This window comes from Salvia miltiorrhiza, chromosome 1 (assembly GCF_028751815.1).
Source record: "Salvia miltiorrhiza cultivar Shanhuang (shh) chromosome 1, IMPLAD_Smil_shh, whole genome shotgun sequence".
Classification (NCBI taxonomy): Eukaryota; Viridiplantae; Streptophyta; class Magnoliopsida; order Lamiales; family Lamiaceae; genus Salvia; species Salvia miltiorrhiza.
The window spans coordinates 76311648-76383736 of record NC_080387.1 but is presented as its reverse complement, the minus strand read 5'-3'; the positions used below and the strand labels follow the sequence as shown (position 1 = coordinate 76383736).

The following is a 72089-nucleotide window of genomic DNA, read 5'->3' as shown; positions in this document are numbered from 1 at the left end:
TGCATCTTCTATATGGCTAATTACTTTCAATTATGTTTCTTGGACATGATAATTTTCAAAAATCGATTGAGAGGGAAATATAATCATCTCTTACACGACGGGCAATAGACTTTGACTTAAGCATAAGACTAAATGTGTATCACATATTTTTTTCCAATTCTCATGGTTAGTTACGATATACCATACTCTTTCACTAAAGTTTTGGCTTAAAGAGTAGTGCAGACATACCATGTAAAGAGGCGTTGTTGAGGTCTAGTTCACGGAGACTTGTGATGTTCAAAACTTGTCTTGGAAATGGTCCACTAAGATTGTTGCCACTCATGGCTAATATCTCTAGATTATTAAGATTACCAATCTCTTTCGGTATACCACCTGTGAAATTATGTTAAATCATGAAAGCTCGATCTGAATCAGGCATAAAGATATGTTACAAATAGTATGACCTCCAAAATCATAAGTATTAGTAGAAAAATAGTTAGTGATGTGCTTTTCCTAATTATATGAAAGTGAATATATCATATGGGCTAAATTGTAAACAATTCCATTTAGATCGATGCAAACTGAGTCAAGAATAGAGAGAGAGAGAGAGATATATATATAATAAAAATTAATAATAAATAAGAGCAATATATCTTGTGATAAGGGATTTTAAGGCAAAAAGTATATATTCATATTTCATCACTTTTGGTTCGTGAAGTCTACATCCCTTGCATGAAGCCACTAAACTAATTTGTATTTAAATGAAAGATGGTCACAGATTTGCTAAAGTTTTCAAAGCATATTGTGGAATTGCTTCTTCCAAACTCTTCTTTGAGAGAATTGAAGATATTTAGGGGGAGTTTATTTTGAAGGATTGACCTTGATAGATAAAAAAAATAGTAAGGTTAATCCTTTGTTTACTTCGATGGATTGGAACTTTGAAAAATCCCAAAGTTCTTGATTATTTTTATCATTTAAGCTAGTTTTGCTTTATTCTTATCTCATTAAAAGAGTGGGATTGGAGCAATCCTACTTTTAAAGATAAAAAATACTCAATCATACATTTTATCAATTATGCAAAATAAAAACGCCCTACATGGATAAAAGTTGTCCCCAAAAAGTCCAATGATATTGTTAGTGCTCATCTGCATTGACTACATCATCTTTCACAATGTTAGATTTCTTTTTATACTTTCCCATAACATTAATTTTGTCTCGTATTATCATGTGTACTGACAATCATATCAATGTTAAACTCTAAACTGTAAATTGCAAACCGAGTCAAAGCAGTTATTAATGTCTCAAGACCTTGATAAATACTACTCCCTCCGTCCCACGAATCTTGACACATTTGGATTCGGCACGGGAATTAAGGAGTTGTAGATTAGTGTTTTAAATGTGTAGTTAATAAAATATAAAAGTGATAAAGTAGGAGATAGAAGGTAATAAAAGTGATAAAGTAGGAGAAAGAGAGTAATAAAAGTGATAAAGTAGGGGAGAGAAGGTAATAATTATTACCCAAAATGAAAACGTGTCAAGATTCGTGGGACGATCCAAAAAGGAAAACGTGTCAAGATTCGTGGGACGGAGGGAGTATTATGTGAGCTAATATCCGATTACAAGGGTGGGACTGAAAAAATTCAAATAATGAAAATAAAAATATTCATACATCTTATCAATTATGAAATGTAAATTAACGTTGTCCAACTATATGAAATTAATTGAATATAAGTATCTCTTGTGATATTTTGAGTACTTAACGTGACGTGATCTTTCAAAACTTGTTGAACCTATAATGGTTATTAGATTTGACATCAAAATCCGTTTCTTCTCAAACCCCAAAACGAGAAAAATGAGTAATAATTATGACAAAATGGTAAATTCCAATCATCTTTTTTCATATGATGGATATAACTGTAAAGTGTCATGCTAAATAGCCAAATTGTGGAAAAAAAATTATCTAACTTATTTTTTAAAATAAAAATAAGATTTAGTTATTTTATTGTATTATCTACATTGTAGTTATTTTTTTACAATTTTTTATAACTTTTTATTTTTATTAAAAAATAAATAAAAAATAAAATTACAAAAAAATAACTATAATGTAGATAATACAATAAAATAACTAAATCCTATTTTTATTTAAAAAAATAAATTAAACAAATTGAAATTTTCCCTATTAAACTAAATTGTGGGTGACCTCAATGTGGTTGCATAGATTTATTGAACTGTAAAACAATGCAAAGCTTGAAAACAAAGCATGAAATTGAATGACGTTATATATCATCAATTGATTTGGAGATTAGCAGTTAAATTATTAGTATAAAGATAAGACCATACCTTTCAAATTGTTATAGCGAAGGTATAATTCCTTAAGCTGTGTGATGTTCCCAATTTCTCGAGGGACATATCCACCAAAGTTGTTGTATGACAAGTAAATACTCTCAAGTTGTGTACATTGACCTAAACTCAATGGTATATCTCCCTCCAATTTGTTCTCCGATAGCTCAAGTAGTTTGAGTCTTTGAAGGTTGTTATGCGAGCAAATGTCTTTTGGTAGGCGGCCTGATAAAATATTATGGTATAAAATACACCATCCGTACATAAAAAAATATATACTTAAATAGCTCTAGTACTTATTTTAAGAATTTTGTTAAGTGCTTGTTAAGTGTATTAATTGTGACCAAAATTTACAAACTATATAATCTCAGAAATCAGCATAGATAATTGCATTATACGAAAAATAATACTATAACTTAATTTAAATTATGATTTAAAATAATTTCCCGTCGAAATACTCACTAATTTTTTATATTTGGAGACTATATAATACATCAAATCTAGATTTAGGTGTATGCCCGATTTTATTGTTAGATTGAACATCTGAATAAAGAATCAGTATTAATAAAGTTGAAAGTAAAATGAGAAAAGAATAATTAAATTGCTTAGCTATATATACATCATGTTACTGAGGAACTGCAAAATATCATTAGAGGCAAGAGCCGTAGCTTTACCATTTTCCCAAAAATCTACGTTTAAACTGAATGACATTATCAACCAATTTCTAGATTATCAGTAGAAATGAAATAGTAAGGTATCAATCTATTTAAATTCTCAGTATAGATATAAGAACATATATACCTCTCAGTATAAATTCCCAAAAAAATTATTATTATTTCACCTCTTTTGAAGCTGGTAAGTTCGATTTTTCGTGCTATATCTTGCAATAAGTAATCGGATCTCTCAGGCTCATGGAATGAAAAAAGAATAATTAAATTTCTTAACTATAAACAAATTATTGGGGAGCCCAATGACATGCATCTTCTATATGGCTAATTACTTTCAATTATGTTTCTTGGACATGATAATTTTCAAAAATCGATTGAGAGGGAAATATAATCATCTCTTACACGACGGGCAATAGACTTTGACTTAAGCATAAGACTAAATGTGTATCACATATTTTTTTTCCAATTCTCATGGTTAGTTACGATATACCATACTCTTTCACTAAAGTTTTGGCTTAAAGAGTAGTGCAGACATACCATGTAAAGAGGCGTTGTTGAGGTCTAGTTCACGGAGACTTGTGATGTTCAAAACTTGTCTTGGAAATGGTCCACTAAGATTGTTGCCACTCATGGCTAATATCTCTAGATTATTGAGATTACCAATCTCTTTCGGTATACCACCTGTAAAATTGTGTCAAATCATGAAAGCTCGATCTGAATCAGGCACAAAGATATGTTACAAATAGTATGAACTCCAAAATCATAAGTATTAGTAGAAAAATAGTTAGTGATGTGCTTTTCCTAATTATATGAAAGTGAGGATAAACATTATATAATTAGTACGCCTTCTCGTGCATCGCGATACACGAACTAAATTGATTGTTGGCCAATATTTTAATCCAAAGAAAATTTGGTGACGGTCGGCGAAGAGAAATAAACTCGAAGAAATAAAATGTGAACGTCAATGGGGGAAGTTGTGGATGTAAACAAAAGGTGTGTTGATAATTATTGTTTACGATTATCTTAGATAAATAAAAATAACATAAGTAAGATTTTAGGATATCTCAAGACCTTCATAAATAATGAAAATAAAAATATCCATACATCTTATCAATTATGAAATGTAAATTAAGATTGTCCAACTATATGAAATTAAATGAATGTAGAGAGATAAGAACATACCTCTCAAATTGTTGGAACTAAGGTCTAATACCTTAAGCAGTGTGATATTCCAAATTTGTGTAGGCACATTTCCATGAAAAGAGTTATAACTCAAATCTAGATAAACGAGTGAAGAAAGATTTCCAATTTCCTGTGGAATGCTTCCTTCGAGTCCCATACCAAAGATATCTAATTTAGTCACCTTGCTACCACGTGAATCACAAGTAACTCCTCTCCACGTGCAAAACGAGGTTCCACTGGTCCAATTATTTTTCAAAATATTGCCAGGATCTGAAGTGATGTGGGATTTTAAGGCAAGAAGTATATATTCATCACTTTTGATTTGAGTTATGTTGTGTGCAGCAGAAAGGCTAACACAAGAAAACAATATGAGAAGCAAAAGAAGGGTGGAAAATGTATCCATATTGTGAGTGCTAATTGTGTGAGAAAACAAGAAGCCTACAAATGCCATTTATATTCAATGCAAGTCATTATTTTGTCTCGCCCCAAAATTAATTGACCTAGTCTTCTTTATGCTCTCAATATTGGAGTGTGATTTGGGGGCAAAGAAGAAAACTCATGAAATTTCAAAATATTAGAGTCTGTTTTCTTTTTTCTTTTCTTGAGAAAATATTACACTTCATTTAAAAAAAATATTATTCCACCTCGATCTTTTGAAGCTGAGATGTTTGATTTGTGGTGCAATATCTCTCTCTTCTTTGAGTTGGGGGAACTATGATTCGTAATAGGATCACTCACACCTATGGAATGAAAGTTGGATAATTAAATTTCTTAATTATAAACAAATTATTGGGGAGCCCACAATGACATTTTCTACATGGAAAATTCCTTTCAATTAGTATTTTTTTGAAAGGGAAATATAATTGTTACTTACACGACGGGCACTAGACTTTGGCTTAACCATAAGACTTAATGTGTATCACATATATTTTTATTTTTTTTTCATTTTTCATGGATAAATTAAATTTGCAATATTTAATGGTAAGTGAAATTGAATCACACCCATTAGAGGAAGTCATTGTGAAATTGAATTTGCAATATTTAATGGTTCGGTATCGCGATAATCGCAGAACAATAATTGGTTAATCAATTGTATTAAATTTTTTGGAGGTTTATAATTTTCAGAAATTGATTGAAAAGGATATATAATTGTTTCCATTTGAAAAAGGGATTTAAGCAAAAGACCAAATGTGCATCACATATTTTTTATCTATTCCCATCCATCCATCCGTGAGTGATAAGATTTTGAGTTGTATAGAATTGACTGTATTCAAGCATTTTATAATTTGATTAATAGTGTATAACTTTATTATTATCAAGTAAAGTCCAAGACTAATTTATAATTAATTATAATTGAGTGGTGATTTAATTGCGTATTGAAGATTCATGTAGAAATTAAATACAGTGTACTAGTGATGTTAAAACCACCAATGAACCCATCTATAGTATATAAAAGAGGAGTTTTCTCCCTCTATTTTTTTCCTCTCTTCTTCCATTAAAATTTTAAATATTTTTTCTTTTTACCTTTTTATATTGTAATTATTTTCTAAATGTCATCAAATTTGATCATGAAAAAATAATCAATATGTATCATAATACATCCATTTGCTACAACTCATCCTTTTAATGATCGGATTGTTCTTTGCAACCCGTTTGCTAACACCCTGAAAGAAGTATGGATTCATCACTTTTGATTTGAGTTATGTTCTGCGCAGTAGAAATATTAAGACAAGCAAACAATATGAGAAGCGAAAGAAGGGAAAATGGGGAAAATGTATCCATATTATATTGTGAGTGCTAATTGTGTGAGAAAACAAAAAGCCTACCAATTGACATTTATATTCAAATCTAAAATAATTGTAGCAGAGTCTATTTACAAGTCAAGTCTAAGTCAACTGGAATGCAAATTTTCCACATTTTTGTGGAAATATGAGGGAAGCTTCTCTAATCAATTTTAACTTTATTTTCTTGAGAAATACATTATTTGTCACCATCGTCTACGTTTCATATGAAATTCTCAAAGCTTGAAATGAATTTTTAATATTTGGATACCATAGTGCATCAAATCTAGATTTAGGTATAATTTGATTATAGAACAATATATAAAAAGTGAGTACGTATTTTCCCTACATTTTTTACTCCCTTTTTCTCTTTCTTCTCCACCAAATTTTCAATATTTTTCTCTCTATCTTCCTATTAATTTGCTCTATTTGTTTTTTATTATTTTCTAAACATCGTCAAATTTGATTCATGATAAAAATTCAATATATATCTTAATTAAATTTAAGTTCGTTACAAGTTTTTTAATATAATATAAAAATCATCAAAAAGGAATTTAAAACAAATCGGTTATGAAAATTTTAAAATTTAAAATATTTTGTTTTCGCTCTTTTCATTAAAAAAAATTTGTATATGACAATATTTATTTATTTAAATATATCGTTTAATTTCAATGTACGTACTAGTTTGAATGGAGAATCAATATTATTCGAGTTGAAGATAATGTTAGCTTAATTGAAATGGGTTCAAAATTTCACACATCAAATCTCTTGAATTTTAATTTAATGGACGTTTTGATCATTATAATGGCAAAACAACTGTATATTTTCCTTATGAAAAGTTGCGCCTTATATTATTTTCTTGAATGAGATAATTCTCTGAAATTGATTGAAAGGGAAATATATATATTTTTTTTATTACTTTTTAAAGTGTATGATTGCGTGATATAGTCAATAATATTAATTTGTATTAATGGTCTCCACATGCCCATTTCAATATTTCATAGGCGACTGGCACTAGAGTCAATAGACTAAATTAAAGGATTAAGTATCATATTGCCCATATCGATGACGTTCCTATGGCTTTTAGCCCCCTAAAGTCAGGGGGGAGAGTTGCCCACTACCTTAACGTGGCTTTTTGGCACCAATTTCTCCCACTGACTTTAGGGGGCTAAACGCGAGGGAGACCCCTATCGATAGAGGGAAATTGGTGCCAAAAAGCCACGTTAAGGTAGTGGGCAGCTCTCCCCCCTGACTTTAGGGGGCTAAAAGCCATGGGGACGCCATCGATAGGGGGCAATTTGATACTTAACCCTAAATTAAATGTGCGTGAAATTCATTTATTATGGAGACAATTTCGAGAATAATTTATTAAATATATTTGATAGTACTTGAGAGACTATACGAACTTTGAAGATATAAATTAGACGAACTGTTTTCCAATTTTTTATTTATCATTTTTAATTCTTCTTTATTTTTATTTTTTTCATTATTTAGAAAAAACAAATTCATTTTTTCCATCGTCACACCCCACTCTCCTAATTCTGCCTTCCAAATCCCTCCTTTCTATTCAACTTCCATTATTGTTGAGCTCACAAAGTCTCTCTATTTCCCTATCAGTTTAAATTAAAGTTAACATTATAACTTATATTGAACCTTCGGAACTATAATTATATCAATCATGAAATGCATTAAAGCATCATTTCTAAAAATGTATTCGATAGTAGATGTTTCAATCAATGTAATAAATACCTCTTGTAATTCTCAGAAAAAAGAAAATATATATTTATATAGGGAATATATCGATAGAGAATGCTAAATGTATAGAGAAAAAGAAAGACAGTCTGAATATATATTTAAAATCCAAAAAAATCCAACAGAATCCCAAACCAATACACACAATCTCGTGCATTTATTTGAGCATTCCCTATGTCTAAATATACATTCAATAAGACAATACCCTTGTATAGGAATTATAAATCAATTCTAACCTTATATGCGTCTGAATCAAAAGTTGGGCTGATCTCTGACCAAACCATGTCGGCCCGGCCCATAAGGCTCACATTGACATATATATATTTGGCCATTATTTTTGAAAAGGGTAATTTTAAACATAGCTCCGAATTTTATCACTATAGCCCCTTAATTAAAATAATAATAAAAATAAGTATGATTATACTATTATACCCTTATAGCCACCGTTTAGAATTTATAATGAATCATAAGTCACAAAAGTTAAATTAAAAAAACATTTATGTTCAATCTCAAATTCATATAGCCTCATTCCAAATATTTCTTAATTTATTTATATAGCCCAACTCAAATTTGTATAGCCCCTTTGTCTCTATCTCTATCTCGATCTCTCTATCTCTTTCTCTCTTCACATGCAGAGCCTCGTCAGATGTTATAGATGTCGTCGCCATCGCCAACGACTGAATCATCACAATGTCGTTTTTCTCTTCGATTATCGAAGTACTATTTCGTGATTTCATGAATCATCATAACGTCGTTCTCGTTCTTCAAGCAGTCGAGGCCTAAGACACCACAGGAATTGGCGAAGGCGATAAAGGATAGTCTCATGGTGATCGATTCCATTACTGCAGCTAAGCTAAGCTTCAAGTTCCGCAACATTTTCAGTGGAAAATGTGATTATAATTTGTGATTCGCTGGTTTTAATTTTTCTGTTGTTATTGGTTTGTTATAATTTTTGTCTTCTATTGAAGGTAATTTGAGCATTAACAGTCAATTTAGTTAATTTTGGACCAACACGAACTTCTTCATCTTCTTCTACTACATTTTTTTTTTCTTTTTTGATTTACTGTATCGATATTCTTGAGGAAATTGTGATTTGTTTTGCTTAGAAGATATTATAAAGTAGTCAAACTTTTCGAAATGGGTTTGTAGATGCAAGTAAAATCACAATTTTTAACAGTGAAGAGATGATTGATTTCTTATATAGGCTCTAATTTTTAGTTAAAAGGATGAGTTGATCCGTAGAATGAGTTCAGGCTATTCAGTTCAGATATTAGTTTGGTTTCTTTATCAATAAGGATGATATAGCAGAGGTATATTTGCAGCCATATGGGGAATTAGGGATATTATCTTTAACATGACTGATCAATCTTCTTATATCTGACACTTGAGAAATACCATGCACGATTTCTCATCTAATCATATAATCCCTCTTATGGAGCTGAAAATTTGTGTTCTTAACCAGCGGGTATCATCATCTCATTCAGTTATATGACGCGTATGTTGTTTTTGGTATGCCTTAGCTTGTTGCAGTCTAATATGTTGTTAAGTCAGGTTTCAGCGATTTGGATCATTTGACGAATCTATGCAACTACTCAAGAAACTTATAGCAGTTGAGGAGAAATGTTTTGTTAGTTCTTCTCCTCAATCTTTGCTTGCCCCCCTAAATTTGTGTCGCAGAAGCAATCCTTGATAACTTGTATAGAATATTTGCAGAATAACGAGTGCTTGGAAGAGGCGGAGGAGTTGATAAAGTCGCTAAGGATGAGGCGGAGCGCCTGCTTCTAATGAGTTTTGCGGTTTCAGAGATGCCGGAGAAGAACATGAGTTTTGCAGTTTTACGCCTCTTTCAGATTGTTTATTTTATAAATTTATAATTCATTATAAAATTTAAATGGTGGCTATAAGGGCATAATAGTATAATCATAATTATTTTATTATTATTTTAATTAAGGGGCTATAGTGATAAAATTAATAGAAGATTAACTAAGTCGATGATCTCAGTTTCATCATATTAAAAATTTATGTTATTTCAAAAACGTTCATCAGCAGGCTCGATATCTTTTGCTGTGGACCTGTATCAAAATCCATGATTTTCGAGCTCACTCGGACGGGAACTTATCTTCTTCCTTTTTTGGCTTTCACAGGAAAAAGTTTAAATTCCGAAACTAATTTCTGAACTGAATAGCCTGAACTCATTCTACATATCAAATAATAATTAAACTAGTGCAAATTAGCTTGATCTGAAAATATATTTTTGTCTCAATCTTCACTCACAATACAATTAATTATCACTATTAAAATTACTTTTTAAGTGGGACCCCTTCTTCATTCACAATATACAAACTATTTAATTAAAATCTGTGTTATCATATTCTATGACTATTTTTGGTGGATGGGGGAGTAAAAATTAGATTTTTTTTTATATTTTTCATAATACAAATTAGAAACTTTAATGTGCTTTAATTACCCATTGGGACGAAATATTTTTGGGAAGACCATGAATATATGATAGAATGAGATATAGGAAAAATTCAAACATAGAAAGATTTAATTTTGTAAAAAATTTCAACTTGGTTAACTCACTCGGAATTTCCCCATCCAATCTATTTGATGACAAGAGACGAAGGGAATTCAAGTATTGTGAAAAAAATTCAAGTATTGTGAAAGAAAACCCACAACGAAGAATGTAAGAAAATCAGCAAAACCACTGTCGTTTCCTTCGTGTGATGGCTTCTGGGGAGGCTGAGATCAATGCGTCACGTAGCAGCAGGAAATTTTATAAACTCTAAATCACAAACTCACGAGTAGCAATAAAAAAACAACAATCTAAAGTCCGGTAAAGAACAAAAAATCAAAAAAAGAAAAGCTCATGATATATGCTTGTCTTGAATCAACTTCTCCTCTGTATTGGAGTAGCTCTCTTCCTTGTCTTCTTCTTCTTGTTCTTCTTGTATGTATATCCAACGCCAAAAAAGAATTCCACCAACCATCTTGGCCTTCCAAATCGAATAATGCAACAACCAATTCCAATCCCAACTATGATTCCACTTCCATATCCCATCACCACACTTTTCCATCCAAATCCATCTATAAATCCATACTCATCATCTTCTTCTTCTTCTTCTGGCTGCATCCGCTGCCCATTCTCCTCGTTGCATTTTCTCGTCAACGGAACTCCACACAATCTCAAGTTTCCCACGTAGGAATCATTCTCAAATGTGGAAAACTGATTAGATTGTGGTATTTGTCCCGCGAGATCATTCATTGAAAGGTTTAATTTGGCAAGAAATGTCAACCTCGTCAATTCACTTGGAATTCCTCCGTCCAATTTGTTCCATGATAAGTCCAATGATTCAAGCACACTTATATTTCCAAGAGATGCAGGTATGTGTCCCATTAGATTATTGTGGGACAAATTCAAGTATCTCAAAGAATTAAGATTACCTATGGAATCTGGAATACTACCAGAGAAATTGTTGGAGGATAAGTCAATGGTTGTAAAGGTTTTCAACAGTCTCTTCAATAACTGATCCAAACCTTTCAAGGTGACTGTCATCTCCACAAACCCTAGAAAAGTGTCATCATCACTAGTAATTAGACCTGTCTTATTTTCCTTCACATCCATCATTGCTCTAAAGTTCTTGAAATATGTTTGAGGGAGAGACCCCACAAATTCATTGTCAGATATATCTAAAACTTGCAACTTTTGAAATGGAAGGTCGCTTCGTGAAGCCAGCGACATGTTACCATCAAACTTGTTAGACTTCAAGACGAGCACTCGAAGCTCAGGAAGAGCTTCCATCCAAAATGGAAATTTGTCTTGTATTCTATTATTTCCAACATCGAGGCCGTTCAGCCTTTTGCAATTGATTAAGGATTTAGGTAATCTTCCTTGCAATTTATTACCATTCAAATTGATGGACTGAAGACTACACCTTTTGATAAATATTGATGGAATGAGGCCACTAAAGTTATTTGCATTTAAATGAAATATGAGCAATGATTTGCTCAAGTTTCGAAAGCATTGTGGAACTGTCCCTTCCAAACTGTTATTTGAGAGTAGAAGAAACTGAAGGGATGTCAAGTTGCAGATGCAGAATGGAAGCTCACCATTTAATTTGTTGGAAGAGAGGAATAAATACTCCAAATTTGATAGATTCCCAATGGTGGATGGTATTGGACCTGGAAGTTTGAGAAGTTAACATAAATATTGCTTCAGAGACAATCTGGATATATAAAAAAGCATGGCAATGAAGAAATACATTTCATGCATGTCTCATATATTCAATGGCATCTTAATTTAATATAGCATTTGCTAACATTGATCCTTAAAATTATTAGAGTTACAATATGGCTGGAAACAACAAATCCAACTATTGTTAAAGTATTTAGTTAATTAAGCACGAGTTAATTAAATGAGAACATCCTAGCAAGTAGAGAAATCAAAGATTCAAAATTAGATAAGTCATCCTTTTCTATTTCATATTGCACATGGAGTGACAAAGGAATTAGACAAATCGCATATCTTATATGAACACACATTAGGCAAATTTCCTTGCAATTTATTAACACTCAAATTGACTAAAAAATACACCCTCTCATAAATATTGATGGAATGGGGCCACTAAAGTGATTTGCATTTAGATGAAATATGTCCAAAGATTTCCAAACTGTTATTTGAGAAAATAAGAATTTGAAGGGATGTCATGTTGCACATGGAGAATAGAAGCTCACCATTTAATTTGTTGGAAGAGAGGTCTAGATCCCACAAATTTGATAGATTTCCAATGGTGGATGGTATTGGACCTGAAAATTGTAGAACCCTTTATATAAATCACTTTAAAGAAGAGATGTAAATCACTCAGATCTTTTGACACAAATTAGCTAAGTCATACAATTCGAAAAAAAGTGTTTTCTATTTTTTTCTTTTATTATTAATATCATCCGTGTTCTATTTCATATTGTGCATGCATTGGCAAAGGAATTAGAAAAATAGCATATGTTATCTTACCAAATGTAAAATATAAAAAAGACTAGTTCAAACAAAAATGGCCAAAGATCCGATCAAGCTTGTAAAGAAGTTATATCAACTTGCAGATGGAGAATGGAAGCTCACCATTTAATTTGTTGGAAGAGAGACGTAAATACACCAAATTTGATAGATTCCCAATGGCGGATGGTATTGGACCTAAAAATTGAAGAACCCTTCATTTCAATCACTTTAAAGATGGAGCATAGTAAGAAACACATTTTGTTTTGTACTTGAAAACATGATATGCTGAAAGTTTATTATTTGCTAAATGCCTCTAAAGTATAAATCAATTAGCAATGCACACAAGATATTTTGTTACAAATTTTATATTTCCCTGTATGCGAAGACACACCAAGTGCACTTGATGACATCATAATTTTAACAAATTATTTGTTAACATTGAGAAAATAGAAGATCTAGTATGGCTGAAAACAGAAAATCCAACTATTGTTCGAGTATTTATCTTACTAAACATATATAAATAAGCTAAAGATCTGATCAAGTTTTGCAAGTGTTTCTGCCGAGTTGCAGATAGCAAGGGATGTCAAGTTGTAGATGGAATGGAAGCTCACCATTTAATTGGTTGTCATAGAGTAGTAACCACTGCAGATTTGATAGATTCTCAATGGTGGATGGTATTGTACCTGAAAGCTAGCAGTAAACCTTCACAAGAATTACTTGATAGATAATTTGAAATATCTTTTCAACAAATGTATCTAAAACCAACAAATTAGGAAATGGACGACAGATAATTTATGTAATGTTCCGTCCAATTTTTTTTACCACTAAACTGATTTATAATTGAACGAAAGATGGCCAAAGGTTTGCTAAAGTTTTCATAGCATTATGGAATTTCTTATTCCCGAGATATACATAATCAATCTCTTTTGGAATATCACCTCCATAATTGCCAAGTCGTAAAATAAATTGATTTGATTATTATAACACGTACGACCACAAAAATAATAAGTAAAGAACACTATATTTAATGGTTCGTTTTTGTTAGTTTGAATACATTATTAAGTGAATATTAAAAATGGTAATTGTCGAATCCACTTAATTTTGACTCGATCGGTTCAATTTAGTCTTGGCAGTGGTTCAATTAAGTGGGCCCTCTGATATTTACAAATTGGTTTTCAGTTGTTAAAATAAAATTAAAAAGTCATTTTTTTTATCAAAGCATACGGTTTATTGCTAAAAGAGCGTTTTCTATTTTTTTAAAATATCATTCGTGTTTTATTTCATATTGTGCATGCATTGGCAAAGGAATTAGACAAATCTTATCTTAACAAATGTAAAATATTAAAAAGACTAGTTCAAATAAAAATGGCCAAAGATCCGATCAAGTTTGTAAAGAAGTTATATCAAGTTGCAGATGGAGAATGGAAGCTCACCATTTAATTTGTTGGAAGAGAGCCATAGCGACGACAAATTGGATAGATTCCCAATGGTGGATGGTATTGGACCTAAAAATTAAAGAACCCTTCATTTCAATCGCTTTAAAGATGGAGTATAGTAAGAAAGACATTTTGTTTTGTACTTGAAAACATACACTGAAACTTTATTATTTGCTAAATGCCTTTAAAGTATAAATCAATTAGCATTGCACACAAGATATTTTGTTACAAATCTTATATTTTCCTGTATCACGAAGACACACCAAGTGTACTTGATGACATCATAATTTAACAAATCATTTGTTAACATTGAGAAAATAGAAGATCCAATATGGCTGGAAACAGAAAATCCAACTGCTGTTAAAGTAAGCATAAATTAGTTATATAAGAACAAACTAGCAAGCTAAGAAAACAAAATATTGTACCTGAAAGTTAGTAGCAAACCTTCACAAGAATTTGCTAATGTTCCATATATCTCATTTTTTTTAACACTAAACTGATTTATAATTGAACGAAAGATGGCTAAAGATTTGCTAAAGTTTTCATTGCATTGTGGAATTTCTTGTTCCCAAGATATACATAATCGATCTCTTTTGGAATATCACCTCCATAATTGCCAAGTCATAAAAAAATTGATTTGATTATTATAACACGACCACAAAAATAATAAGTATTTAATGGTTCGCTTTTGTTAATTTGAATACATTATTAGGTTATTATTAAATGGTAATGGTTCAATCCAAATAATTTTGACTCTGGTTCTATTTAGTCTTGGCAATGGTTCAATTAAGTGGGTCCTCTGATATTTACAAATTGGTTTTTAGTTGTTAAAATAAAATTAAAAAGTCATTTTTTTAATCAAAGCATACGGTTTATTGCTAAAAGATTAATGTACAAAAATTTATATCTAACCTATTCAATGCAGAGTCATATATAGTTAATCTAACCAATCTAAAATCATAATTAGTATTAGAAAATTAGTTACTGGTGTGCTTTTTCTAATTATATGAAAGTGAATATATAATGTCATATGGGCTAATCTGTAAACAATTCCATTTAATAATTATAAATAAATAAATAAGAGCCCACCACAGTAATCATGAGCAATATCGATGATTATTAGATTTGGGATGACACGAGTTTTAAGAAATCCTGTAAAGTATAATGTGAGTGGAGAAAGGGAGCACATCGAGCTCTTGTGATATTTTGAGTACTCAGCGTGATCTTTCAAAACTTGTTGAATCTATAATGATTATTAGATTTGGGATGACATGAGTTTTAAGAAATCCTGTAAAATATAATGTGAGTGGAGAAAGGGTGCACATTGATTGTGAGGTTTAGTGGGAGAATTATTACTATAAAATGGACAATACATGTTTTCATGAGACGGACGATAAATGAAAACTATGCATGTTTTTATGGGTCAGAGACAATATATATTATATCTCAAACCCCAAAACGAGAAAAATAAATAATAATTATGACAAAATGGTAAATTAAATTTTTTGAGCCTCGGAAAAGCCTCCAGTCATCTTTTCTTTTATGATGGATATAATTGTAAAACAATGCAAAGCTTGAGAAACAAAGCATGAAATTGAATGACGTTATCAACAATTGATTTCGAGATAATCAGTTAAATTATTAGTATAAAGATAAGACCATATCTTTCAAATTGTTATGGCGATGGTCTAATTCTCAGTATATATAGAGATAAGAACATATATACCTCTCAGTATAAATTCCTAAAAAAATTATCATTATTTCACCTCTTTTGAAGCTGGTATGTTCTATTTTCGGTGCTATATCTTGCAATAAGTAATCGGATCTCTCATGCTCATCCTTGATAGATAAAAAAAATAGTAAGGCTAATCCTCTGTTTACTTTGATGGATTGGAACTTTGGAAAATCCCAAATTTCTTGATTATTTTTATCATTTAAGCTAGTTTTGCTTTATTCTTATCCCATTAAAAGAGTGGGATTGGAGCAATCCTACTTTTAAAGATAAAAAAAATACTCAATCATACATTTTATCAATTATGCAAAATAAAAACGCCCTACATGGATAAAAGTTGTCCCCAAAAAGTCCAATGATATTGTTACTGCTCATCTGCATTGACTACATCATCTCTCACAATGTTAGATTTCTTTTTATACTTTCCCATAACATTAATTTTGTCTCGTATTATCATGTGTACTGACAATCATATCAATGTTAAACTCTAAACTGTAAATTGTAAACCAAGTCAAAGCAGTTATTATTGTCTCAAGACCTATGTGAGCTAATATCCCATTACAAGGGTGGGACTGAAAAAATTCAAATAATGAAAATAAAAATATTCATACATCTTATCAATTATGAAATGTAAATTAACGTTGTCCAACTATTTGAAATTAATTGAATATAAGTATCTATTGTGATATTTTGAGTACTTAACGTGACCTTTCAAAACTTGTTGAGCCTATAATGGTTATTAGATTTGACATCAAAATCCGTTTCTTCTCAAACCCCCAAAACGAGAAAAATGAGTAATAATTATGACAAAATGGTAAATTCCAATAATCTTTTTTCATATGATGGATATAACTGTAAAAAGTAATGCTAAATAGCCAAATTGTGACCACCCACAATTCACTTAAATAGAAAAAAATTTAATTTATTTAACTTATTTTTATATTTGGAGACTATAATACATCAAATCTAGATTTCGGTGTATGACCGGTTTTATTGTTAGATTGAACATCTGAATAAAGAATCAGTATTAATAAAGTTGAAAGTAAAATGAGAAAAGAATAATTAAATTGCTTAGCTATATATACATCACGTTACCGAGGAACCGAAAAATATCATTAGAGGTAAGAGCCGTAGTTTTGCCATTTTCCCAAAATCTACGTTTAAACCAAATGACATTAATTATCAACCTATTTCTAAATTATCAATAGAAATGTAATAGTAAGGTATCAAACTAGTTAAATTCCTAGTATAGACGAGCGAAGAAAGATTTCCATTTTCAAGTGGGATGCTGTCTTCAAGTCTCATGTGAAAAAGAGATTCCACTGCTCCAATTATTTTTCAAAATATTAGAGTCTGTTTTCCTTTTTCTTTTATCGGGAAAATATATTACGCAACTTTTTAAAAAATTATTATTATTTCCCCTTTTTTGAAGCTGGTATGTTCGATTTCCGGTGCTATATCTTGCAATAAGTAATCGGATCTCTTAGGCTCAGGGAATGACAAATGAATAATTAAATAATCTCAAGTTGTGTACATTGACCCAAACTCAATGGTATATCTCCCTCCAATTTGTTCCTCCTCAAGCTAAGTAGTTTGAGTCTTTGAAGGTTGTTAAGTGAGCAAATATGTCTTTTGGTAGGCGGCCTGATAAAGTATTATGGTATAAAATACACCCTCCGTATGCAAAAAATATAAATACCTTAAATAGCTTCGGCACAGATTTTAAGAATTTTGTTAAGTTTTTGTTAAGTGTATTGTGACCAAATTTTACAAACTCCAGCCGATATAATCTCACAAATCAACTTAGATAATAGCATTATACGAAAAATAATACTATAACTTAATTTAAATTACAATTTAAAATAATTCCACGTCAAAATACTCACTAGTTTTTTATATTTGGAGACTATAATATATCAAAATAAAATAGATTCTACTAACAACAAATTAAAAAATGGATAGAGGAATAGTACTGTGATACCCCGACCTTTCCATAAGGAATATAAAAGACCTTTAATTAGTATACTAGTGATACACGCCCGATTTTTAATAAGTCATATTATTTCAACGAGATTTTTTTTTAAGTTCATTACTATTAATTTTTATCAATCAAAGGTCTTGAGCCCAATACTAAAATACATGAGAAAGGTTCTTACTAGTTTTTTTTTTATTATTATTTATATTTGTTTATTTATTTATTTGTTTTGATGGACCTCAAGCCCAAATCTATATTTATGAGAATAATTTTTATGGGCTTCCAACCCAAGAATTTTGAGATCAGTAGTGACCCAAAATTAAGATGGCAGTGTGAGAAGCTGAGTCGAGAGAATTGAAACATTTTCCTTTTTCTCCAAGAATTCTACAGTGTTGATATTTTTTCTTTGGCAAAGAATCAGCTTTGGTTTTCCTTCAGCCACGTAAACCATATTGTGCCTTAAATCATATTTGCCTCACACATTCCTTCTCACCATTCTCTCCACTTCTTGCAATAATCTATCTTTACTTCTGAATTTTTTTTTATCCTCCGGTGAGTGAGAATCGGGGAATCGAGGAGAGGGAGGAACGAGGGCTGTCCGAGCTCGACGCGGGCTGTCAAGACCGCGGCTGTCGGCGCTGCTTGCGTGGCAGCAGCCCGTCGGCCACTCGCGGCGAAGGCAGACAGAGTCGGAGCAAGGCGGCGAAGTCCCGGGTGGCTGAACGAGGTGGCGCGGCCGGAGGCCAGGCGCCACTAACGCGGCCGAGAACGGAGCAGCAGCAGCAGTGATGGCGGCGCTCCTTCCTTGGCCATCTGCTGTCGGGTACGCAAGAAAGAGAGAGAGGGGCAGATGGGAGGTGGTGAGCGAGAGGGTATGGTGAGAGAGGGAAGGCGTTGGGTGAGGGAGGCGTCGGAGCCGGCGATTCTCGCCGGGGTTGGAGCAGGCGGCGGATCTGTGGAGGGAGAAGAGGCGTGAGATGGAAAGAGAGAGAGAGAGAGGGTGATGGCAGAGGCGGATTCCGGTGGTGTTTTCCCTGGGCGGCGGCGGCAGTACTGGAAGGGGAGGCGGCTCGGCGCACCTCTGTCGATACAGGGACGGCGGGGTGGCGTTGCGGCCTGGCAGCTGCTGTCTGTCGAAGCCAGTGAGGGCTGAGAAGAGAGGGAAGTCGGGGGGGGAAGATAAGAGGAAAGGCGACGGTGGCCGGCTCTTCGCCGCTGCTACCGTCGACTGTGGAGTCGAGAGAAATGGGGGTCAGGGAGAGGAGAGATGCCGAAGAAGGGAGAGCCGCGCCGCTCGCCGGCGGCGACGGCGCCGTTGAACGGCAGCGGCGGCGGACAGATCGTCCGAGAGAGAGAGAGAGAAGAGAGGAGTGTGCAGCTGCTGCTGCGTTTGTGTGTATGAGATTGTGTCGTGTGTGCGTGTGATTTGGGGAGAAGAAGGGAAGGGTGTTGGGCTAGGGCTTGAGGGTTGGGCTTTGAGTCTTGGGCTTTGGGTTGGGCCGATTTTCCTTGGTTTTAAAGCTTCAGTTGGGCCTAGTTTGATTTAATTGTCAATGGGCTCAGGTACATTTAAGCATTTAGGCTTCACTTTAATTACTTTGGGTTGCTTTATTTTATAACAAGTTTTTAAATTATCTTCTTGGGCTTGAACTATTATTTTGCTGAAAATGTTTTAATAAGAATTATTAATTTTTCTCCCAAGATTAATGTTTTATAATTTATTTTAAATTATTAATTATTTTATAAGTTTTAAACTTATTTTATATATTAAAAGATTATGGATTCATTCAAAGAGATTATTAAATCGGGCAAAGTGTATCAATAGTTAGCGATTCCATTTACTTAGAAATTAGAATGATACCTCGATACCTATTAAGAATATAATTTCTTGTAGGCTTTATGACCAAGTGGGTTAGCGCTGCTTTCCCAAGACAAGTTTATATGTGTATGATCTTCAGGCTTTGCCTATCCAGGTGGGCTTTATTGTACAAATGTATCTTGAGTTATATAAGCTCTGATATTTCATGAAAGTTACTTGTTTATCCAATATAAATGTTTTTATGTGCGTTCTGTATTGTTTAATGCTCGCATAAGCATCGATCGAGATTCTCATTTGACCTAACACGTTAGATGAGGATTGTGTACACAAGGTTAGTTGCTCAATGGGTTGATCGCCATTTGGGCACTAACGAAGCTAAGCAGGCGTTATAAGGGTGCTTCTGGACACGTTCCAAGCACAGATGATGATGTGTTCCGTCTGGGTAGCGTCCCGGGTTCACTTAAGCGGCGGTAAGCGATCCGACGGTGGTTAAAGGCCCGGGATCATAAGCAGCGAGTAACAATCGAACGTCACATGGCGCGCCACTTAATGAGAAAAATGTTTTGTCATGCTTAGAAGTGGATCTCTATTTTTAAAACCTTCTAAGTTATGATTATGATATTGGATAAACTGCTCTATTTAATTATTTCATAAAATATCTTGTAAACTCCTGTTCACTGAGTACACTAGTACTCAGCCCAAATTATTTCAAATATTTTCAGGTTGATCGGTTGGTGCAGACGGAGCTGAGGCTAGGGTTCCACGCTGTCTTTTGCTTCCGCTTAATGACTAGCTTGCTATCTTGTCTTTCAATCTCCTAAACTAAGAACTTCTATTATATGGTAAAATATTATCTCGTTGAGCTTAGACCCTTAATTCGTATTCCAATTAATGAGGCCATCGTTGATTATGATCAGAGTCACGAAACTAAACTTTTGCGCTCCTGGAAAGTTGAATGTTGTTAATCGATTATGTCACTCAATGCCCATTCATTTATTCTATTTTATCTTTATTTTATTAATCTCTTCAAAACACAGATACCTAATCTTTTGAGTAAATCTTCACAATTGATCTATTCATATCACATTATTTTCTTATTTCTTTTGTTTGGGAAGTTGGGTCGTTACAAGTGGTATCAGAGCACAAGTTTTCTTTCGTGTCTCTGACTACCGCTAGTTGAATTATTCCGAGTCTAGAATAGTACCTCTAGACTTCTAAGCATTGTTGCAACCCTCAGCTCACCGTCTCACTGCCTGATCAACAAAGGTACGATTTAAAATTTTCAAATAAATGATTTAATTTGAAGAAGTGCGCGCAAAAGATTATCTTGTGAAATGCTTTAATGATGTCACATATGAAAAGAGATATTGCTTATACAAGAAAGAAGAGTATGATATTTGGGCCAGCGAGTCCTTAAAAGAAGCAAAGTTTGTAATCATGATGGGACTCTTCGAGCCTACATGATCTATTTTCAGAAGAAGTATATTATGATGAGTCTCTTTGAGCTCACATAAGCATGTTGAAAGAGAAAAGATTTGTTGTTTATGATTGATTCTATGAATCATTTATGATTAAAGATATGTTATGATTTTTTTTACTTCGTGCATGTTAAGAAATATTTCAGATGACATAAATGACATTATTTGTCAACTTAGGTTATTATGACCTTTTTGACTTGACAGTTATGAGTAGGTTGACTCAGTCAACTAAAGATATGAGCTTATAAGAGTATGATTTACCTCATCGTTAGAGGTGCATTAGCTAATGCTATGATAGGATTTCGATCCATACGAACTAGACTTTTGTCTAGAGAACTTTAGATTGATGAGGTATAGAACCTTGAAGAACATAGAATGCTCTCAGAATACCTATGATGCCTATAGAACAGAGAAACTTAGCTAGATTTAGCCTTGCGCTATTTCGGTTTGAATGATATTGATCATTCTTTATAGATGGACAAAACAGGTGAGAAATTCCGCAAGCATTGGACCCCAATGTACTTGCAAGAATAGTATGAAGAGAAGCTCCATAGCTAAATCAGGAAGCTATAGAATTTTCTGAGAGATTTCGTAGTAGAATCACGGCACACAGGATGAATGCATGCAAGGGAAGAATATTAGACATCAAATCATCAATAAGATTCGTGCAACACCTTTCTCTAATGAATGGAAAACAGGGACAACCAACACATGTGCAAGATTAGTTCGACGATTTTCCGCAGCTGACCAAGAGCACCGAGCCAAGGCCATTGACATAGGAAGAAGGTCCTAAGAACAATATTGAGGAAGCTATCATAAGAGATTCATGAGAGAGCAATTGCCTGCATACATTATTAGTTTAGTAGTGGCGACAATTGTTTAGAATAACCTTACTTTTGATAAGAACACCTCACTTTTTGACTGTAAGGTCGAACTCATCCACATCCTACCTATACCTTGCTTAGACACCCCAATTCATTTAATAAATTCTCGTACTACCTAAACACTTGGAGTACTCTATTATATTCATTATACTGAAAGTTCTCTTTTGAGGTATATGATACATAAGTGTTTTGATCATTGCTTTAACACATGTTATTCAAACTTTTCTTCCCGTAACACGCCTAGTTATTATGGTTAGTTTACATCTGAAGTTATTCAATCGTATTAACCAAAAGAACCTCTTTGAGAGGCACTATTATTTTGAATATTATGAAAGTCCTCTCTTGAGGCATATATATCAGTAATTTATTCATACTTTATGCGTGTTGTTCACATTTTCTTTGGTGTAGCACGCATAGTCTCAAGATTGATTCACATATGATTGTTAAGCCCTATTAACCAATTGAACCTTTAAACCACATCATGGATACAACAATAAGAAGACGTGGACGACGACGAGTAATTGTCCCTGATGAGCCTGCACCACAAGTAGCATCAGACAGTTTAGGTGATCCTGTGGATGCCGAGAAATAAATCAAAACATGGGAGAATTTCACCGAGGATGACTTTAAGGCAGAGTTATATGAGAAATATATACTAGAATGTTACCGACAGAGTAACAGATGAGTTCTGGAACTTGGGTCAGAGGGTTGGAACGGCGACTGAGTATGACAGGACTTTCAACCAACTGCTACAATATGCTCCACTCCTATTGGATACTGACGAGAAATGCGCGGAAAAGTTCAGGAACGAATTGCGTCATGAGATATCGATTTCCTTAGCAAGTTAGGGAGGTCTCACTTATGCACAAACACTGAGCAGAGCTCACAATTGAGTCATTGCTACTAAGCTAATGAGGAAAGAAGAATGTTAGATTTTCTTAGTCAATTTGACTGGAAAACCAAAATAAAAGAAAAGCGACTGAAGAAGGTCCAGTTGTTCAAAATTTCAAGGATATTTTTCTCGAAGAATTGCCCGGTTTGCCACCAGACCGACAACTAAAATTCACAATTGGAGCAGCTCCAGTGTCGAAGGCGCCGTATAGAATGGCCCCACCAGAGCAACAGGAATTGAAAGTGCAACTACAAGAATTGTTGGACTTAGGTTTCATACAGCCTAGCGTATCACCGTGGGGAGCACCGGTCCTATTCATCAAGAAGAAAGATAGTTCGTTAAGAATGTGTATCGATTATAGGGAACTAGACATGCTCACGATAAAGAATAGATATCCCCTTCCGAGGATAAACGACCTGTTTGATCAGCTGAGGAGAATCGGTGTCTTTTCCAAGATTGACCTAAGGCCTGGTTACCATCAGCTCAAGACGAAAATGGAAGACATTCCAAAGACAACATTTCGAACGCGTTACGGATATTACAAGCTCACGATGATGACTTTTGGATTAATGAATGCCCTAGATGTTTTAATGGATATGATGAATAGAGGGTTCCATCAGTATCTCGATAGTTTCGTCTTAGTGTTAATTGAGGACTTTCTCATATACTTTAAGACTGAAGAACAACACGAAGAACACTTGCGCATCGTACTCAAAACTTTGCGGAACGAGAGACTATTCGCCAAATTTAGCAAGTGTAAGTTTTGATTGAGAGAAATGATGTTCTCGGTCAAGTTGTGCCGATTGAAGGAATCAAAGTGGACCCTGCCAAGGTTGAAGCAGTCAAGGAATGGAAGGCACCATCAAACGTCAGCGAGATCAAAAGTTCCCTCGGTCTAGCGAAAAACTATAAAAGATTTATCGAAGGATTCTCGAAATTGGCTAGGCCAATGACTCAACTTTTGAGAAAATGGACTAAGTATGTTTGGTCTGAAGCTTGTGAACAAAGTTTTAAGGAACTCAAGACGAGGCTAACTACTGCACCAGTGTTAGCAATACCAGAAGAAAATAAAGGATTCGTGGTGTACACTGATGCCTCGAAACTAGAATTGGATTACGTATTGATGCAAAATTAGAAAGTGATAGCATACGCGTCTCGTCAATTGAAGCCCCATGAGCTGAACTAGCCAACTCATGACTTAGAGCTTGCTACTGTCGTGCACGCGCTGAAAATTTGGAGACACTACCTCTATGGAGTTAAGTGTGAGATATTTACGGATCATAAGAATTGGAAGTACTTCTTCAAGCAAAAGGATTTGAACGTGAGACAACGAAGATGGCTGGAATTAGTAAATGATTTCGACTGCACCATCAATTACCATCCTGGAAAAGCAAATGTGGTGGCAGGCGCCCTGAGTTGAAAGACCATAGAAAAACTTGGATGTCTTATTACTCAACAGGAGAAGTTAATACGTGATTTGGCTGCACTTAATTTGGAAATAGTACACACCCTCAAACACCATATTAAGCTCCATAGCTGCCCTGGAAATTATCCCAGATCTGCGAGCCAGAATCATCGAGGCCCAAAGAAAAGTTTGGTTTTGGAAAAATATGCGACTCGCAGCCAGATCAAGCGAACCCAAAGGATTCACAAAAGATAAGGATAACGCCTTGAAATTTGAAAACAGACTATGTGTGCCACACAACGAAGGGCTGAAGAATGAGATTATGAGTGAAGCACACGACACGCCATACGCAGCCTACCCGGGGAGCACGAAGATGTATCAAGACTTGAAGAAAATGTTCTGGTGAAAAGGAATGAAGGGAGATATAGCATTGTTCGTAGAACGGTGCCTTGCATGCCAACAAGTCAAAGCACTACGTCAGAAACCATATGGGACATTGCAACCATATGGGACATTGCAACCGCTACCAATCCCCGAATGGAAGTGAGAGCATATCAATATGGATTTTGTGGTAAGCTTACCACGATCAGCGTGTGGAAACACTGCCATTTGGGTAATTGTAGATCGCCTGTTGAAGTCAGCGCACTTCCTTCCCATACAAATGACCTTTGGGATGGAAAAGCTTGCAAAGTTATATGTAAAAGAAATTATGCGCCTTCACGGTGTACCAGTATCAATTACATCTGATCGTGACTCCTGATACACATTAAGATTCTGGAAAAGTTTACAGGAGGCAATGGGCACCAAGTTAAACTTCAACACAGCATACCACCCCAAACAGACGGCCAATCGGAGCGAACAATTCAAATATTAGAAGACATGCTTTGAGCAATTGTTGCATACAAAGGTGGAAATTAGGAGGACTTTCTACCTCTCGTAGAATTTGCCTACAACAACAGCTACCAGTCAACAATTGAAATGACCCCTAACGAGGCACTACATGGGCGAAAATGCAGATCGCCACTTTACTGGGATGAAGTAAGCGAACGAAGGCTGTTAGGACCAGAACTAGTTCAGCAGATGATCGAAAAAGTTGACCAGATTAAACAGAAGATCAAAGAAGCACAAGACAAACAAAAATCATATACTGATACACGAAGAACTGAACTAGAATTCAATGTTGGGAATCGACTATTGCCCTAAAAAAGGAGTTATTCGTTTTGAAAGTAGAGGTAAATTGTGACCCCGCTATATAGGACCTTTTGAGATCCTAGATAGAGTGGACAATGTAGCTTATAGGTTGACATTGCCACCCAGCATTGGGAACGTGCACAATGTATTTCACGTTTCGCAATTACGAAAGTACGTGTATGGTCCAAAACACTTAATAAAGAATGATGAAGTAGTTATAGCCCAAGACTTGAGCTATAAAGAGAAACTCGTACAGATACTTGATCAAAAGATTCAAGTTTTAAGAAACAAGCAAATTCCCTTGGTTAAAGTGCTTTGACAACACCATGGGGTAGAAAAAGCAACATGAACAGGAAGAGAAGAAGAAACCTCAATACCCCGAATTAGACTACCAAGGTCTGTAAATTTCGAGGACGAAATTTTTTTAAGGGGAGAGGTATGTGATACCCCGACCTTTCCATAAGGAATATAAAAGACCTTTAATTAGTATACTAGTGATACACGCCCGATTTTTAATAAGTCATATTATTTCAACGAGATTTTTTTTAAGTTCATTACTATTAATTTTTATCAATCAAAGGTCTTGAGCCCAATACTAAAATACATGAGAAAGGTTCTTACTAGTTTTTTTTTTATTATTATTTATATTTGTTTATTTATTTATTTGTTTTGATGGACCTCAAGCCCAAATCTATATTTATGAGAATAATTTTTATGGGCTTCCAACCCAAGAATTTTGAGATCAGTAGTGACCCAAAATTAAGATGGCAGTGTGAGAAGCTGAGTCGAGAGAATTGAAACATTTTCCTTTTTCTCCAAGAATTCTACAGTGTTGATATTTTTTCTTTGGCAAAGAATCAGCTTTGGTTTTCCTTCAGCCACGTAAACCATATTGTGCCTTAAATCATATTTGCCTCACACATTCCTTCTCACCATTCTCTCCACTTCTTGCAATAATCTATCTTTACTTCTGAATTTTTTTTTATCCTCCGGTGAGTGAGAATCGGGGAATCGAGGAGAGGGAGGAACGAGGGCTGTCCGAGCTCGACGCGGGCTGTCAAGACCGCGGCTGTCGGCGCTGCTTGCGTGGCAGCAGCCCGTCGGCCACTCGCGGCGAAGGCAGACAGAGTCGGAGCAAGGCGGCGAAGTCCCGGGTGGCTGAACGAGGTGGCGCGGCCGGAGGCCAGGCGCCACTAACGCGGCCGAGAACGGAGCAGCAGCAGCAGTGATGGCGGCGCTCCTTCCTTGGCCATCTGCTGTCGGGTACGCAAGAAAGAGAGAGAGGGGCAGATGGGAGGTGGTGAGCGAGAGGGTATGGTGAGAGAGGGAAGGCGTTGGGTGAGGGAGGCGTCGGAGCCGGCGATTCTCGCCGGGGTTGGAGCAGGCGGCGGATCTGTGGAGGGAGAAGAGGCGTGAGATGGAAAGAGAGAGAGAGAGAGGGTGATGGCAGAGGCGGATTCCGGTGGTGTTTTCCCTGGGCGGCGGCGGCAGTACTGGAAGGGGAGGCGGCTCGGCGCACCTCTGTCGATACAGGGACGGCGGGGTGGCGTTGCGGCCTGGCAGCTGCTGTCTGTCGAAGCCAGTGAGGGCTGAGAAGAGAGGGAAGTCGGGGGGGGAAGATAAGAGGAAAGGCGACGGTGGCCGGCTCTTCGCCGCTGCTACCGTCGACTGTGGAGTCGAGAGAAATGGGGGTCAGGGAGAGGAGAGATGCCGAAGAAGGGAGAGCCGCGCCGCTCGCCGGCGGCGACGGCGCCGTTGAACGGCAGCGGCGGCGGACAGATCGTCCGAGAGAGAGAGAGAGAAGAGAGGAGTGTGCAGCTGCTGCTGCGTTTGTGTGTATGAGATTGTGTCGTGTGTGCGTGTGATTTGGGGAGAAGAAGGGAAGGGTGTTGGGCTAGGGCTTGAGGGTTGGGCTTTGAGTCTTGGGCTTTGGGTTGGGCCGATTTTCCTTGGTTTTAAAGCTTCAGTTGGGCCTAGTTTGATTTAATTGTCAATGGGCTCAGGTACATTTAAGCATTTAGGCTTCACTTTAATTACTTTGGGTTGCTTTATTTTATAACAAGTTTTTAAATTATCTTCTTGGGCTTGAACTATTATTTTGCTGAAAATGTTTTAATAAGAATTATTAATTTTTCTCCCAAGATTAATGTTTTATAATTTATTTTAAATTATTAATTATTTTATAAGTTTTAAACTTATTTTATATATTAAAAGATTATGGATTCATTCAAAGAGATTATTAAATCGGGCAAAGTGTATCAATAGTTAGCGATTCCATTTACTTAGAAATTAGAATGATACCTCGATACCTATTAAGAATATAATTTCTTGTAGGCTTTATGACCAAGTGGGTTAGCGCTGCTTTCCCAAGACAAGTTTATATGTGTATGATCTTCAGGCTTTGCCTATCCAGGTGGGCTTTATTGTACAAATGTATCTTGAGTTATATAAGCTCTGATATTTCATGAAAGTTACTTGTTTATCCAATATAAATGTTTTTATGTGCGTTCTGTATTGTTTAATGCTCGCATAAGCATCGATCGAGATTCTCATTTGACCTAACACGTTAGATGAGGATTGTGTACACAAGGTTAGTTGCTCAATGGGTTGATCGCCATTTGGGCACTAACGAAGCTAAGCAGGCGTTATAAGGGTGCTTCTGGACACGTTCCAAGCACAGATGATGATGTGTTCCGTCTGGGTAGCGTCCCGGGTTCACTTAAGCGGCGGTAAGCGATCCGACGGTGGTTAAAGGCCCGGGATCATAAGCAGCGAGTAACAATCGAACGTCACATGGCGCGCCACTTAATGAGAAAAATGTTTTGTCATGCTTAGAAGTGGATCTCTATTTTTAAAACCTTCTAAGTTATGATTATGATATTGGATAAACTGCTCTATTTAATTATTTCATAAAATATCTTGTAAACTCCTGTTCACTGAGTACACTAGTACTCAGCCCAAATTATTTCAAATATTTTCAGGTTGATCGGTTGGTGCAGACGGAGCTGAGGCTAGGGTTCCACGCTGTCTTTTGCTTCCGCTTAATGACTAGCTTGCTATCTTGTCTTTCAATCTCCTAAACTAAGAACTTCTATTATATGGTAAAATATTATCTCGTTGAGCTTAGACCCTTAATTCGTATTCCAATTAATGAGGCCATCGTTGATTATGATCAGAGTCACGAAACTAAACTTTTGCGCTCCTGGAAAGTTGAATGTTGTTAATCGATTATGTCACTCAATGCCCATTCATTTATTCTATTTTATCTTTATTTTATTAATCTCTTCAAAACACAGATACCTAATCTTTTGAGTAAATCTTCACAATTGATCTATTCATATCACATTATTTTCTTATTTCTTTTGTTTGGGAAGTTGGGTCGTTACAAGTACCATGAAAAGAGTTATGACTCAAATCTAGATAAACGAGTGAAGAAAGATTTCCAATTTCCTGTGGAATGCTTCCTTCGAGTCCCATATCAGAGATATGTAATTCAGTCACCCTGCTACGCCAATCACAAATAACTCCTATCCATGTGCAAAACGAGGTTCCACTGGTCCAATTCAAATAATTGAAAGGATCTGAAATGTGGGATTTCAAAGCAAGAAGTATAGATTCATCACTTTTGATTTGAGTTGTGTTGTGTGCAGCAGAGAGGCTAAGACATGAAAACAATATGAGAAGCGAAAGAAGGGAAAATGGGGAAAATGTATCCATATTGTGAGTGTTAATTGTGTGAGAAAACAAGAAGCCTACAAATGCCATTTATATTCAAATCTAAAACACTTCTTGCGAGCCTAGAGTTTTGGAGACTGAGAATTGCAGAATGTAAATTTTCCACAGTTTTTGGAAGTCAATGCAAGTCATTATTTTGTCTCGACCCAAAATTAATTGACCTAGTCTTCTTTATGCTCTCAATATTGGAGTGTGATTTGGGCAAAGAAGAAAACTCATGAAATTTCATGTAACGGAAATATTAGAGTCTGCTTTCTTTGACTTAATTGTCTCTTACACAACGGACATAGACTTTGACTTAACCATAAGATTAAATGTGTATCACACACACACACACACATATATATATATATATATATATATATATATATATATTTTCCAATTTTCATGGATAAATTAAATTTGCAATATTTAATGGTAAGTGAAATTGAATCAATTGGTTAATCAATAATTTTTTGGTTAGTCTCAGAACAATAATTGGTTAATCAATTGTATTAAATTTTTTGGAGGTTTATAATTTTCAGAAATTGATTGAAAAGGATATATAATTGTTTCCATTTGAAAAAGGGATTTAAGCAAAAGACCAAATGTGCATCACACATTTTTTATCTATTCCCATCCATCCATCCGTGAGTGATAAGATTTTGAGTTGTATGGAATTGACTGTAGTCAAGCATTTTATAATTTGATTAATAGTGTATAACTTTATTATTATCAAGTAAAGTCCAAGACTAATTTATAATTAATTATAATTGAGTGGTGATTTAATTGCGTATTGAAGATTCATGTAGAAATTAAATACAGTGTACTAGTGATGTTAAAACCACCAACGAACCCATCTATAGTATATAAAAGGTGTTAATATAAGAGGTGTTTTCTCCCTCTATTTTTTTCCTCTCTTCTTCCATTAAAATTTTAAATATTTTTTCTTTTTACCTTTTTATATTGTAATTATTTTCTAAATGTCATCAAATTAATTTGATCATGAAAAAATAATCAATATGTATCATAAATTTAATTTTGTACAAAAATCATCAAAAATGAATTTATTTTGGTATGTTCCCAAAACATCTTCCAAATTATCATTACAATCTTCCACTTATTTTTATTTTGGTATGTTCCCAAAAACATCTTCCAAATTTATTTTGGAAATAATTTTACTAAAAATTATCATTTCTATCTTCATTTTTTTATGCGACTCATTTTTTACTAATCAAATACACAATTAATTTTTAATAAAATTTGTATCACCCTCCCTTAAAAAAATGTTTGAGGGACGGGTGGAAAACTACTTATTTATATATACTAGCTTACGAGAATTATTAATTATCTTTTTTACTAGCAAATTCTTACAATTTATTTGAATTTCCTACATACAAGGCAATCACTCGAAGATGTAACAGAGGACGAGGACGAGGACGTGGACTCCCTGGCCTACAAGGCCGGCCCCGGAGATCCTCGGGTCCAACCAAGGGGAAGCGACGTCCAAGTCGGATGTTCTCCTATTAGGGAAGCATCCAAATTTGGTCCCGAGTGAGGTGGCTGAGGTCGGTGAGGGGCGACGAGGGCAGGGAGAATAGGCTTGAAATCATCCTTTTAATGGTCGGATTGTTCTTTGCAACCCGTTCTGGAAACATGAGGGAAGCTTCTCTAATCAATTTTAACTTTATTTTCTTGAGAAATACATTATTTGTCACCATCGTCTACGTTTCATATGAAATTCTCAAAGCTTGAAATGAATTTTTTATATTTGGATACCATAGTGCATCAAATCTAGATTTAGGTGTATGATAGGTTTGATTATAGAACAATATATAAAAAGTGAGTACGTATTTTCCCTACATTTTTTCCTCCCTTTTTCTCTTTCTTCTCCACCAATTTTTTCAATATTTTTCTCTCTATCTTCCTATTAATTTTCTCTATTTGTTTTTTATTCTTTTCTAAACATCGTCAAATTTGATTCATGATAAAAATTCAATATGCATCTTAATTAAATTTAAGTTTGTTACAAGTTTTTTAATATGGTATAAAAATCATCAAAAAGGAATTTAAAACAAATAGGTTATGAAAATTTTTAAATTTAAAATATTTTGTTTTCCCTCTTTTCATTAAAAAAATTCTATATACGAAAATATTTATTTATTTAAACATATCATTTAATTTCAATGTACGTACTAATTTGAATGGAAAATCAATATTATTCAAGTTGAAGATAATGTTAGCTTAATTGAAATGGGTTCAAAATTTCACACATCAAATTAAATCTCTTGAATTTTAATTTAATGGACGTTTTGATCATTATAATGGCAAAACAACTGTATATTTCCCTTATGAAAAATTGCGCCTTGTATTATTTTCTTGAATGAGATAATTCTCTGAAATTGATTGAAAGGGAAATATATATTTTTTATTACTTTTTAAAGTGTATGATTGCGTGATATAGTCAATAATATTAATTGTATTAATGGTCTCCACATTCCCATTTCAATATTTCATAGCCGACCGGCACTAGAGTCGATAGACTAAATTAAATGTGGGTGAAATTCATTTATTATCGAGATAATTTCGAGAATAATTTATTAAGTATATTTGATATTACTTGAGAGACTATACGAACTTTGAAGATATAAATTAGACGAACTGTTCTCTAAATTTTTTTTATCATTTTTAATTCTTCTTTATTATTATTTTTTTCATTATTAAGAACAAATTCATTTTTTCCATCGTCACACCCCACTCTCCTAATTCTGCCTTCCAAATCCCTCCTTTCTATTCAACTTCCATTATTGTTGAGCTCACAAAGTCTCTCTATTTCCCTATCAGTTTAAATTAAAGTTAACATTATAACTTATATTGAACCTTCGGAACTATAATTATATCAATCATGAAATGCATTAAAGCATCATTTCTAAAAATGTATTCGATAGTAGATGTTTCAATCAATGTGACACAACCAGAATAATTTATGTTAAGAGGCCTAGTTCAAGCAGCAAAACTGATGCACCAAAAAATTCTATCTCATCAACCACGTGTAGATATTTAGTCTAGTAATACAACCAACTTAAATTCAGGAAAAATTCAGCCTTTACTAAATAAATTATTACCGAATTGTAATTACAATATATCTAATTAAGCACGACAGAAGTCTCACAGAGCAAACTAAACTAATGAATAACAACAAATTAACAAATTAATTTGTTTCAGAAAGTGGTAGTATATAAGTCGACCTAATTCAAAAAGATAAAAGAGAGAGAGAAACAATTAAAATGAATATGCTCTCAATATTGGAGTGTGATTTGGGCAAAGAAGAAAACTCATGAAATTTCATGTAACGGAAATATTAGAGTCTGTTTTCTTTTTTCTTTTCTTGAGAAAATATTACACAACATTTTAAAAAAAAATTATTCCACCTCTTTTTGAAGCTGAGATGTTTGATTTGTGGTGCAATATCTCTCTCTTGTTTGAGTTGGGGGAATTGTGATTCGTAATCGGATCTCTCATACCTATGGAATGAAAAATGAATAATTAAATTTCTTAATTATAAACAAATTATTGGGGAGCCCACAATGACATTTTCTACATGGAAAATTGCTTTCAATTAGTATTTTTTTTAATGTGATAATTTTCAAAAATTGATTGAAAGGGAAATATAATTGTTACTTACACGACGGGCACTAGACTTTGACTTAACCATAAGACTAAATGTGTATCACATGTATTTTTGGAGGTTTATAATTTTCAGAAATTGATTGAAAAGGATATATAATTGTTTCCATTTGAAAAAGAGATTTAAGCAAAAGACCAAACGTGCATCACATATTTTTTTATCTATTCCCATCCATCCATCCGTGAGTGATAAGATTTTGAGTTGTATGGAATTGACTGTAGTCAAGCATTTTATAATTTGATTAATAGTGTATAACTTTATTATTATTATCAAGTAAAGTCCAAGACTAATTTATAATTAATTATAATTGAGTGGTGATTTAATTGCGTATTGAAGATTCATGTAGAAATTAAATACAATGTACTAGTGATGTTAAAACCACCAACGAACCCATCTATAGTATATAAAAGAAGAGTTTTCTCCCTCTATTTTTTTCCTCTCTTCTTCCATTAAAATTTTAAATATTTTTTTCTTTTTACCTTTTTATATTGTAATTATTTTCTAAATGTCATCAAATTTGATCATGAAAAAATAATCAATATGTATCATAAATTTAATTTTGTACAAAAATCATCAAAAATGAATTTAAAATGAATAAGTTATGAAAATTTAAAATATTTTATTTTATTTCTCTTCATTCAAAATTTATCGCTTTTTTATTTATTATGATGAACAACATATGTTTACTGAAAATTTTTATTATCGAATAATTTTTTAAATTTATTTAATAACTATAATTAGCATTACACTTTGTATAAATTGAATATTTACATTTTTAAATTCAGGATTTTATTGAGTAATTGATGTGAATTATTACATTTTACTAAAACATATTTTGTATTTGTTTATATTTTTTTATATGTATTTATTTTATTTAAATTTATCGTTTAATTTCGATATCGATCGTGCATCACACGAATGAGCATATACTAGTTGCATCGCCAATGAGGCTTAGCTCAAGTGGCAAAATTGAGGTACTCAAGGACTCTCCTTTATGAGATGTATTGGGTTCAATCCCGCCGGCGTGCGAATAGTTTTCCAGTTTTTCTCAACTTTATGTAGGTAGACGTCATGCCTTCGTGCATAATAAATAATTTTAGAAAATAGAGACACGAATCGAACACAGTGTATGTAAATTTATCATCAAACACAGATTTCGACTTCGACATTTAATGCTCAAACTATATATATTAAATTTTTCCAAATTTTTCACACGCCCAAAGTTCTATGGCCCAGTCCAGTTAAGAAAATGGGTCAACTCGTTTTGGACAACACTTTATGCTCAAATTTTTAATTTTTAATAGTGTATTTCTTCAAATTTGCATTCAATTTATTTTAGTTGCAAATTTATCATTAAAAAAATCCATAAATCTCATCGAATAACATAGGATTAATTTTCTTGTGCATAAAATTAAAATAATCACCCAACTTAACAATGCTATCCCTTCATCAAACTAGCTAACTCCTCTAATCTCTATTGTCCCCATTCACATATTTCTAGAAACTTTTTCTAGGTTAGTTGAATTTTGAAAAAAAAAATCTATAGATTGCCTTGAGACTCTACAAGTTGAAAATGATGAGTAGTTAAAAAAATGTGTGTTTATTATATACTATTAGTCATTAACTTAACACATATCCCAACTATAAACTTAACTTGTGTTTAATTTATTTAGTCAATACAATATTAATTGAATCTATTTATATAAGAAAAGAAACTGATAAATTTCATTAACCGAATTCTTCCGAAGAAGTCTTGCGGGAGATAACCTCTTAATTTTCTGAAAATTGGATATGACTTTAAAGGGATAAATGCCCATAACAGCAAAAATAAAAAATGCAATTTTTTTTTTTTTTAAAAGTACAATGTAGAGAATATAATAAAAATAATTAAATTCTATTTTTATTTAAAAAAATAAAATAAATAAATCAAGATTTTCCTGCATAGATTTATTGAAAAATTAAACAAGAATAAATTTAGTAATTTGATAGCATTGTTTCAAATAACAAGACTTTTAAGTGCAGTTCCTAACTTCCTAATGGTTGATCCTCTCTCTCTCACACACACACATAATCACACACATTTCCTCTCCAGTAAGAAAACATCTCTCTCTTTCTCTCTCACTCTCACTCTCACACACACGTAATCACACATTTAATTTCCTCTCCCGTAAGCAAACATTAAACCAAATTGTCAGAATATATTTTGACCGATCACTCAAATTATATACTCTTACAGTCTTACTTCTCCCTTTTTTTTAGGGCGAAAAATGATGAAAAATATATATTTTCGTATTTAGGGTGGATAAATTTTTTTAGCAATCTTTTTTCACTCCAATTAGTGATAATATTTTCCCACAATTTTCCATCCTATAATATGAGATAAAAAATGCTAAAATTTCCAATACGTTCTTATTCCTCTTTTTCTTAGTTCCTACATTGGTTGTCACTTCTCGACGCTAAGTAAAAATACTCCCTCCGTCCCATATATATAGGCTTGTTTTCCTTTTTCGGATGTCCCATTTATATAGGCCTATTTCTATAAAAAGTAATGTTTTTTTATTCATTTACTATTATATTCCTATTTAATTCTTTAATTTACTCTAACTTTAATATATCATTGAATAATAAATATGGACATATTAGGAAGTTTACTTATATATTTTCATTTCCAATGATTTTTCTTAATCTTTGTGAAAATCTCAATCAGCCTATGTATATGGGCCGGAGGGAGTATAATCCAATGTTTTTTACCAAGTCCAAAAAACGACTTATGTGATTCTGAACAATCTCTCTCTCTCTTAAAGGCCTGGTTCTGAATTCCATTCAGTCAGAATTGCCCTTCCTGATCACACATTTAATGGCAGTATATACATTTATTCTGTCAGATATTTGGATACATTTTTTTCTAGTTAACTCACTTAATGAGATCTAAGAGCTCGACTCGTTTACAGCCCTAACTGCAATGCATTTCAATGTTGTAAGGAATAATTATTTTTACCTTTTTTTGGAATACATTAGCCTTTCTTGCAAAGATTACAAACAACCTAAACGACCTATTTTCAGGTGTGATTTATGATAACTTGAAAAAAGCTTCTATAGTAACTCCATCTCATAACTGAGTGAAAAGACTCATCTCGTACCTTCTTCACCGTCATTGGCTCGTCGGGTGTCGGCTGCATCCTCCTCCGTTTCCGCCTGCACCGCGGCCTTCCTCTTGCTTCCCCTGGAGCCGGAGTACTTGGCAACGCTGCCTTCAGGGCAGATCTTACGCTGATCTCTTCTTCTTTCTTATGCTCTCTGCTCGTCTCTTGATTCTCCTCAACTTCCTCGTTTCTTTCACTTACAGACGCGATAGGATTTTCAGCAACTGGCGCAGCAGGGTTAGGAACTGCGCGCTTGAACGGCTCATGGAAAGTATCGTACAAGCGTCTGACCTGTCGTAGAAAAAAATGATGATTATCTAAAGACATGCTCTAGATAACTGAAACTGCAATACTATGATTGTGTATCAGATTTGGACCCAGCATTGTGCAGGAACCGCAACAAACACATTACCTACCTTTCTTTCTCCTATGCCCGGGCAACGGGCAAGATCTTCCATTGATGCGTCCATGATATTGGAAAGAGACTAAATTTGGTAAAATTCGAAGTCAGTGCACAAGAACAAAATCAGTAACCAATAGAATCAAGTGCATAACTAAAAAACCAGAGCCTTACCCCGAATGTAGACCCAAGAGTAACAACATCTGTCTTGTTAACATGCCGGATTGATGTGAGTGCATGATTTAACTATAACAGAACAGGACATTAGTATCGGTTATATTATGTTAATCAGCAGGAAATAGTTTGTTGAATGTCATAAGCTTCCTAACTACGAAAGCTAATAAACTATCAATGAAATGAGCCATACCCGTGAAATGTAGTCCATATCCATCTGTCCCTGAATAAGATCGGCAGGTTTATTTTCATAAACTTTAATAGTCTCCAGGTACCGACCACACTCTTCCAAGCTAAATAAAGAAAAGGAAAAAAACCAGTCGGGTAACGTGAAAAAAATTACATAAGAAAGGGTAAAAAGAAGGGGGCAAGGGCATTAGCAGTTTTCGAGTTTCAAAAACCAATTTCTTCAATGACACATTCTTTTTCAACTCCGAAAAATAAATTTTGACGAGCTAATAATTTCATTGTAACATAGGCATTAGACACAGAAAAGATACCTCCAAGCACATAAAAGAGTGCAGTCATGGAGTAGTGCCGTTTTTGTGACTTCAAGTAGAGGCTTAACAACATCTTCCTGGTACCCACAGGGGAGAAAATCAGAGACCCCATACAAAAATTTAGTTCAAAACTTGTATAAGATGATATCAGAGGCTTACCACATCAACATGGCATAATACGACGCGAAGCTTGAAATTCTTTTGCAGTTCCCTTATTCGAAAATACAGATAATCTGGATGTAGAAGATGATAACGAAGACTGAAAAAGACAACAGAATAAATCCTGTTTACGTAAGAGGATCACTATACCAACTGAATAAACAATGGAAAGATATGCTAACATGTAGATTCTAACAATATGCAATGAGGACTAAGAGTATCAAAATCCATTGATAAGGGAGAGAACCTCTTAATTTTCTGAAAATTGGATATGACTTTAAAGGGACAAATGCCCATAACAGCATAATGAAAATGCACGAGGGGAGACATTCTCATCACCTAGAGCAGCATAAATCACCAGACTTGGCCTAAGTCCTAGAATAATTAACATTAATAATCTAGGTTGAAAGCTGGAATATGTGTCACATTATCAGAAAATAGTAATACAGAGAATGCCTGACAGGCTAAGCATGTTGCATTTTGCCTTCCAGTTGGAGCCAACTCATCAGCCATGTCAGCTAATAATAGTTGGTTGCAGATTGTTTCCCACCATAGTTTTCTATGAAACACATTTCTTCCTTTTAGCTTCTCAAAATCATTTTCTGAGCAATAAAACATGCTCTCTCTCTCTCTCTCTATATCTCTCTCTAATAGAATTTTGTCCAATTTCCCACAAGCAAAAAGTAGAAAGTGCTTAAATATCAGAACAGTTAGAGAAAGGGACATAATCAAGTATGCTTTTAGCATCCACATCAAACCGCTCATATATATAACCATAGTATAACAAAATGCAGTTTATTTTCTCAGTTTGTTAATGAAATTAAATCTTGCTTCTGGGTATCAAATTATAAACTTACTCTCGTTCAAGTTTTGGTCTTTGGAAGCCAAAAAGTACTAGTTAACCAAGATTTTGCAGATAAAAAATAAACCCAAGGCAAAAGGAAGTGGCCAAGTTAGGTTTATGGTCCTCATTGTTGCACAGAGGCGTTGTTAAAGGTCCTTTCTCGAGATTTCAGGTATAACAAATAGGTGCATTTCAATATGATGGTGTCAAGATATTGTTATCTCAAGAGCCTGTGCCAAAAACACATGTTTCTATGATCATAATAGTGGGTACATCGGAATAAGAGTGCTGTCAAACCATGCCATAGGAAATGTACTTGATTCCCAACATATAAACATCGATGAAACTGTACTTGACTTCAAACCTCAAATAAAGCGCACAAGCATTTTGGCCCAACAAGTAGTCGCAAACAACATCAGCGAAAACCCATCGAACATTCCTTATATGCTTTAGCAAAGGGTTGCCCTTCTGCATTACAAGACAAACATGGGATAATTTAGAAATCATATTATCAAGTATCAACCTACAGGACCTGGAAAACATAGTTATCTATTCCCAATGGAGCATGAAAATGCCACAACAGTTTACAGTCTCAGAATTTGGAAGGCATCGCCAGCTTATAACAGGCCAAACTACATGTAATTTGAACAAAATAACAAATACAAGTCACCAAGTTTTATGCCGATAGAGGTTAAAAAATGCATTATATCAAAATTTTGGTGGCTAATCTACACTTTTTAACTGGCTCCCCAGGTTACATTTAGTCATTTTGAGCCCACATAACAAATAACAAATTAAACATTAACGATGAGTTTCACATGCTATTTCACCTATGTATCAAAGCATTATTATTGATTGAACATATTGGTTATAGTGCACAAAAAAACTCACCTGCCTATGGCTAACGATGATGGCATTCCGATTTGCACCAGCTGATGAAACTGAAGTGGAAGGAGCTTCAGATTGAATGGTTTGCCTTCAACACAACCAACATCCTACATTAACCACTCTAAAGCAAAAAAGCATTCTCATAATTATATATAGAGAGAGGGTGATAGAGACCTTGGATAAGATCCTTGAGAGGATGAAGGGGCATCTTTGGAGGACTGAGCCACCGGTACAGATGGCGGGGTGGTGTAAAATTCAGTGTTTTTGATAAAATTGAAAGCTTGCGAAAAGGAGGAGGAAGGCTTGAATAAAGATTGAGAGTTAGGTTGGGAGCTCTCAACCACCTCTTCATATGAAGGTATTTTCACAACAAATGATGCATTATTCTGTCTCTGCTGCTCAGGATCACCTCTGTTTTCCATCTTCACAACTCACTCTCCTAATTCACCCTTCCAAAATCCCTCCTTTCTACTTCCTTGATCAGTTTAAATCAAATTTAACATTATAATTTTACCCAACCTTCAGAACATTCAATAAACACATACAACCAAATCAATTCAGTAAAAATTCAGCCTTCACTACAGAAAATTCTACCGAATTCTTCCGAAGAAGTCTTACGGGACAAATTACATCCATGAATTACAGCAAATTAACAACATAATTTGTTTCAGAAAGTGGTCGCATATAAATCGACCTAATTTAGATGAAGTAGGAGAAGTACCTCGAATGGAAGAGCAGAAGTGATGGCGGAACAATTTAGCCGGAACGGATGATGCGCACAGCGGCGGCGGCGGCGGCGGCTTGCTTACCGATGCTCCAGACGGCGGCGGAGAAACGCGGCCAAGGAGAGAATTGGGAATTAAATATTAATTGTAAAACTCTTCCAACTTATCTTGGATCAAAACGACATCGTCTTAATTTATGAAGTATTAAAAAAGTAATTTCTACAGAGTTTCACATACTGAAAAACTTGTTTGAAGATATAGTTGCATTGTTTCTTGTGGTTTGAAAAACTTGTAATTTGCCTTCTTCAAAAAAAAAAAGAAAAACTTGTAATTTGTCAAAGTCGATATACTCCCTCCGTCCACTAATTTATGGCTTATTTGCCTTTTTGGTCCGTCCACCAATTTATGTCCTATCTATTTTGGGTAAGTTTATATTCATATTTTAATCAAAATTGTAGATCCATTTAATAAATTGTGGCCTGATTGCATTGACTTTAATAAATTGTGGGTCCATTTGTCCACTCAACTAATAAAAATACACTTTTTCTTAAAACCCGTGTTTTGCCTCCTAGGCCATAAATTAGTGGAGGGAGGGAATATAATTTACCATCAACTTGAAAAAAGTGTTAGTACAATTTAGGATATTATTGAACATGTTAATTAACTTCAAATTTAATAATTAAAACATATATAATTATATATCATTTGTCAATAATCAAGAACGACCACATAAGTAGCAATAAATACAAAAAGGTAAAGAGCTATTAACGCCTAAATACATGAACTTTAAGCTTATTTTGGATTTTCCACTCTTTTTTTTTTCATGAAATTTGAGAATTGTCAAAAAATACATGAACTTTGGCTCATTTTCTTTTTTCCCCCATGAAATATATTGTTACTAAAAAAAAGAGGTGATCTTGTGTGCACCCGGGTGTACCGTACACCCGGGTCAAAATCTGACCCGGTTCGAATAATATGATATATATTAAATTTGCGCTTTATTTACCAAGTGAATTTATTGGAGCAAGTGGTTTGAACCCACGCCTCACAAGTGTTGGAGGTCGCGGGTTCGAAACTTCTTAGAAGGCGAAATTATTGTGATTTAGTTTCCAGCACTAATTTTCATTTATTTTTGTTCTATTCATTTTCTTCTTTTTTTTCGAGCGCTCATTTTCATTATGTTTTTGTTATATTCATTTTTTTTTTCTTTTCGGTCTTCCTATTTTTTGTTCTTTTCATTTTTTTCTTCTTTTCTAACACTATCATGTTATATAAATAATACTATTGTGTTCTATAAATAACACTCTATAGAAATAACACTAACACTATTATTATAAAGAACACTTTTATATTATACAAATGACACTAACACTATATGAAAATGACACTAACACTATAACGTTATATAAATAATACTATCGTGTTCTACAAATAACACTATATAAAAAATGACACTAACATTATTTTAAAGAACACTTTTCTATTCTACAATTTTCAGATGACACTACTCCGATATACAAATGACACTTTAACATTTCGAATGACACTGCAATATTTTAAATGACACTTTAATATTTCAAATGACACTACAAGAAGTTGAATGACACTATGACATTTTGGAATGACACTATGTCATTACGAAATGACACTATGACATTTTGAAATGACACTATAAGATTTCAAAAGACACTACAAGAATTTGAATGACACTACAAGATTTTGAAATGAAACTTTAAGATTTCAAAATGACACTACAAGATTTCGAAATGAAATTTTAAGATTTCAAATGACACTACAAATACACTTTAACATTTGAAAATACACTACAAGAAGTTGAATGACACTATGATATTTCGAAATGACACTATAAAATTTCAAATAAAACTATGTCATTTCGAAATGACACTATGACATTTTGAAATGAAACTTTAAGATTTCCAATGGCACTACAAGATTTAAAATGACACTTTAACATTTGAAAAGACACTGCAAGAAATTGAATGACACTATGACATTTCGAAATGACACTATAAAATTTCAAATGAAACTATGTCATTTCGAAATGACACTATGACATTTTGAAATGAAATTTTAAGATTTTCCAATGACACTACAAGATTTCAAAAGACACTTTGATATTTCGAATGACACTACAAGATTTCAAAAAACACTATGTTATAGTTTTATGAATGACATTATATGAAAATGACACTAACACTATTATAAATAATACTTTTATGTTTTACAAACGACACTAACACTATATCGAAATGACACTAACACTATCATGTTATATAAATAATACTATCGTGTTCTACAAATAACACTAACAGTTCTACAAATAACACTAACGCTATTATAAAGAACATTTTTTGCTCTACAAATGACACTAACACTATATAGTTCTACAAATGAAACTGTATGAAAATGACGTTAACACTATCATAAATAACAATATATACTCGTTATAAAAATAACACTATATAGTTCTACAAATGACACTAACTCTATTATAAATGATACTATAGTACTTGTTACAAAAATAACACTATTAACTTGTAAAAATAACACTATTATATTATATAAACAACACTATTTTTCTTAATAAATAACACTATCTTTCTTAGTAAATAACACCATGTCACTAATTTTCTTTTTCCCAATCATCGATCGTCACTCTACAAACTACAAACACCCATCCGTCTTCCTATTAAATTTGAAGTATACAAATTATATCCTAGTTCAAATGCAATTAAAACAACATTGCTTTGGGTACATAGATCATTTCATTAACATCAACGGAAAGGCACAATATATGTCATCTAATTTTTCAAGTATATTATGTGATACACCGAAATTAGCAATAGCAGACATCAAAAGCAAGCAAGAAACAAATCAGCACAAATACAAAACCCTCAAGAAATTCTTGAACAAAATTTTTATCCAAAAGAGGAAGTACAAGGAAGAAGTATATCAATTTCTGTATGCTCATGAAGCGAACAACTGAGATCAAAATCCATTTTTTTATTTCCTCTTCGAAACTGGGGGTGGCGTTGCGAGAAATCCAGCGAAAATTGGAAGGCAGCGCCGCTGCCCACCATCATTTCCCGGCGACATCGCCTCTCTCGGCCACCACCAACGTCTCCACCCCTTCCCCTCTATCTCCCTGAACTCGCACACAACACACAGAGCGAGATCCCAATTTCAAGCCACCGTGCCGCCGACTCCGTCCTCAGCCAGCTAAGGCCGGCACCCTTCACCATCTTCCTCTCGCTTATTCCGCCGGAGGCAGTAGCAGCAGCCCCTCTCCATAGTCGCCTCCGCCCTTTTGCTTGGTGGATGAGCAGCAACAGTAATAGCGCCATTGCCGGTTTGATTGCCGATGAAAGCGCATACATTAATTTGAGCAGGAGCAGGAATGCTCGGAGGCGGAGAAATTCAGTAGAAATTGAAGCAATCAATTTGACGGAGGGCGAGGAACAGCAATGGGTTGAAGAGGAGTGCCCGAGTGATTGAGAATATAGTATGATTTTGGGGATCTTACTTTTTTTTTTTTCCAACGTAACCGGGTTCCGAATAATTTGCTGTGGACAGGGTACAACCCGGGTGTACGGTACACCCGGGTGTACACAAGATTTTGCCTACTAAAAAATGATCCAAATAATTCTTTTATATTTAACTAACTAGCTTAATTGATTTAATTAATGATAGATGATAATTATTCATGAGTGACATGATTATTTTTAATTTGAACTCGTAATCAAAACGACGTCGTTTTGAAAAAATAAAAAGTAAAAGAATTATTTGGATCATTTTTATAATAATATATTTCGTGGGAAAAAACAAAATGAAGCCAAAATTTGTGTAACTTTGGATAATTCTCAAAGTTCGTGGAAAAAATAAAATGAGCAAAAGTTTGAAAAAAGTGTTACAATTTAGGATATTATTGAACATATTAATTAACACATATTATTGAAAAAAGTGTTACAATTTACGTCGTTTCCGATTGTACATCCACGGGAGGGTCAACGAGAGATATTATTGATTTCACAAGAAGGAATCCACCATTTACAAAGAAGAATGAGAGAAAACTACCCCCAACTCACAAAACTCTCACCACGCAGCACACAAGCTGTTACAGATTTCACTCTAATCCCCAGATTACTCTAAGTAACTAACTACATAACTAACACATTTTATATGCAGCTAATGATCAAGTAAACAGGCTCCACGTAAGCATTGATCTTAACCTCACAATGAACGGCTGAGATCAATTGTTGTATCAACACACTTAACAGATGACAAGTTCAGTGATTCAAGAATGCTCATATTTCCAAGAGAAGAAGGGAATTCAAGTATTGTTAGACAAAATCAAGTATCTAAGAAGGCGTTTGGTTTGAGTGCTAACGCATGATTGATAAAATAATTCACCTTAATCAAATGTTTGGTTTGCATGATTGGACACGTGAATGATAAATCGGCTTACAATCGTTTATCTATTTGATGACAAGTCCAGTGATTCAAGAATGCTCATATTTCCAAGAGAAGAAGGGAATTCAAGTATTGTTAGACAAAATCTATTTGATGACAAAAATGCTTATCTAATAACGAGACTCCATCACAAAACTATTTTAAATGAGATAAAATTAAAACTTAGCAAACTTTGAACATAAACAACATTGTATAAACTCAAAAGCACAAACTCACAAGTAGCAATCATAAAACAACAATCTGATGTCTGGAAAAGAACAAAAAAGCAAGAAAGAAAAACTCATAATATATATTTGTCTTGAATCAACTTCTCCTCTGTGTTGGAGTAGCTCTCTTCCTTGTCTTCTTCTTCTTCTTCTTCTTGTATGTATATCCAACACCAAAAAAGAATTCCACCAACCATCTTGGCCTTCCAAATCGAATAATGCAATAACCAATTCCAATCCCAACTATGATTCCACCTCCATATCCCATCACCACACTTCTCCATCCAAATCCATCTATAAATCCATACTCATCATCTTCATCATCTTGTTCTTCTGGCTGCATCCGCTGCCCATTCTCCTCGTTGCATTTTCTCGTCAACGGAAATCCACACAATCTCAAGTTTCCCACATATGAATCATTCTCAAATGTGGAAAACTGAGTAGATTGTGGTATTTGCCCCACGAGATCATTCATTGAAAGGTTTAATTTCGCAAGAAATGTCAACCTCGTCAATTCACTTGGAATTCCTCCATCCAATTTGTTCGATGACAAGTCCAATGATTCAAGCACACTTATATTTCCAAGAGATGCAGGTATGTGTCCCATGAGATTATTGTGCGACAAATTCAAGTATCTCAAAGAATTAAGATTACCTATGGAATCTGGAATACTACCAGAGAAATTGTTGGAGGATAAGTCAATGGTTGTAAAGTCTTCCAACAATCTCTTCAATAACTGATCCAAACCTTTCAAGGTGATTGTCATCTCCACGTAATTTGAAAAATAGTCATAATCACCATCTGTTTGATTTTCCTTCATATCCATCATTGCTCTGAAATTCTTGAAATATTTTTGAGGTAAAGACCCCACAAATTCATTCTCTGATATATCTAAAACTTGCAACTTAGGAAATGGAAGGTTGCTTCGTGAAGGCAGCGACATGTTACCATCAAACTTGTTGGACTTCAATATGAGTACTCGAAGCTTAGGAAGAGCTTCCATCCAAAACGGAAATTCATCTCGTATTCTATTATTTCCAACATCGAGGCCCCTCAGACTTTTGCAATTGATTAAGGATTTAGGTAATCTTCCTTGCAATTTATTACCACTCAAATTGATGGACTGAAGACTACACCCTTTGATAAATATTGATGGAATGGGGCCACTAAAGTTATTTGCATTTACATGAAATATGGACAACGATTTGCTCAAGTTTCGAAAGCATTGTGGAACTGTCCCTTCCAAACTGTTATTTGAGAGTAGAAGAAACCAAAGGGAAGTCAAGTTGCAGATGGAGAATGGAAGCTCACCATTTAATTTGTTGGAAGAGAGCGATAAAGTAACCAGATTTGTTAGATTTCCAATGGTGGATGGTATTGGACCTGGAAGTTTGAGAAGTCAACGTAGATATATATTGCTTTAGAGACAATCTGGATACATAAAAAAAACATGGCAATGAAGAAATACATTTTATGCACGTGAAGTATTTTGATAGAAATTAAATTACCTCTTCTATTCTTATATCACTCATGCATGTGTCATATATTCAATATGGCTGGAAACAACAAATCCAACTATTGTTAAAGTATTTAGTTAATTAAGCACGAGCTAATTAAATGAGAACAACCAAGCAAGTTAAGAAATCAAAGATTCAAAATTAGATAAGTCATCCTTTTCTATTTCATATTGCACATGGAGTGACAAAGGAATTAGACAAATCGCACATCTTATATGAACACACGTATTGGCAAATTTCCTTGCAATTTATTAACACTCAAATTGTTAGACTAAAAAATACACCCGGCCTCTCATAAATATTGATGGAATGGGGCCACTAAAGTGATTTGCATTTAGATGAAATATGTCCAAAGATTTTCAAACTGTTATTTCAGAAAATGAGAATTTGAAGGTATGTCATGTTGCACATGGAGAATGGAAGCTCACCATTTAATTTGTTGGAAGAGAGGTCTAAATACTGCAGATTTGATAGATTCCCAATGGTGGATGGTATTGGACCTAAAAATTGGAGAACCCTTCATGTAAATCATTTTAAAGATAGAGATGTAAAGCACTTAGATCTTTTGACACAAATTAGCTAAGTCATACAATTCGAAAAAAAGTGTTTTTTATTTTTTTTCATTTTATTATTAATATCATTCGTGTTCTATTTCATATTGTGCATGCATTGGCAAAGGAATTATACAAATCGCATATCTTATCTTACCAAATGTAAAATATTAAAAAGACTAGTTCAAACAAAAATGGCCAAAGATCCGATCAAGTTTGTAATTAAAACAAGTTATTATGTCAAGTTGCATATAAAGAATGAAAGCTCACCATTTAATTTGTTGGAAGAGAGGTCTAGGTCCGACAGATTTGATAGATTTCCAATGGTGGATGGTATTGGACCTAAAAATTGAAGAACCCTTCATTTCAATCGCTTTAAAGATGGAGGATAGTAAGTGTTAATAGATAAAAATGTCCACTTTCTTAAATAACTATTAATTCATCAAAAATATTATAAAAGCTTATTTTTGAGGATTAGTATAGATGGATAAAAGTAAGTGTTAATAGATAAAAATGTCCACTTTCTTAAATTTTTTATGGAAGGGTCTTCTTTAATAAAAACATGTATTCTATTGATTCTTAGATTAAAATATCATTCAATCAAAAATAGTTTTTATAAAAAATTTAGACAACCCAAAATTCTTTTCCATATTTTTGAATTATTTCAAAAACTAAATTATTATTCCAATCAAGTCAACAAAGCATAATTAAAAAAAATGGCATAACAAGGTAGTGAAAGCATGAAATTGAATGACATTATCAACTAAGCATAAATTAGTTGCAGATAGCAAGGGATGTCAAGTTGTAAATGGAGTGGAAGTTCACCATTTAATTCATTGGAAGAGAGGTCTAGGTTCCACAGATTTGTAAACAATTCCATTTAATTAGATCTATGTAAACCGAGTCAAGTATAGAAAAAGAGAGAGCAATAATAATAATAATAATAATAATAATAATAATAATAATAATAAATAAGAGCCCACCGTAGTAATCATGAGCAATATATCTTGTGATATGGGCTAAGTAGTGGTCAATAATTCGGTTTAGAGTCTACCAAAGTAATATCAATTAAGTTTTGTGGGCCCTCTGATATTTACAAATTGGTATTAAGTTGTTAAAATAAAATTAAAATGTCATTTTTTTTAATCAAAGGATACGGTTTATTGCAAAAAGATTAATGTGCAAGAATTTATATCTAATCAATTCAAAGTCATATATAGTCATGCAAAGTTATAAGTATATAGTTAATTTCATAACGAAGCGTGACTCAATTGGTAAAGTTCTCCACTTCCAATTAATAGATTAGGGATTTGAATCACTATTGGGAAAATGAAAAATCGTTATTAATCTTTTTTTTAATAAAAAAGAGAGTAATAGTTGATTTAAAATATGCCTAGAATTTTGGAGTCTAGAAGCCTACAAATGCCCTTTATATTCAAATCTAAAACTGTTCTTGTGAGCCTAGAATTTTTGGAGACTACTTACTCCGGCCCATAAGAGTGTGCATTGTCATTTTTGGACGCTACTACACCACTAATTTTTTATTTCTTACTCTTATGTTTTAATAAAGTCAATCACTTTTTCAATTCCCAATACACTCATTTAACATTTTATTAAAATTCGTGCTACAAAAAATGATGCACACTTTTATGGAACGGATAAAGTATTAATTTACAAGACAGCTCAATTTGCAAGTTATTATTTGACGTATGTGACAATGCCGCGTGGAAGTCAAATCATTGAGCCACAAAATTTGACTTCTACTCAAAGAACTATTAATTCATCAAAAATATTATAAAAACTTATTTTTGAGGATTAGTTTAGATGGATAAAAGTAAGTGTTAATAGATAAAAATGCCCACTTTCTTAAATTTTTTATGAAAGGGTCTTCTTCAATAAAAACATGTATTCTATTGATTCTTAGATAAAAATATCATTCAATCAAAAATAGTTTTTATAAAAAATTTAGACAACCCAAAATTCTTTTCCATATTTTTGAATTATTTCAAAAACTAAATTATTATTCCAATCAAGTCAATAAAGCATAATAAAAAAAAAATGGCACAACAAGGTAGTGAAAGCATGAAATTGAATGACATTATCAACTAATTTCTAAAAAAAATCATCAATGTCAAAGTTGTAAAATTTCTTTGGAATAATATAATTTATTAAAAATGGACGTGTATCAATAATAAACTAAGTAAAGATCTTCTATATTTCTTATAGAAAAGTCGGGATATCACACGAGCTGATGGGATTACCATATAAATAAATATATTCTATTAACAACAAATTAAAAATAGATAGAGGAAATAGTACCATGAACAAGTGAAGACAGCTTTCCAATTTCTAGTGGGATGCTGCCTTCGAGTCTCACAAGTCATACCCCAGCTAGAGTTCTAAATAAGTCACTCTATTATCCATGTGAAAAAGAAATTACACTGCTCCAATTATTTTTCAAAATATTAGAGTATGTTTTCCTTTTTCTTTTATCGAGAAAATATATTACGCAACTTTTTTTATATAAATCTATTTCATATTGCACATGGAGTGACAAAGGAATTAGACAAATCGCATATCTTATATGAACACACGTATAGGCAAATTTCCTTGCAATTTATTAACACTCAAATTGTTAGACTCAAAAATACACCCGCCCTCTCATAAATATTGATGGAATGGGGCCACTAAAGTGATTTGCATTTAGATGAAATATGTCCAAAGATTTCCAAACTGTTATTTGAGAAAATAAGAATTTGAAGGGATGTCATGTTGCACATGGAGAATGAAAGCTCACCATTTAATTTGTTGGAAGAGAGTTGTAGAAACTGCAAATTTGATAGATTCCCAATGATGGATGGTATTGGACCTAAAAATTGGATAACCCTTCATATAAATCACTTTAAAGATAGAGATGTAAAGCACTCAGATCTTTTGACACAAATTAGCTAAGTCATACAATTCGAAAAAATGTCATTCATGCATGCATTGGCAAAAAAACATGGCAATGAAGAAATAGAGTTAACATATATTCCCATGCATGTCTCATATATTCACCCATGCATGTCTCATATATTCAATGCATGTCTCATATATTCAATGGCATCAATTTAATATAGCATTTGCTAACATTGATCCCTAAAATTAATAGAGTTACAATATGGCTGGAAACCAACAAATCCAACTATTGTTAAAGTATTTAGTTAATTAAGCACGAGTTAATTAAATGAGAACAACCTAGCAAGTTTTGAAATCAAAGATTAAAAAATACACGTAAAGGCAAATTTCCTTGCAATTTATTAACACTCAAATTGTTAGACTAAAAAATACACCCTCTCATAAATATTGATTTGCTCAAGTTTCGAAAGCATTACGGAATTGAACCTTCCAAACTGTTACTTGAGAGAATAAGAAATTGAAGGGATGTCAAGTTGCAGATTTGATAGAAGTATTTATCTAACTAAGCATAAATTAGTTATATGAGAAGAAGCCAGCAAGCTAAGAAAACAAAATAAGCTATAGATCTGATCAAGTTTTGCAAGCGTTTCTGCCAATTAAGTTGCAGATAGCAAGGGATGTCAAGTTGTAAATGGAGTGGAAGCTCACCATTTAATTCATTGGAAGAGAGGTCTAGGTTCCACAGATTTGATAGATTCTCAATGTTGGATGGTATTGTACCTGAAAGATGGCCAAAGATTTGCTAAAGTTTTCATAGCATTGTGGAATTTCTTATTCCCAAGATATACATAATCATTCTCTTTGATTGCCAAGTCGTAAAAGAATTGATTTGATTATTATAACACGACCACAAAAATAATAAGTATAATTAGAACACTATATTTAATGGTTTGTTTTTGTCAATTTGAATACATTATTAGGTGAATATTAAATGGTAATTGTTCAGTCCAAATAATTTTGACTCGGTTCAATTTAGTCTTGGCAATGATTCAATTAAGTGGGGCCTCTGATATTTACAAATTGGTTTTCAGTTGTTAAAATAAAATTAAAAAGTCACTTTTTTTATCAAATCATACAGTTTATTGCTAAAAGATTAATGTACAAGAATTTATATCTAACCTATTCAATGCAGAGTCATATATAGTTAATCTAACCAATCTAAAATCATAATTACTATTAGAAAATTAGTTAGTGGCGTGCTTTTTCTAATTATATGAAAGTGAATATATATTGTCATATGGGCTAATTTGTAAACAATTCCATTTAATTAGATCTATGTAAACCGAGTCAAGTATAGAAAAAGAGAGAGCAATAATAATAATAATAATAATAATAATAATAATAATAATAATAATAATAATAATAATAATAAATAAGAGCCCACCGTAGTAATCATGAGCAATATATCTTGTGATATGGCTAAGTAGTGGTCAATAATTCGGTTTAGAGTCTACCAAAGTAATATCAATTAAGTTTTGTGGGCCCTCTGATATTTACAAATTGGCATTAAGTTGTTAAAATAAAATTAAAATGTCATTTTTTTTAATCAAAGCATAGGGTTTATTGCAAAAAGATTAATGTGCAAGAATTTATATCTAATCAATTCAAAGTCATATATAGTCATGCAAAGTTATATATAGTTATGAATTGAGCAATATCAATTAAGTTTTGCGGGCCCTCTGATATTTACAAATTGGTATTAAATTGTTAAAATAAAATTAAAATGTCATTTTTTTAAATCAAAGCATACGGTTTATTGCAAAAAGATTAATGTGCAAGAATTTATATCTAATCATTTCAAAGTCATATATAGTCATGCAAAGTTATAAGTATATAGTTAATTTCATAACGAAGCGTGACTCAATTGGTAAAGTTCTCCACTTCTAATTAATAGATTAGGGATTTGAATCACTATTGGGAAAATGAAAAATCGTTATTAATCTTTTTTTTTAATAAAAAAGAGAGTAATAGTTGATTTAAAATATGCCTAGAATTTTGGAGACTAGAAGCCTACAAATGCCCTTTATATTCAAATCTAAAACTGTTCTTGTGAGCCTAAAATTTTTGGAGACTATTTACTCCGGCACATAAGAGTGTGCATTGTCATTTTTGGACACTACTACACCACTAATTTTTTATTTCTTACTTTTATTTTTTAATAAAGTCAATTACTTTTTCAACTCCCAATACACTAATTTAACATTTTATTAAAACTCGTGCTACAAAAAATGATGCACACTTTTATGGAATGGATAAAGTGTTAATTTACAGGACAACTCAATTTGCAAGTCATTATTTGACTTATTTGACAATGCCGCGTGGAAGTCAAATCATTGAGCCACAAATTTTGACTTCTACTAAAAAACATGTATTCTATTGATTCTTAGATAAAAATATCATTCAATCAAAAATAGTTTTTGTAAAAAAATTAGACAACCCAAAATTCTTTTCCATATTTTTGAATTATTTCAAAAACTAAATTATTATTCCAATCAAGTCAATAAAGCATAATTAAAAAAAAAATGGCATAACAAGGTAGTGAAAGCATGAAATTGAATGACATTATCAACTAATTTCTATAAAAAAAAATTATGAACGTCAAAGTTGTAAAATTTCTTTGGAATAATATAATTTATTAAAAATGGACGTGTATCAATAATAAACTAAGTAAAGATCTTCTATATTTCTTATAGAAAAGTCGGGATATCACACAAGCTGATAGGATTACCATATAAATAAATATATTCTATTAACAACAAATTAAAAAATAGATAGAGGAAATAGTACCATGAAAAGAGTTTCCATTCATATAAGATACACAAGTGAAGACAAATTTCCGATTTCTAGTGGGATGCTGCCTTCGAGTCCCACAAGTCATACCCCAGCTAGAGTTCTAAATAAGTCACTCTATTATCCATGTGAAAAAGAGATTACACTGCTCCAATTACTTTTCAAAATATTAGAGTATGTTTTCCTTTTTCTTTTATCGAGAAAATATATTACTCAGCTTTTTATATATATATAAATCTATTTCATATTGCACATGGAGTGACAAAGGAATTAGACAAATATCATATCTTATATGAACACACGTATAGGCAAATTTTCTTGCGATTTATTAACACTCAAATTGTTAGACTCAAAAATACACCCTCTCATAAATATTGATGGAATGGGGCCACTAAAGTGATTTGCATTTAGATGAAATATGTCCAAAGATTTCCAAACTGTTATTTGAGAAAATAAGAATTTGAAGGGATGTCATGTTGCACATGGAGAATGGAAGCTCACCATTTAATTTGTTGGAAGAGAGGTCTAGCTGCGTCAAATTTGATAGATTTCCAATGGTGAATGGTATTGGACCTGAAAATTGGATAACCCTTCATATAAATCACTTTAAAGATAGAGATGTAAAGCACTCAGATCTTTTGACACAAATTAGCTAAGTCATACAATTCAAAAAAAAGTGTTTTCTATTTTTTTTAAATATCATTCGTGTTCTATTTCATATTGTGCATGCATTGGCAAAGGAATTAGACAAATCTTATCTTAACAAATGTAAAATATTAAAAAGACTAGTTTAAACAAAAATGGCAAAAGATCCGATCAAGTTTGTAAAGAAGTTATATCAAGTTGCAGATGGAGAATGGAAGCTCACCATTTAATTTGTTGGAAGAGAGCCATAGCGACCTCAAATTGGATAGATTCCCAATGGTGGATGGTATTGGACCTAAAAATTAAAGAACCCTTCATTTCGATCTCTTTAAAGATGGAGTATAGTAAGAAAGACATTTTGTTTCGTACTTGAAAACATACACTGAAACTTTATTATTTGCTAAATGCCTTTAAAGTATAAATCAATTAGCAATGCACACAAGATATTTTGTTACAAATCTTATATTTCCCTGTATCACGAAGACACACCAAGTGTACTTGATGACATCATAATTTAACAAATCATTTGTTAACATTGAGAAAATAGAAGATCCAATATGGCTGGAAACAGAAAATCCAACTGATGTTAGAGTAAGCATAAATTAGTTATATGAGAACAAACCAGTAAGCTAAGAAAACAAAATATTGTACCTGAAAGTTAGTAGCAAACCTTCACAAGAATTTGCTAATGTTCCATATATCTCATTTTTTAAACATTTTTCCATTCTTTTCTTGTTCCCAAGATATACATAATCGATCTCTTTTGGAATATCACCTCCATAATTGCCAAGTCATAAAAAAATTGATTTGATTATTATAACACGACCACAAAAATAATAAGTATTAGAACACTATATTTAATGGTTCATTTTTGCTAATTTGAATACATTATTAGGTGATTATTAAATGGTAATTGTTCAATCCAAATAATTTTGACTCGGTTCAATTCAGTCTTGGCAATGGTTCAATTAAGTGGGTCCTCTGATATTTATAAATTGGTTTTCAGTTGTTAAAATAAAATTAAAAAGTTAGTGATGTGCTTTTCCTAATTATATGAAAGTGAATATATCATATGGGCTAAATTGTAAACAATTCCATTTAGATCGATGCAAACTGAGTCAAGAAGAGAGAGAGATAATAATAATAATAATAATAATAATAATAATAATAATAATAATAATAATAATAATAATAATAATAATAAATAAGAGCCCGCCACAGTAATGCATGAGCAATATATCTTGTGATATGGGATTTTAAGGCAATGTTGATGGAATTGCTTAGGCCACTAAACTAATTTGTATTTAAATGAAAGATGGCCACAGATTTGCTAAAGTTTTCAAAGCATATTGTGGAATTGCTTCTTCCAAACTCTTCTTTGAGAGAATTGAAGATATTTAGGGGGAGTTTATTTTGAAGGATTGATCTTGATAGTAAGGCTAATCCTTTGTTTACTTTGTTTATAATTTTTTTGTAACTTTTTATTTTTATTAAAAAATAAATTAAAAATAAAAGTTGCAAAAAAATTACAAAAAAATAACTATAATGTAGAGAATACAATAAAATAACTAAATCCTATTTTTATTTTAAAAAATAAATTAAACAAATTGAAAATTTCCCTATTAAACTAAATTGTGGGTGGCCACAATGTGGTTGCATAGATTTATTGAACTGTAAAACAATGCAAAGCTTGAAAACAAAGCATGAAATTAAATGACGTTATATATCATCAACTGATTTCGAGATTATCAGTTAAATTTTTTAGACTTTTGTTAAGTTTTTGTTAAGTGTATTGTGACCAAATTTTACAAACTCCAGCCGATATAATCTCACAAATCAGCTTAGATAATAGCATTATACGAAAAATAATACTATAACTTAATTTAAATTACAATTTAAAATAATTCCACGTCAAAATACTCACTAGTTTTTTATATTTGGAGACTATAATATATCAAAATAAAATAGATTCTACTAACAACAAATTAAAAAATGGATAGAGGAATAGTACCATGAAAAGAGTTATAACTCAAATCTAGATAAACGAGTGAAGACAAATTTCCAATTTCCTGTGGAATGCTTCCTTCGAGTTCCATAAAAGAGATATCTAATTTAGTCACCCTGCTACGACGTGAATCACAAGTAACTCCTCTCCACGTGCAAAACGAGGTTCCACTTGTCCAATTATTTTTCAAAATATTGCGAGGATCTGAAGTGATGTGGGATTTTAAGGCAAGAAGTATATATTCATCACTTTTGATTTGAGTTATGTTGTGTGCAGCAGAGAGGCTAACACAAGAAAACAATATGAGAAGCAAAAGAAGGGTGGAAAATGTATCCATATTGTGAGTGATAATTGTGTGAGAAAACAAGAAGCCTACAAATGCCATTTATATTCAAATCTAAAACACTTCTTGTGAGACTGAGAATTGCAGAATGCCATTTTGTCTCGACCCAAAATTAATTGACCTAGTCTTCTTTATGCTCTCAATATTGGAGTGTGATTTGGGGGCAAAGAAGAAAAATCATGAAATTTCAAAATATTAGAGTCTGTTTTCTTTTTTCTTTTCTTGAGAAAATATTACACTACATTTAAAAAAAAAATATTATTCCACCTCTTTTTGAAGCTGAGATGTTTGATTTGTGGTGCAATATCTCTCTCTTGTTTGAGTTGGGGGAATTGTGATTCGTAATCGGATCTCTCACTGTCACGACCGGCCTTAATTAAGGATAATTAATCCGGGAAAACCATGACTGGGGAAGGAAAATTAAGAAGCGGGTTTAGAAAGGGGCGCATAAAAGAATACTCAAAGAGCTTGAATACGCGTGAAATATTCCTTAAAAAGGAAAAAGGCATAGTTCGCATAAAAAGGGTACTCAAAGAACTTGTATACGCGTTATATTCCTTAAAAGGAAAAAGGCATTTTTAGGGGCTTGGCTAAAACATTATCAGAGTTTGTAACGGAAGGTGTAACTGAAATAATCAGTGTTTACAGCGGAATGCATAACTGAGATACATGTATGAAGACATGTATCCTTTCTGAGCCTACTTTAAGTTCGACAAAAACTCCATTCAGCAACACTTCATCGCCCATCACAGCTCAACCTACACAAACATAAACATCGAAGGGCTAAGTACAAGAGTACTTAGTGGGCAGTTGCCAAGCATATAACATAACATCATTAACAATTTCACAATATCGCATAAGAGGCATGAGTTTCTTTCATATCATTTGCTCATTAAACATTTCCAAATTCATAAATAGCATAAGGGCATTCTTCATCATCAACAATCATATACACGCATCGTGTCGTGGAGAAGGCCTTCTCCAACGAACACTGGCATCGCGCCGTGAAGGGGGCCTCCCTCAGCGGTCACGGCATCGTACTATTGAGGGAGGCCTCCCCCAATAGACGCTGTAACACTGGCATACTGGCATCGCGCCGCGAGAGAGGCCTCTCTCAGCGGACACGGGCATCGCGCCGTGAGGAAGGCCCTCCTCAGCGGACACGGCATCGTACTATTGAGGGAGGCCTCCCCCAACAGACGCAAGCATCAATCACAGGCATAAACTTATCAGCGTAAAGCATTCAAGCGTAAATAAGCGTAATCAAGCGTAAATTACATAGGGCGTAAATAGTATAAACAACATAGCGTAATTCATTTAACGTGTAGCATAATAAAGCTTAACTCATGTAAGTGTAATAAAGCATACCACACTTGAAGATCCAATTTGCATTTTAAAGCATAACACTGGTATAGCATTTTATTTACGCGTAAGAAATTGCCCACCTGATAGCAAAGTTTTGCTAAGGTACTCTAACTCCTTGTGTAGTTCTTACTCTCGTGCTTGACCTTAATCACGAGAATATAAAATAAGACATTGCCTCGAGGAAAATTCTTAATTAATGAGAAAGCGTAATTTAACTATGCATGAATCTGGTATGCATGATCTAATCTTTTGAGCGATAATCGGGAATTCTACTATTAATCCTTGTTAATAGATTTAACTAATTCTCGTCTAACGCGGTCGAATAAAGTTGTGCTTCTTCCTTCCTCATCGTAATATTCTAGTTGTGAAATAAATCTCGCATTTGTACTTGATTGAAAAATGACTAACTCGGCTTTAAACGAGGTGTGACCTTGTAGAAACTATCGGGCTTTTCGATAGAAACATAATTACTAATATAATCTCAAATAATTAATAGGCTCAAAAGAGAGTAGCCAATTAATTAAATAAAACGAGTAGCTTAACTCAAATAAATAATGGTAGCTCAAAATAATATTTGGCCTTAAGGAAACAATAATATAAGCTCAATAATTAAGAGGCTCAACAAGGCAGCCTGATAATTAATTAAGTAGAAGTGGGCCTGAATAAATAGTACGAAAGCCCAATCGAAATAATTCATTGGCTTAAGTAATTAAATAAATCTTGGCCCAATGAATAAATAATGAATAGCTGGGCTAAGTTAAATAAGTACGCAAGGCCCAGCTGCAATTAAATAAGCCTCGGCCCAAAGAAATAAAATAATAAGGCCGATATTAAAATAAGGTCTGTTGGGCTCAAACAAATAAATCATGTAAAGCCCAACTAAATAAAATTTCAGTCCATAATTTAAAATTAGCCCATCATAAAATATGCATCAGCCCAACTCCTTAATTAAATCGAGCCCAATAGAAATAATGAGAAGGGCCAATTAAATAAAAGACTGGCCCAGTTCGAATTTAATTGAAAGCCCAATCAATTAAATTGGAAGCTCAATTCCTTAAGAATAAAACATACCCAAGCTCAAATAATTCGGCCCAAATAATATAGATAAAGGCCCAATTCTTTTTAAAATAAATCGAGCCCAATCAGCATTTGAAGGAAAATGGCCCAAAATAATTAAAATTATGAGGTCCAAATAAATAAATAAAAGAAAAGCCATATCTTAAAATTAAACCAAGCCCAAGCATTTAATAAAATCGGCCCATTACTCAAAGCCCAATACCATTTAAAAATCGACCCATCACTTATTAAAAATCGGCCCAAGACTCGGCCCAAAATAAAGAAATAATTCGGCCCAATGTAATGGCCCAACACCCAAAGCCCAAACCCTCAAGCCCATCACAAACCTAGCCTAACACCACCCTTTTCTATCTTCTTTCTCCCGTAACATTTTGCCACTCTTTCTCTCTCTCTCTCAGTTGAAAGATCCGCCCACTCTCTCTCGCTCTCTGCGCCCTCCTGCCGCCGCCACCGGACGGCAGCGCCGTCCCCGGAGGCCGGCGGCTCCGCCTCCTCTCTCATCCCCTCACCTCAAGTCTCCCTCTCACTCTTCCTCCACCGCACCCAACAGCAGCCGGAGCCTCTCTTCCTTCTTCTTCAAAATCGGCGCTCGATCGGCCCTCCTTCTCCGGCCGTTCAGCCGTCGCTTGCTTCGGCCGGCGTCGTCTGTTGACGCGTCTAACCCCGGCACCGTTCTCTTTCTGCTCCTTTGGTCCATCCGCAGAACCCAATCGAGCCCTGAATCTAAGGAAGTCATCGCCGATGTCGCACCTCCATCTGGAATCCGACGGGCGGTCGCCTCCTGGAAGCAGCGCCGTTCGTCTCCCATCCTCATAAATCCCGCTCTGACGTCGAGCCCTAGATTTCAGAAAAGGGAAGGACGCCGCTGTCGAGCGTCCGCGGTTGCTGCACTCGAGCCCCTGCTCGGCTCTGATCTGATCGGCGTCAGCTGCCTCCGGCGATTCTCTCCTCCGGCGACTGGAGTAAGAAGGCCTACGCCTCTCACCGCGTCGCTGCTGCCCCTGGACGCTGCTGCTGCGCACAAGTCTCAGCTCGTCGCCGGGCAGCTGCTGTTCGGGGCCCTGATGAGGTTGGGCGAGTTCGCCCTGTCCCGACCGTCGTCGTCGTCCCCATCGGGCTGTCAGCCCTTCTTTCCGATGCAGGCAAGACGACGAGAGTTCGCCGTTTTCCTTCTTCGTTCCAGCAGTTGAGGTTCGGCCCTAACTCTTAGTATTTTTAAATGCAAAAGCAGCAAGATATGGTTTTTTTTTAGTTCAGTGCAGTCCGTAAATTAAACCTTTGGCTCCTATTGTCGTTTATGCTATAGATTGAAACTAGGCATCATGGTTTTGCTATGTGTCGTCAGAAATTCTCATTGTATTTGCCTTGTGTGAAAGTCATGGGTTGTTGATTCTATATGGATAAAAGATTATACCATTCGTCTCCTACTATGCTTTTCAAATAAACTGATCATATGCTTCATGGGAAATGAGGCGTGTAACAAAGAAGAAAGCATACCGATGTAAAAATACCTTGAATGTTCTTGTGTTTTTGGTTAGTTGCTCTGGAGTTCAATGGATAGAAACTGAAATAAATTGCTTATTTGCTTAACAATTGCAGGCTGAACTTATGAAGGAAATGGAGGGATTTAAGCCTAGGCTTACCTCTGGCAGCACAATGAATCTCCCTTTTCGTTTGATTGCCGATGCGCCAATGAAGAAAATGAGAGGAATGCTAGCTTAAAAAGAGATTATATGAGAAGGAGTTGTTGGTTGATGGGAGTTGATATTAAAAGAGGGCGGCTGAAGAGATGGGGAACAAGGGTGGTGGGCAGCACACTCATTTTCTTTCTCTCAACTTTAATGATTTTTATGGTAGTGGTGGGGAGGTAAGAGTGAGTGGAAATTGAAGGGGATTGGAGGCTGCTGCAAATTTTGCACAGCCCCACACATTTCATATCTCTCTGTCTTCTTTTCTTTTATTGACTTTTCTTCCTTTGATTGTTAATACTTTATTGAGTGGCAGTAAGTGGCCACGTAGAGTACAAAATCTTTTTGATATACTAGACGATTTTCCCCAAGCTGAGAACTAGCCTGTAATCTGTGAACTGTAAATAAAATACTGGCTTCTATTCTCTATCATCCGTTATTGTATCTGTTTGATATCTTTTTCCTTGCCTACTGACTTGATAAACTATAATATAACTTAAATTAAATCCGTAGATTTAATCTGCTTTGCTGTCGGAATAAATCCTCGACTTCTAGTAGCACTAATAAAATATAACTGCTTCCGTTTCTCGATTAATAAATAACTTGACTTCGCTAAGTCAATTAAAAATAATAATTATTGAATAGCTCAATAATCCTCGTCGCGTTTTTCTCATGCATACTAAAGCATACGGCTAAAATAATACTCCATCTCTGATAAAAAAAATCAGGACTATAAACTGAATTCATATATAACTGGTAACTGGGTTTCATTTACTGAAAGATGCGATATTAATTATCGCGATACCATATTAAATAAAATAAAAATGCGGGTCATTACATACTACCCCTCTTAACAAAAATTTCGTCCCGAAATTTGCATATCTCTGCTAAAACAGTTCGGGGTATTTTTCCTTCATCTTGTCTTCAAGTTCCCACGTAGCTTTTCTTGTCTGCGGTGTCTCCATAAGATTTTCACTGATGTGATTGAGACTGATTTGGTAAGTGTCCACGTATTGCTGGTAAGGGGTGTGGGTGTTCCCAATTGCTGAACCTCATTGTCTGTTGGGGCATTGCGTGGAGTAGTGACCTTTTTGGCCACAATTGTAACAACCGTTAGTTCCAGCCCGACAGATACCCCTATGCATCTTACCGCAATTTGGGCAAGGTGAAATTCCTCTCTGACCTTGGTTACCTCCAGTTGGCTCGAGATTAGTCTGTGCCTCGTGCCTTTGTTGAATAAACTGTTCGGCCCGTTCTTTTTGTTGCCACACTTTCTTATTAGTCTGATTGATATTGTCTTTGTTGTTGTCCCACTTGCGCTTCCCTTTGAGAGTATGTGAGGCTACTGGTGGATCATTTGGCGTTGAGATCAACAATGGGGCTGACTTGTCCGACGGCATTGCAGCTTCAACGTCAAGTGCCCTGTTCAGAGACTCCGTGTATGAGAGTCCTCCGTGGCTTGCTAGAGCCATCTTAATTTCGTACCGCAGTCCGGCACAAAATTTCTCTGCCATCTTCTCCTCTGTGTCCACTTGTTGTGGAGCAAACCTCGACAGGTTGCAGAATTCCTTGTCGTATTCAACCACAGATTTCTTTCCTTGCTTCAACTCGTAGAACTCAGCTTCTTTCTTCTTCCTATAGCTTTTCGGAATATATTTATCATATAATCTTGTCTTAAAATCTTCCCAAGTATAACTTGCCCATTGCTCAGGTGTCAGAATTTTTCGACGTGCTTCCCACCAGAAGTCAGCTGATCCTGTTAGCTGGAATGAGACGCAAGATAGGCGCTCCTTATCAGTACAACGTAGAAAGTTGAAAATGCGTTCCATTGCACGCACCCAAATCTCAGCTTCAGCCGGTTCACTCGTTCCGTCAAACGTAGGTGGGTTCTGCCTTAAAAAGAGTTCTTCGACTCTCCTAGTTGGGGGCGGAGGAGATGTGTTATGTCCTCGAGCATCTTGTGGTTCTTCTGGTACAGCGTTACGGTTTCTGAGATTGTTATTGTTTCTCGCAGGGCGTCCTCTCTTAGGCGGCATTCTAGTAACAAAGATGTGCCAATTAGTACACTCTAGCATAATCTAATACAAGCCTCAAAAGAATTATTGTACAGGTTAACTTATTCTAACTTGTAAACAAGTCATAACTCCAATGACAACATTGATGTAGTAAGCTCTAAGGGTCTTTAGCATCTCAAATCCATGAGTCATAAAAATTTCTTAAGTATATAATATCACATCATCTAAATTGGATACTTAGGCATAAGTCATGGAGATTCATAGCGGCTATAAAATCATAAGCTTAAAAATTATTCTATACGCATCACTTATCTTGCTGCCTTCACTATAGCCACCAAAAGATACAATCTAATTTCTTCTATGTTTGCTTCTATGTTCTGTCGTAGTGGTGATCTCATATCTTAATAGCTCTACGTTCATAGGGATTCATTCCATAGGCATACTTAATCGTGCTTGCGTAAATCATTTCATTCAATAACAACATAACATAGCTATTAACAGTTACTCACTTTGCTATTACGATAATTCTCACTTTTTGTAAACATTAACTCAAAACTTGGAATATCATTCTGCTTCGTTGAGTGTGATGCGATGAAGTGCTGAGCTTTGTCGATTGAACTCTAGACACTTTAGTGATCCATTCAAAGTTTGGCTTAAATAAACTCTTAGGCTCAGAGCAAACGAACTGCTCTGATACCACTCTGTCACGACCGGCCTTAATTAAGGATAATTAATCCGGGAAAACCATGACTGGGGAAGGAAAATTAAGAAGCGGGTTTAGAAAGGGGCGCATAAAAGAATACTCAAAGAGCTTGAATACGCGTGAAATATTCCTTAAAAAGGAAAAAGGCATAGTTCGCATAAAAAGGGTACTCAAAGAACTTGTATACGCGTTATATTCCTTAAAAGGAAAAAGGCATTTTTAGGGGCTTGGCTAAAACATTATCAGAGTTTGTAACGGAAGGTGTAACTGAAATAATCAGTGTTTACAGCGGAATGCATAACTGAGATACATGTATGAAGACATGTATCCTTTCTGAGCCTACTTTAAGTTCGACAAAAACTCCATTCAGCAACACTTCATCGCCCATCACAGCTCAACCTACACAAACATAAACATCGAAGGGCTAAGTACAAGAGTACTTAGTGGGCAGTTGCCAAGCATATAACATAACATCATTAACAATTTCACAATATCGCATAAGAGGCATGAGTTTCTTTCATATCATTTGCTCATTAAACATTTCCAAATTCATAAATAGCATAAGGGCATTCTTCATCATCAACAATCATATACACGCATCGTGTCGTGGAGAAGGCCTTCTCCAACGAACACTGGCATCGCGCCGTGAAGGGGGCCTCCCTCAGCGGTCACGGCATCGTACTATTGAGGGAGGCCTCCCCCAATAGACGCTGTAACACTGGCATACTGGCATCGCGCCGCGAGAGAGGCCTCTCTCAGCGGACACGGGCATCGCGCCGTGAGGAAGGCCCTCCTCAGCGGACACGGCATCGTACTATTGAGGGAGGCCTCCCCCAACAGACGCAAGCATCAATCACAGGCATAAACTTATCAGCGTAAAGCATTCAAGCGTAAATAAGCGTAATCAAGCGTAAATTACATAGGGCGTAAATAGTATAAACAACATAGCGTAATTCATTTAACGTGTAGCATAATAAAGCTTAACTCATGTAAGTGTAATAAAGCATACCACACTTGAAGATCCAATTTGCATTTTAAAGCATAACACTGGTATAGCATTTTATTTACGCGTAAGAAATTGCCCACCTGATAGCAAAGTTTTGCTAAGGTACTCTAACTCCTTGTGTAGTTCTTACTCTCGTGCTTGACCTTAATCACGAGAATATAAAATAAGACATTGCCTCGAGGAAAATTCTTAATTAATGAGAAAGCGTAATTTAACTATGCATGAATCTGGTATGCATGATCTAATCTTTTGAGCGATAATCGGGAATTCTACTATTAATCCTTGTTAATAGATTTAACTAATTCTCGTCTAACGCGGTCGAATAAAGTTGTGCTTCTTCCTTCCTCATCGTAATATTCTAGTTGTGAAATAAATCTCGCATTTGTACTTGATTGAAAAATGACTAACTCGGCTTTAAACGAGGTGTGACCTTGTAGAAACTATCGGGCTTTTCGATAGAAACATAATTACTAATATAATCTCAAATAATTAATAGGCTCAAAAGAGAGTAGCCAATTAATTAAATAAAACGAGTAGCTTAACTCAAATAAATAATGGTAGCTCAAAATAATATTTGGCCTTAAGGAAACAATAATATAAGCTCAATAATTAAGAGGCTCAACAAGGCAGCCTGATAATTAATTAAGTAGAAGTGGGCCTGAATAAATAGTACGAAAGCCCAATCGAAATAATTCATTGGCTTAAGTAATTAAATAAATCTTGGCCCAATGAATAAATAATGAATAGCTGGGCTAAGTTAAATAAGTACGCAAGGCCCAGCTGCAATTAAATAAGCCTCGGCCCAAAGAAATAAAATAATAAGGCCGATATTAAAATAAGGTCTGTTGGGCTCAAACAAATAAATCATGTAAAGCCCAACTAAATAAAATTTCAGTCCATAATTTAAAATTAGCCCATCATAAAATATGCATCAGCCCAACTCCTTAATTAAATCGAGCCCAATAGAAATAATGAGAAGGGCCAATTAAATAAAAGACTGGCCCAGTTCGAATTTAATTGAAAGCCCAATCAATTAAATTGGAAGCTCAATTCCTTAAGAATAAAACATACCCAAGCTCAAATAATTCGGCCCAAATAATATAGATAAAGGCCCAATTCTTTTTAAAATAAATCGAGCCCAATCAGCATTTGAAGGAAAATGGCCCAAAATAATTAAAATTATGAGGTCCAAATAAATAAATAAAAGAAAAGCCATATCTTAAAATTAAACCAAGCCCAAGCATTTAATAAAATCGGCCCATTACTCAAAGCCCAATACCATTTAAAAATCGACCCATCACTTATTAAAAATCGGCCCAAGACTCGGCCCAAAATAAAGAAATAATTCGGCCCAATGTAATGGCCCAACACCCAAAGCCCAAACCCTCAAGCCCATCACAAACCTAGCCTAACACCACCCTTTTCTATCTTCTTTCTCCCGTAACATTTTGCCACTCTTTCTCTCTCTCTCTCAGTTGAAAGATCCGCCCACTCTCTCTCGCTCTCTGCGCCCTCCTGCCGCCGCCACCGGACGGCAGCGCCGTCCCCGGAGGCCGGCGGCTCCGCCTCCTCTCTCATCCCCTCACCTCAAGTCTCCCTCTCACTCTTCCTCCACCGCACCCAACAGCAGCCGGAGCCTCTCTTCCTTCTTCTTCAAAATCGGCGCTCGATCGGCCCTCCTTCTCCGGCCGTTCAGCCGTCGCTTGCTTCGGCCGGCGTCGTCTGTTGACGCGTCTAACCCCGGCACCGTTCTCTTTCTGCTCCTTTGGTCCATCCGCAGAACCCAATCGAGCCCTGAATCTAAGGAAGTCATCGCCGATGTCGCACCTCCATCTGGAATCCGACGGGCGGTCGCCTCCTGGAAGCAGCGCCGTTCGTCTCCCATCCTCATAAATCCCGCTCTGACGTCGAGCCCTAGATTTCAGAAAAGGGAAGGACGCCGCTGTCGAGCGTCCGCGGTTGCTGCACTCGAGCCCCTGCTCGGCTCTGATCTGATCGGCGTCAGCTGCCTCCGGCGATTCTCTCCTCCGGCGACTGGAGTAAGAAGGCCTACGCCTCTCACCGCGTCGCTGCTGCCCCTGGACGCTGCTGCTGCGCACAAGTCTCAGCTCGTCGCCGGGCAGCTGCTGTTCGGGGCCCTGATGAGGTTGGGCGAGTTCGCCCTGTCCCGACCGTCGTCGTCGTCCCCATCGGGCTGTCAGCCCTTCTTTCCGATGCAGGCAAGACGACGAGAGTTCGCCGTTTTCCTTCTTCGTTCCAGCAGTTGAGGTTCGGCCCTAACTCTTAGTATTTTTAAATGCAAAAGCAGCAAGATATGGTTTTTTTTTTAGTTCAGTGCAGTCCGTAAATTAAACCTTTGGCTCCTATTGTCGTTTATGCTATAGATTGAAACTAGGCATCATGGTTTTGCTATGTGTCGTCAGAAATTCTCATTGTATTTGCCTTGTGTGAAAGTCATGGGTTGTTGATTCTATATGGATAAAAGATTATACCATTCGTCTCCTACTATGCTTTTCAAATAAACTGATCATATGCTTCATGGGAAATGAGGCGTGTAACAAAGAAGAAAGCATACCGATGTAAAAATACCTTGAATGTTCTTGTGTTTTTGGTTAGTTGCTCTGGAGTTCAATGGATAGAAACTGAAATAAATTGCTTATTTGCTTAACAATTGCAGGCTGAACTTATGAAGGAAATGGAGGGATTTAAGCCTAGGCTTACCTCTGGCAGCACAATGAATCTCCCTTTTCGTTTGATTGCCGATGCGCCAATGAAGAAAATGAGAGGAATGCTAGCTTAAAAAGAGATTATATGAGAAGGAGTTGTTGGTTGATGGGAGTTGATATTAAAAGAGGGCGGCTGAAGAGATGGGGAACAAGGGTGGTGGGCAGCACACTCATTTTCTTTCTCTCAACTTTAATGATTTTTATGGTAGTGGTGGGGAGGTAAGAGTGAGTGGAAATTGAAGGGGATTGGAGGCTGCTGCAAATTTTGCACAGCCCCACACATTTCATATCTCTCTGTCTTCTTTTCTTTTATTGACTTTTCTTCCTTTGATTGTTAATACTTTATTGAGTGGCAGTAAGTGGCCACGTAGAGTACAAAATCTTTTTGATATACTAGACGATTTTCCCCAAGCTGAGAACTAGCCTGTAATCTGTGAACTGTAAATAAAATACTGGCTTCTATTCTCTATCATCCGTTATTGTATCTGTTTGATATCTTTTTCCTTGCCTACTGACTTGATAAACTATAATATAACTTAAATTAAATCCGTAGATTTAATCTGCTTTGCTGTCGGAATAAATCCTCGACTTCTAGTAGCACTAATAAAATATAACTGCTTCCGTTTCTCGATTAATAAATAACTTGACTTCGCTAAGTCAATTAAAAATAATAATTATTGAATAGCTCAATAATCCTCGTCGCGTTTTTCTCATGCATACTAAAGCATACGGCTAAAATAATACTCCATCTCTGATAAAAAAAATCAGGACTATAAACTGAATTCATATATAACTGGTAACTGGGTTTCATTTACTGAAAGATGCGATATTAATTATCGCGATACCATATTAAATAAAATAAAAATGCGGGTCATTACACTCACACCTATGGAATGAAAAATTAATAATTAAATTTCTTAATTATAAACAAATTATTGGGGAGCCCACAATGACATTTTCTACATGGAAAATTGCTTTCAATTAGTATTATTTTGAATGTGATAATTTTCAAAAATCGATTGAAAGGGAAATATAATTGTTACTTACACGACGGGCACTAGACTTTGACTTAACCATAAGACTAAATGTGTATCACATATATTTTTATTTTTTTTCCATTTTTCATGGATAAATTAAATTCACAATATTTAATGGTAAGTGAAATTGAATCACACCCATGTATGTTAACATTGATCATTAGAGGAAGTCATTGTGAAATTGAATTTGCAATATTTAATGGTTCGGTATCGCGATAATCGCAGAACAATAATTGGATAATCTATTGTATTAAATGTTTTGGAGGTTTATAATTTTCAGAAATTGATTGAAAAGGATATATAATTGTTTCCATTTGAAAAAGGGATTTAAGCAAAAGACCAAATGTGCATCACATATTTTTCATCTATTCCCATCCATCCATCCGTGAGTGATAAGATTTTGAGTTGTATGGAATTGACTGTAGTCAAGTATTTTATAATTTGATTAATAGTGTATAACTTTATTATTATCAAGTAAAGTCCAAAACTAATTTATAATTAATTATAATTGAGTGGTGATTTAATTGCGTATTGAAGATTCATGTAGAAATTAAATACAGTGTACTAGTGATGTTAAAACCACCAATGAACCCATCTATATATAGTATATAAAAGAGGAGTTTTCTCCCTCTATTTTTTTCCTCTCTTCTTCCATTAAAATTTTAAATATTTTTTCTTTTTACCTTTTTATATTGTAGTAATTATTTTCTAAATGTCATCAAATTTGATCATGAAAAAATAATCAATATGTATCATTTTTCTGGGGATAATACATCCATTTGCTACAACTCATCCTTTTAATGGTCGGATTGTTCTTTGCAACCAGTTTGCTAACACCCTGAAAGAAGTATGGATTCATCACTTTTGATTTGAGTTATGTTCTGCGCAGTAGAAAGATTAAGACAAGTAAACAATATGAGAAGCGAAAGAAGGGAAAATGGGGAAAATGTATCCATATTATATTGTGAGTGCTAATTGTGTGAGAAAACAAAAAGCCTACCAATTGACATTTATATTCAAATCTAAAATAATTGTAGCATAGTCTATTTACAAGTCAAGTCTAAGTCAACTGGAATGCAAATTTTCCACATTTTGGTGGAAATATGAGGGAAGCTTCTCTAATCAATTTTAACTTTCTTTTCTTGAGAAATACATATGAAATTCATATGAAATTCTCAAAGCTTGAAATGAATTTTTAATATTTGGATACCATAGTGCATCAAATCTAGATTTAGGTGTATGTATTTTCCCTACATTTTTTCCTCCCTTTTTCTCTTTCTTCTCCACCAAATTTTTCAATATTTTTCTCTCTATCTTCCTATTAATTTGCTCTATTTGTTTTTTATTATTTTATAAACATCGTCAAATTTGATTCATGATAAAAATTCAATATGCATCTTAATTAAATTTAAGTTCGTTACAAGTTTTTTAATATGGTATAAAAATCATCAAAAAGGAATTTAAAACAAATCGGTTATGAAAAATTTAAAATTTAAAATATTTTATTTTCGCTCTTTTCATTAAAAGAAATTTGTATAGGAAAATATTTATTTATTTAAATATATCGTTTAATTTCAATATACGTACTAGTTTGAATGGAGAATCAATAATATTCATGTTGAAGATAATGTTAGCTTAATTGAAATGGGTTCACAATTTCACACATCAAATCTCTTGAATTTTAATTTAATGGACGTTTTGATCATTATAATGGCAAAACAACTATATTTTCCTTGTGAAAAATTGCGCCTTGTATTATTTTCTTGAATGAGATAATTCTCTGAAATTGATTGAAAGGGAAATATATATTTTTTATTACTTTTTAAAGTGTATGATTGCGTGATATAGTCAATAATATTAATTGTATTAATGGTCTCCAGATGCCCATTTCAATATTTCATAGCCGACCGGCACTAGGGTCAATAGACTAAATTAAATGTGGGTGAAATTCATTTATTATCGAGACAATTTCGAGAATAATTTATTAAATATATTTGATATTACTTGAGAGTCTATACGAACTTTGAAGATATAATTAATTAGACGAACTGTTTTCCAAATTTTTTTTTATCATTTTTAATTCTTCTTTATTTTTATTTTTTTCATTATTTAGAAAAAACAAATTCATTTTTTCCATCGTCACACCCCACTCTCCTAATTCTGCCTTCCAAATCCCTCCTTTCTATTCAACTTCCATTATTGTTGAGCTCACAAAGTCTCTCTATTTCCCTATCAGTTTAAATTAAAGTTAACATTATAACTTATATTGAACCTTCGGAACTATAATTATATCAATCATGAAATGCATTAAAGCATCATTTCTGCAGTTCCCTTATCCGAAAATAAACAATGGAAAGATATGCTAACATGTAGGCTTGATTCTAACAATATGCAATGAGGACTAAGAGTATCAAAATCCATTGATAAGGGATATAACCTCTTAATTTTCTGAAAATTGGATATGACTTTAAAGGGACAAATTCCCATAACAGGAAAATGAAAATGCACGAGGGGAGACATTCTCATCACCTAGAGCTGCCTTCCAGTTATGTGTCACATTATCAGAACATATGGCTCATTTCATTGATTAATAATTAACATTAGTAATCTAGGTTGAAAGCTGGAATATGTGTCACATTATCAGAACATAGTAATACAGAGAATGCCTGACAGGCTAAGCATGTTGCATTTTGCCTTCCAGTTGGAGCCAATGTCAGCTAATAATAGTTGGTTGCAGATTGTTTCCCACCATAGTTTTCTATGAAACACATTGCTTCCTTTTAGCTTCTCAAAATCATTTTCTGAGCAATAAAACATGCTCTCTCTCTCTCTAATAGAATTTTGTCCAATTTCCCACAAGCAAAAAGTAGAAAGTGCTTAAATATCAGAACAGTTAGAGAAAGGGACATAATCAAGTATGCTTTTAGCATCCACATCAAACCCCTCATATATATAACCATAGTATAACAAAATGCAGTTTATTTTCTCAGTTTGTTAATGAAATTAAATCTTGCTTCTGGGTATCAAATTATAAACTTACTCTCGTTCAAGTTTTGGTCTTTGGAAGCCAAAAAGTACTAGTTAACCAAGATTTTGCAGATAAAAAATAAACCCAAGGCAAAAGAAAGTGGCCAAGTTATGGTCCTCATTGTTGCACAGAGGTGTTGTTAAAGGTCCTTTCTAGAGATTTCAGGTATATCAAATAGGTGCATTTCAATATGATGGTGTCAAGATATTGTTATCTCAAGAGCCTGCAAAACAAATGTTTCTATGATCATAATAGTGGCTACATCGGAATAAAAGTGCTGTCAAAACATGCCATAGGAAATGTAGTTGATTCCCAACATATAAACATCGATGAAACTGTACTTGACTTCAAACCTCAAATAAAGCGCACAAGTATTTTGGCCCAACAAGTAGTCGCAAACAACATCAGCAAAAACCCATCGAACATTCCTTATATGCTTTAGCAAAGGGTTGCCCTTCTGCATTACAAGACAAACATGGGATAATTTATAAATCATACTATCAAGTATCAACCTACAGGACCTGGATAACTCCAACTTCCAAGAAATAGAGAAACATAGTTATCTATTCCCAATGGAGCATGAATATGCCACAACAGTTTACAGTCTCAGAGTTTGGAAGGCATCGCCAGCTTATAACAGGCCAAACTAAATGTAATTTGAACAAAATAACAAATGCAAGTCACCAATTTATATGCCGATAGAGGTTAAAAAATGCATTATATCAAAATTTTTTAACTGGCTAAAGATCACATTTACAAAAAGAAAAGAAAAATGCAGTGTGCTAACCCAAGCATATAAAAACTGTAGTCTGTAGGTTAACATAATGACCAGGTAATAATGTTTAGTCATTTTGAGTCCAATAACGAATTACACATCAACAATGAGTTTGGCATATGCTTATTATTGATTGAACATATTGGTAACAGTGCACAAAAAAAGTAACTCACCTGTCTATGGCTTACGATGATGGCATTCCGATTTGCACCAGCTGATGAAACTGAAGTGGATGGAGCTTCAGAATGAATGGTTTGCCTAGAAGATGACAAAAATAGCTCTTGATGTAACCAACATCCTACATGAACCACTCTAAAGCAAAAAAGCGTTCTCATAATTATACATAGATATATAGAGACCTTGGATGGGATCCTTGAGAGGATGAAGGGGCATCTTTGGAGGACTGAGCCACTGGTGCAGACGGCGGGGTGGTGTAAAATTCAGTGTTTTTGATAAAATTGAAAGCTTGCGAAAAGGAGGAGGAAGGCTTGAATAAAGATTGAGACTTAGGTTGGGAGCTCTCAACCACCTCTTCATATGAAGGTATTTTCACAACAAATGATGCATTATTCTGTTTCTGGCTTTCTGCTGCTCAGGATCACCTCTGTTTTCCATCTTCACAACTCACTCTCCTAATTCACCTTTCCAAAATCCCTCCTTTCTACTTCCTTCATCAGTTTAAATCAAAGATAACACTATAATTTTACATAACCTTCAGAACATTCAATAAACACATACAACCAAATCAATTCAGTAAAAATTCAGCCTTCACTACAGAAAATTCTACCGAATTCTTCCGAAGAAGTCTTACGGGACAAATTACATCCATGAATTACAGCAAATCAACAACATAATTTTTTTCAGAAAGTGGTCGCATATAAATCGACCTAATTTAGATGAAGAAGGAGAAGTACCTCGAATGGAAGAGCAGAAGTGATGGCGGATCAATTTAGCCGGAACGGATGCTGCGCACAGCGGCGGCGGCTCCAGACGGCGGCGGCGGCTTGTTGGACTTCAATATGAGTACTCGAAGCTTAGGAAGAGCTTCCATCCAAATGGGAAATTCATCTTGTATTCTATTATTTCCAACGTCGAGACCCTTCAGACTTTTGCAATTGATTAAGGATTTAGGTAATCTTCCTTGCAATTTATTACCACTCAAATTGATGGACCAAAGACTACACCCTTTGATAAATATTATTTGCATTTAAATGAAATATGGCCAAGGATTTGCTCAAGTTTCGAAAGCATTGCGGAATTGACAAGTTACAGATGGAAGAATGGAAGCTCACCATTTAATTTGTTGGAAGAGAGCCTTAAATACCCCAAATTTGATAGATTCCCAATGGTGGATGGTATTGGACCTGAAAGTTTGAGAAGTCAACAATCTGGATACATAAAGAAACATGGCAATGAAGAAA

General features: G+C 34.3%; 4 protein-coding genes and 1 long non-coding RNA gene across 6 annotated transcripts in view; 1 reads left to right on the top strand and 4 right to left on the bottom strand.

Annotated features, from left to right (window-relative positions):
• The window catches only part of LOC131006327 (probable leucine-rich repeat receptor-like protein kinase At2g33170), an 8059-nt gene extending 3464 nt beyond the window's left edge, over nt 1-4595 (bottom strand). The window contains exons 1-4 of the mRNA XM_057933537.1: nt 4170-4595; nt 3525-3668; nt 2320-2544; nt 229-372 (exon numbers count right to left, since the gene is read on the bottom strand). Coding sequence (XP_057789520.1) covers nt 229-372; nt 2320-2544; nt 3525-3668; nt 4170-4572 — 916 coding nt within the window. The 5' untranslated portion in view covers nt 4573-4595. The remainder of the gene's footprint in view (nt 1-228; nt 373-2319; nt 2545-3524; nt 3669-4169) is intronic.
• A 5792-nt stretch (nt 4596-10387) lies between these two features.
• Nucleotides 10388-11504, bottom strand: LOC131013951 (putative receptor like protein 25). The gene has a single exon (XM_057941890.1). It carries the CDS (start codon nt 11502-11504, stop codon nt 10593-10595), a length of 912 nt encoding a protein of 303 aa, XP_057797873.1. The 3' UTR covers nt 10388-10592.
• A 6413-nt stretch (nt 11505-17917) lies between these two features.
• LOC131006343 (uncharacterized) lies at nt 17918-28783 on the top strand. The gene is made up of 5 exons (XR_009095473.1): nt 17918-19401; nt 19733-19811; nt 20380-27510; nt 27842-27920; nt 28489-28783. It is a non-coding gene; the product is annotated as an uncharacterized LOC131006343 (long non-coding RNA).
• Nucleotides 28784-35853: 7070 nt separating this feature from the next.
• On the bottom strand, nt 35854-39874 carry LOC131006328 (DNA excision repair protein ERCC-1-like). Of its 2 annotated transcripts, none has more exons than XM_057933538.1 (10): nt 39739-39874; nt 39192-39492; nt 39021-39105; nt 38494-38597; nt 37286-37409; nt 37127-37203; nt 36820-36919; nt 36627-36698; nt 36469-36537; nt 35854-36343 (listed from the first exon to the last, which is right to left on the bottom strand). In XM_057933538.1, exons 2-10 carry the CDS (start codon nt 39437-39439, stop codon nt 35969-35971), a joined length of 1254 nt encoding a protein of 417 aa, XP_057789521.1. In that variant the 5' UTR covers nt 39440-39492; nt 39739-39874; the 3' UTR covers nt 35854-35968. The 2 variants fall into 2 exon arrangements, with proteins under 2 accessions (XP_057789521.1, XP_057789522.1); XM_057933539.1 differs by having other exon boundaries at nt 37286-37385.
• Nucleotides 39875-44536: 4662 nt separating this feature from the next.
• Nucleotides 44537-45442, bottom strand: LOC131013943 (receptor-like protein 20). The gene has a single exon (XM_057941880.1). It carries the CDS (start codon nt 45440-45442, stop codon nt 44537-44539), a length of 906 nt encoding a protein of 301 aa, XP_057797863.1.
• Between the last annotated feature and the right edge of the window lie 26647 nt (nt 45443-72089).

What these genes read in the sequence shown, in the direction of transcription:
- LOC131013943 (XM_057941880.1), bottom strand. Translation starts at nt 45,442, where the DNA reads ATGGAAGCTCTTCCTAAGCTTCGAGTACTCATATTGAAGTCCAACAAG.
- LOC131006328 (XM_057933538.1), bottom strand. Translation starts at nt 39,439, where the DNA reads ATGGAAAACAGAGGTGATCCTGAGCAGCAGAGACAGAATAATGCATCA. An exon ending in TCTCAAGGATCTTATCCAAG is followed by an intron (nt 39,106 to 39,191) that starts GTCTCTATCACC and finishes GTTGTGTTGAAG; the next exon opens with GCAAACCATTCAATCTGAAG. An exon ending in CTCTTGGGTCTACATTCGGG is followed by an intron (nt 36,538 to 36,626) that starts GTAAGGCTCTGG and finishes TACCAAATTTAG; the next exon opens with TCTCTTTCCAATATCATGGA.
- LOC131013951 (XM_057941890.1), bottom strand. Translation starts at nt 11,504, where the DNA reads ATGGAAGCTCTTCCTGAGCTTCGAGTGCTCGTCTTGAAGTCTAACAAG.